Source organism: Miniopterus schreibersii (assembly GCF_964146895.1).
Source record: "Miniopterus schreibersii genome assembly, chromosome: 9".
Lineage (NCBI taxonomy): Eukaryota > Metazoa > Chordata > Mammalia > Chiroptera > Miniopteridae > Miniopterus > Miniopterus schreibersii.
This window is the reverse complement of record NC_138118.1, coordinates 70,504,484-70,568,829: the sequence shown is the minus strand read 5'-3', so window position 1 is coordinate 70,568,829 and position 64,346 is coordinate 70,504,484. Positions and strand designations below refer to the sequence as shown.

General features: G+C 37.6%; 1 long non-coding RNA gene across 1 annotated transcript; it reads right to left on the bottom strand.

Annotated features, from left to right (window-relative positions):
• Positions 1-4,798: 4,798 nt before the first annotated feature.
• On the bottom strand, positions 4,799-30,461 carry LOC308561539. The gene is made up of 4 exons (XR_013999524.1): positions 30,345-30,461; positions 17,405-17,457; positions 6,301-6,345; positions 4,799-5,105 (listed from the first exon to the last, which is right to left on the bottom strand). It is a non-coding gene; the product is annotated as an uncharacterized lncRNA (long non-coding RNA).
• Positions 30,462-64,346: the final 33,885 nt, after the last annotated feature.

The window sequence follows — 64,346 nt, the reverse complement described above, 5'->3', positions numbered from 1 at the left end:
ATTGGGTACTACTCCAGCCAGGGGATTTAACTACTCACAGGATTCTCTCACCGTCTCACACGGCTCCTATTTCCACGTCCATTCCATTCCTCCATACAGACTTCCTTCACACTGTTGAAACAGTGGCTACTGGTAGCTTAAAGGCTATTATGATACTAGTAGACAATAGAGGTCCTTCTATTGGTTTCCACTTGAAAAACTCTTTAGAAAAATTTCGATTAACCAGAGGTGATCTGGAACAATGAAATGTGACCAGAAGTGTAGGATCTATAAGAAAATTCTGGCTTTTGTCCAACCATGCTGTGGCGGGAGGAAGGGAGAAAATATTTGAGAAGAGGAATGAGCAGTGGGGCAAAGAGGCAGTCATACATGCATGCTGGTTTCCAACAAATGCTAATTGAGTTCCTACTGTGTGTCAAGCACTGAACTTGTTGTCACAGTGTGGTGGGGGAGAAAAATATTATTCAAATAATCTATAAATGAGCCCTCTCAATGGAGGACAGGAGCAGGTATCCTATTCCAAGTGAATTCCACTCTCCGGAAACTTCCTGAACCTGACCACAGCCAGCTCCATCAGCCTGGGATCAGTCAGGAAAACAAAGCCACTGTAACTATTCCAAGAATAAAAGGTTTCATTGAAGTTTTACAGCAACCCCAGTGGTGATATGGGACAGAGGGAGTTGGAGGGGGAGAAAGCTTTATTTTCTACATTTTACAAATGCAAAAACTAAAGCTAAGAGAGGTTCCACAGCTGAAGTAACAGTGGAACTGTGGTTCAAATCCAAATCTCTCACCAGAGAACCCGGTTTCTGACCTGCATGCAACATTGCCCTTCTATGCCATTCCTTTTTTGATACACACAGTTGTGAAATTTTCAGTAAATAAGACCCCTGGACAGCAGTCAGGCAGCATGGGTGAAACTCAATGTACCCGCAAGGGCCTGTCATCTCCTTCTACATGGTTGCTAAGGTGTAGCTGAGGAAATGTAATATAAATAAGTAGAAAGAGCCTGGTGGCATGGGGATTAGGTGAAGCAACTGTTCATTTCTGGAAGTCTGTGTGAAAAATAATGCCAAAATCAAAATCCAAAAGCGTTGGGTGGAGTGAGCCCAGTCTCTGGATAGTTGGCTGTACAAACTCAAAAGCTCCAAGCCTCCTGGCCAAGTGCAGTGTGATTGGCAGCTCGCAGAGATGGCTGCGATGGAAATAGCAGGCATGTGGATCAGGGCTGAGGTGAGCGAACAGAAATGCCTGGGTCCCTGGAGGAAGAGTGTGAAGACAGAGAAATGACATTTTGGCATTCAGGGAAGTTTCTGGATTCAGTATATCATGTTGAATAAAAGATAATGTGCACTTGGCAATAGAAATGAAACTTAATGACTCATTTGTTGAGATAAATCTGACTCCTCTTGAAAGAGATTTTTGTCTCAGGTTGCAGACTTGAGTAATTATGTTTGTCTAGAAGCAACTTATTTAATTATAAATCAGAGCGGGGATGAATCTGAATACTAGCAAAAGGGAAAAGGGAAGGAATAATAATTAAAAGGTTTCAGAATAGTATAATATACTTAGGCACAGGTAATAAATTGCTAACCTGTGAACGTAACAGTTTATAAACGTGTGATATATGGCCTTGCTGGTTAGTTTCTATTTTATCTAAGTTGGTGTTCTCACCAGTAAATTATCTACCAGCCGATTCCAAAATGGAAAAAAAAAAGCACACAAACACAGGCTATCACTCCCATGAAAACAGGCTTTAACCTGGAACCTCCAACGTGTGGTAGCAGAGACTGCAAACGTGTAGGAGAGTCGGATGGGAGCAGAGGCACCTGATTATCAAGTTCTAGTCCCTTCTGTTTAATCTGCAATCAGAAATGTCTATGGACCCATGTGAAAATAACTTTGAAATGAGGAAGTTAGGATGGGAAAGGCCTTGCATAGCACAAACTTGGGTTCAGATAGACATATAAGGACATGTTACAGGAAAGCAAAAGAGAGTGAAATTGAGTAAGAGAGAGAGAGAGGGAGAGAGAGGCAGAGAATAAAAGCTTATTGTATTTACTCATATTTTTGCTTATTATGCTCTTTCTTCCTGAAAGTCTAAGGTTCTTTTTTATATTGTTTCCTTTCTGAATAGAGAAATTCCTTTAGCCGCTATTTGAGGGTAGGTCTCCTGGGACAAATCCTCTTAGTTTATCTTTCTCTCAATTTCCCCTTCGTTTCTGAAAGACATATTCACTAGCTATAGGGCTGGATTGACAATTCTTTTTGTTTGTTTGTTTGTTTGCTTATCTTTATTGTTAAAAGTATTTCAGAATTTCTCCTTTCAGCCTCCATGGGTTCTGATAAGAAATCTTCTGGTCTTCTGTTTCTCTCCTATATATGAGGTGTTGTATTTCTCTAACAGCTTTCAAGACTTCTTTAATTTTCAGGACTTTAATTTTGAGGTGCTTTGGCATGGATTTCTTCGGGACTCATTCAGTGTCCTAAATCTGTAGGTTTATATCTCTTATCAAAGTTGGGGTGTTTTCAGCCATTATTTCTTTGAGTATTTTTTCATCCCTCTTTCACGCCTCCTTCTAGGACTCCAATGACACGAATATTAGATGTCTTGGTATAATCTCCTAGGTCCTTGAGATTGTTTTCATTTATGTTTCGTTTATTTGATCTCCGCTGCTCAGACAGTGATTTCAGCGGTAGCTATTCTTTCCTTTGTCCCTTCCATTCTGCCCTTGAGTCCATCCACTGGCCTTTTCATTTTGGTTCTTGTACTTTTCAGTTCTGAAATTTCCATTTGATTCTTTATATATCTGTTTCTTTGATGAGGCTTTCTAATTTTTTCATTTGTTTCAAATATGTTTTTAGTTGCTCACTGAAGTATGTTTTTGATGGCTCTTTTAAGATATTTGTCAGACAGTTCTAGCATCTAGGTCATCTTGGTGTTACTATCTTTTGCTTGCCTCTTTTCATTCAGAATGAGATCTTCCTGGTTCTTGGTATGATGGGTGATTTTCTATTGCAACCAGGACACTTTTTTCTTTTTACCATTTTCTGAGGCTCTAGGTCATATTTAAACCTTCTGTTTTATAACTTTTTCTGACACTGCTCTGTCAGTAGAAGGCAGAGCACCACATCATTATTGTTAGCTGGTGGCTAAAGTCCACATTCCCCATTCATCCTTCATTTACACAAGAAGGGAAACTCCTCATTACTGCTGGGTGGATTAGCCATTGTGAAAATCCTGAATTTCCACTAGGGCTCCTCTGATACCACCCAGTGGAAAGGGGATGGAATGCCTTATTACTTATGGGGGGAGTGGAAGTCCAGGCTTTCTACTTGGTCTCCACTGACACTGAGACTTAAAATGAGAGCACTGGCCAGCAGGGACAAAAGTCCTAGCTCTCTACTCGACTTTCTTTGACATCATCACAGTGGGGGTGTTGAGGTATCTCATTCCAAACCCATGAAGGTGAATTCTCAGCTCCCCACTTAGCTTTTAAGGGTGAGGGTTAGGGTGACACTACAGAATTATATGTGGTATTTGGCTTGAGTAGAGTTATTTTCTTTTTATTTAATTTTCAATTATAGTAGAGATACAAGATTATATTCGCTTCAAGTGTAGAGTGAGTATCATCTAAATGTTTTCTGTCTTGGGGTACTATAGAATTTTAACATTTAAAAAAACTTTAAGAATCATATGTTCCAATTCTTTCATTTTACATATAAGGCCCAGAGAAAATTAAATACATTGTCTATTATCATAATTTCTAGTTAGTATCAGACATTGAATTAAAACTTAAGCCTTGAATTTGCACTTTATGGTTCTTTCTTCTTTACTAGGCACATTGTACACCCACAATTAATTCAGGAGATAAAAGAGAACCATCCTAAGTATTTAAAAGTATTTTGCTTTTTTAGACAACTATGAGCTTGTAAATTTAATTGTCCAAGCATAAATGTTTCACTTTATCAATGTAAATATGATATTATTGCAAAAGCTTATGGAGTTACAATTTCAAAAACAATTGGTGTATTCACATGACCTAATCATTAGAATTTTCTTTTCTTTTCTTTTCTTTTACAGATTTCACCAACATTTTCCCTAACATTTGCTCCTAAAACACTTTACTGTTTGAAGTTCAACAGGAAATATGTCATTATAAGAAATCCTACCTTTTCAAAGCTGTGCCTTAAAATTAGCTCATTTTTCATAGTTTTTGCCAATTTTAGCTGATTTACAATTTTCATTTTAACATGAAAATCTTCATTTTAATATTTTAACATAATAGTTAAGTACATAATAGCATAATAATTTAATGTGCTATTAATATAATAATTTATTGAGTGTCACTGGGCCAAGTACTAAAAATTATTAAAACCTAATTGAGTCTTTTAAATGTTTATAGCTTGTGGCATGACATAGATTTGCAAATGTGCAAAATTACAATCAAGACTGTGTTGTGAGAACACTATATATCATTCTAATACAGAAGATGAAGGGTAACAAAATACTAACTTCCTTTGAACTTCTACATTCAAGCACAAGGCATGTAAAAATACTCCACAGTTAGAAAAGCTCAGGAATCTTGTTTCTAAATTTAAAATTTACCATGGAAGAGAAGAGGGGATGATTTCCTTAAATTTGCACATAAGAAAGAAATGCAGTCACACAGCGCTGAAAAAAAGTTACTTAATGTTAATCTACTTTGATAAAGATTTATATTCCTCTATGAAACCAGATGGTAAAGATTATATATTTTGATATAAAATGGGTAAATATGCCATGATGGAAAGAAAGGATTATGGAGAGAACTTTGATCTACGGAGGTGCTAGAAACAATTAAAGATATGAAAGAAGTAAGTATCACCAGTCCCAGATGGAGTTCCTGTGAATTCAACTAAGTGTTCCAAGACTGTTTGACAATTCCTCTAGCAGATGTTTTTAATCTTGGATTGAAAGCCCATGCGTTACCTGGACGCATGGAAAAGGCTACTTTGGAAGTGATGGCAGGAAAAGCATCAGACCTGGACTCTGGTTCTTCATTTTTATTGATCTTTCTGACTTCAGTGTCTATCAACCAGCAACCACTCTTTGGTGATTATCTCTGTAGGAGGCATAAGAAAGGACATGGGTCACTTGAGATCATCTGAAGGATATGAAAGAAGGAAATCAAACACGGTTATATATTTTCTAAAAGTATCCAACAATGAAGTTTTACACTAGAACAAGCAAAGTTAAAAAAAATGTAGATTAGATTATTTTAATAGGGGTAGACTTGGAGGTAGTATGTCATGCATCTAAATGGCGGAACAGAGGACATCTCATCCTGACATGTCCAAATATTCTGGAATTTAAGTTGGGAGACGAATGGAAAATTACTATCAGGAAAAAAAAATCTTGGCATGACCCTAAATGGTGAGACATCTATTATTGCAGCCTGGAATTTAGACGTAATCTAAGAGTTAAAGAAAAAAATGATTTTTAGGTTCAATGATATCTGATTATTAGACATCAAACAGCAAATAATTAGTCATTTAATTCCTTACTATTGAGTCATTTGAAAAGAAGTGTATTTCCAAAGATATGGGACATGTTCAGTAGACATTTCATTCACACTACTGAAGTTTTTTGTTAGCATCTTCCAAATCTCACTTGGAAAACATCAAATCTGTTCTTAGCTGAATGTGCAAAATCCAAAAAGAGGATTTCCACGGGCACAACCTACAGACTGACAAGGCAAACGTGAAACTTCAAAATTGTTAAAATCGCATTCCTTTGCTTTCGATAGGTAATAATAGAGTTACTAAATAAATTACAATAAAAATTAATTTGCCAAGAATCTCTTTCTCCCCCTTCTTCCTTCCCCCACCACCCTGTCTCTCTCCTGCTTTCCTATTCTCCTTCTCACTCACTTTTTTATTCCAGACACTTCCATTTAGAGGCCTAGAGAAATAAATATTTCAGAGAGGAATTCCATGCTTTCTTTGGAGGGAAAATTCCCCAAGAGTTCAATAACGCTCTATAGAAACAGTTAGTGGTGGGAGGCCTTTCCTACTAAATTTAAAACAATATTATCAGGCATGCCAATTAAAATCCTTGTGGGATTGGGTGTGGTGGTAGAAGCAGCTTCAGGTCACTGCCGAACACAGAGAAAGTGTTCAAAGCAAACCTCTAAAAGAAATTGGGTCTTTTTTCCTCCCATTTTAATAGAAAGGATGGTTCATTCTTATATCTACTCTTTTGTTGATATAACCTTAAAATTTTGGCAACATGTCTCAGAAAACTGACCACATCCCTACCTTTTATTCCATGAAAGATGGGGAAATGCTGATCTGGGTAAGTTTCTGAGGAGACAGAGAGAAGGTTCGTGAACCTTAGCATTATTATAGTTCTTAAAGCAGGATTGTTCCAAGAACAAGTTTGGATAGAGGGAGAGCACAATGATTTTCCACGTTAGAACTCTATTTTCTAAGTTTTTGTATGACTGACCACCCAGAATAATAAATTATTGTTATAGTATAAATGGGTGGCATTCAAATATTTATGGATCAGTATAATTTAATAACAGGTCTAGTAAAATAATTTGCTATATAAAGAAAAAGAGAAAATCTATTGTATTTCTATAATTTAAGCCATACTTATTTTTACATTTCTACAACCAGTATGTATATTTTTATAATTGATGTGTACCTTTGAGGTGAGACTTTTAAAAAGGTAAATCAATGATGCCTTTTCATGTAACCCTAGTTTTTAAAAAGTACATTATTTGCTATAAAACGACATTGTTTAATTTTCTATGGATTTTTATTACTCTGTCTTTAATACCTGTAACAAAAAAGACTACATGAAAATAAAATGGTAGCTATTACATGATTAAATTTAGAAGACTCTCATATAACACACACAGAAACACAATTATGTCATCTTCTTCAAACATCAAAGGGCTACTACCCAAAGCCTTAGATTATAAAAGTACACCCTGGGCCAGTGTGTTAGTCTATTTGGGGTGCTATAACAGAATGCCATAAACTGAGTGGCTTATAAACAAGAGAAATTTATTTCTCACACGTCCAGAGGTGGGAAAGTCCAAGATCAAGGCACCTGCAGATTCGGTGTCTGGCGAGGGGGGGCTTCCTGGTTCCCAGATGGCTGCCTTCTCACTTAACCTCACATGGTGAAAAGAGGCAAGAGAGCTCTCGGGGGGGGGGGGGGGGGGGGGGGGTGTCTTTTTTTATAAAGGCACTAATCCCATTCACAAGGGCTCAGCCCTCATGATCTAATCACCTCCCAAAGGCCCCACCTCCAAATGCCATCACATTAGGTATTAGGATCTAACATGAATTTTGGAGGGACACAAACATCCAGTCTATAGAAGCCAGTGAGAAGCTGAATTAGTATTTTGGATCACACCTAGGCCAAGTCTAAGGAGGAGCTTATCTTCAAATTATGTTGTGCTGTCTCATCCCAAATGTTTCCTTCAACCTTGATATCAAGGTACTTGCAGAGAATATTTAAGGTAGGATGAGATAGTTACTCATATAGCCCACTGGACAGATTTTTCCACAGAGACAAAATTGGAATCAGGAAGGAGAGGTGGGAAGGGAGAGGTAACGGGATTCATACCTTACTTTTTATGGGTGGAAGGTCATCACTAAGCATGGGAATTTTCAGAGTTCGTAATTGCCTCTCTGAGGGACTCAGATACTCGAATCAACAGGTGAGTCAGTGGTAAATAGCTGCTTGAGGATATCTTCATGTCTGGAATTTTCCCTCTGCCCTGGGTAATTCCACCACTGTCATATTGGGGTACCCACGTGTATACTTAACAGATTGATTATATCTCACTTGACCCAAGGTTTTCCAGGTAAAGTCCCTAATTTGGACTTAGTCTAACAAATATATACTTACATAATTATTGATTTACAGTCTTATATTGGATTTTGATATACATGGGAGAAAAGGGACAAATAAAGCATATTCATTTTTAAAGCGTGTGAGACTAGATACTGGACTCTTAGACTGAAGTTCTGTGGAGTAAGGGGTCGTTCAGGGCCAGGAAGAAGACATTTAAACTCCCCAGCAGCTTTGGAAAATTATTCATGAAGTTGCTCTTTACCCTAAAAATCTAGTCAATATTTATTGCTATTAAAAAGGAATTACAGTTCCTAAAAGAACCAAACTCCTTTTACTTCCTGAATCTTTTTGTTTGTTTGTTTGTTGAGATCTATTACACTATGCTTATAAGTTGGGTAAGGCTCAACAATTGGACTGAAGACTCCTTACTATGCAGGTGAATTTGGATACGGCTTTAAGACACCAGTACACGTGCCAAGGAAGTACGGAATAAACTGCCCTTAAAGACTTTTAGAGTAGAAAACAAAGCCTATTATCCAAACTATTGAAATTAGAAAAGGAGAAGCATCATGAACAAATGCATGAAAATAACTGAATTGTGCCCTCAGCCGTATTAAATTTATGTAGAAACCCCAAAGTGAAGAGGTTCACTGCCAATGCCAGCACCCTCCCCCTTTGGAATCAACTGTACATAGAAAATCCGCCAGCTGGGGGGCGGGGGGGGGGGGAGGAAAGTGGTGGGAGGGAACAATTTGGGCGGACAGAAGAAACGCTTTCGCTTGTTTGTTCCTTTTTAAAGTTCTGTATCGATTTCTTTAATGAAATCACGCACATATAAGTAGAGTCCTGCACCTGGTAAAGGCAGAGATACGTTCTGAAAACCTGAGCTGACCTCGTGCTTGTGCAGCTGTTAGCGCACTTCACAGGCGCGGGGGCAGAGCCCGCTGCTCCCGGGCCACAGGCCTGCGCTGAACACTGTGGGCAATTGTAACATAATACAAGTATTTCTGTATCTAAGTAGATCTAAACATAGAAAAGGTACAGTAAAAATATGGTGTAAAAGATAAAAAAATGATCCCCCTGTTTAGGGCGCTTACCAGGAACGGAGCCTGCAGGCCTGGAAGTTGCTCTGGGTGAGTCCTGAGTGTGCGGTGAGTGTGTGCGGCCTCGGGCGTTACGGGCACTGCTGTACTTTATAAACACTGCGCATGCAGGCTACACTAAATTTACAAAACAACAGGGGCCAAAATCAAGCACAAGAGAGAATTATGCATTCAGGACACATGGTTAATAGACGTGTGAGGCTGCTACCAGCATAACATGGCATGCTGTTTCCCTGGGGAAAAAAAAATTTCATAAGTAGAAAAGAATACACTCTAAAATAATGATCAGAAGCATAATATAAATACATAAACTGGCAACAGTGATCATAATCGAGTATTATGTACTGAACATAATTGCACGTATTATAATTCAATACAACTGGCCGTGCAGTAGGTTTGCTTATACCATGTGGGTCATGGTTTTGCTACATTATGACAGCTACGACTCACTAGGCGACAGGAACTCCTCCACTCTTATAATCGAATGGGACCGCCATCGTATTTGTGGTTTGTTGTTGACCGAAACGTCCTTGCTCGGCACATGACTGTACAATACACCCACCTACATGCACACACAAATAGAAACCTCAAATTAAAGGCTCTTTATGAGTCTATTTTCCATTGACTCATCCTAATCTCTACCCATCTTAGGTGACCTTTTCATCTCTACCTCCTCTCCCCAGACTGCAAGCCTTGATTCAGACACAGTTCAGGTCCCTGAGCTTTTCAGTGGAGAGGCAACTCCTGTCGGCCAAGTCCTGAAGCACTTGACAATGGAATACTCCTGCCTAAATGTCACTCCCCTCAGTTCGACTGCAGGTATGTAGTTAGGTCATAACCGCTCTCAAACATGTACCAAAGGTAGCTGTTTGACTTTCAAAGATACAATCTTGAAAATATAAACAATTCTTTAGAACCTGGCCCAGTCTTGAATGAGAAAAGTATACCTGGTTCTTAATACTTTTTCTAGCACCTGACAGAAGAGACACATAATCCAGCCGTTTCTAAATTATCTCTTCAGGATTTCACAGAGACAATGGAAACTTTTCAACATTGTACCTCATAAAGTTGTAACCCAGCTGATAAATCTGTTTATTTCCCTCCAAGTATGCCATGCTTTTCATAACAGGGACATTTTCTAAGTGTGCAAATGAATGGCAACACCCCCATTTGAATCTCAGTCTTCATGCTCTCTCTGCCAAAAAAATTTTGTGAATTTTCAACTTCTGTTTTTCCATCGCTGCAAGCTAACCATGAGACCTAGCTTGAAGGCAGTTTGGGCCATTTTTTTCCTAATGCACTTACTTTGATAGCTGAAAACGACCTCAGAGAATGATGAATACCTCGTGGGGGTCGATGACATAAATCTGCTCCAGTGTGCCCGATGCAAGTCAGAAGGAATGTTACAGCTATATTGCTGTGGAAACCTGGTAACACTGAGCAGACCACACTAGATATAAAATCTTCAAAAAGCATAACTACTTAACCTGGACTTGAATTTATGTTTAATGAACTTGTTACCAACAAAATGCAGTGAACTCTTTTCTCTAGAGCTTGCATAATGTGTTACAATACTACCAAGAAGAAAACCCCTCTCCAAAAGTTTCAAATATGCTAACAAAAAGGAATGAATGACTTTCTGATGCTTTTTATTTCTTGGGTCCCTTAAGCATGTTTTAAATTCTACTTGAGGGAAGGGTTGTGCCATGAGGGAGGGGGGTGGTGGGGAAGGCTGGTATCAAATATATGTCATTTAACTGTGTGTCTACACAGGATACTGAAATAAAATAATGTTTTGGTCAAAACGTTTGTGGGAGCAATCTTTAAGGTGGTTGAAAGAATGATTTTATGGGAGCCTTGTATACATAAATCAACTAATAAAAAGTCAATTCAATGCTCCAACCTGACAGACTAAATAAATTACGAATTAGGAACATTTATGGTTATGGTGACACAGGTTGCTTATCTTAGTGGTTAAGAATGTGACCTCCAGAGCTAAGTCATGGGGGTCAAAACCCTGAGTGACCATGGGCAAGTTAATCTCCCTGTGCCTCAGTTTCCTTAACTGTAAAATGAAGATAATAATAGTACCTACTTCATAGGGTTATAATGAAGACTAAATGACTTAATATTTGTAAATAAAAGGCATGGAAGAGCAGCTAGCAAATGCTCGATAATGCTTAACTGTTATTTTTAGATTTATATAAGTTGTTTTATCAACATCAAATATTATCTGTAAATATACTCCTGTAGTGGGTGTTGAATTTACATAGCTGACCTTATTCTTGACTGTTTAAAGGACAGCCTCAGTATTGTGCCTGGGTATATGCAAACTCATGGTTCAATTTTCAGCCAGTGAAGCTGCGAGAGTCCTAGCAGCATGGAGATTAGGATCTTTGAGATGAAAGAGATTGGAAGCGATTTTAGCTGTAATCCAATCTGATTTTCTAGAGTAGGAAACCAAGGTCCACAGAAATTAAGTCGCTTTACCAAGGAACCATAATTAGCAGAGCTAAGCCTTGATTTTGTGTACAAGTAGAAAACTCAGACAGGCAATTGACAATTTTTTGATAGTGTTTTTAGTCACTGTATTATAAAAAGATAACTGTACATTAGTATGGAAATCATTGTGTAATTAAGTCTTTTGATTCCTATCAGAGACTCATCATTAAGTATGACTGATGTTATTTAGTAATTGCAATGACATAAGTAACATTTGCATATTTAAAATAGGAAAAATGGTATCACAATATGATAAAATCATATGTCCAATAGATGGACATTTATTTCCAATTTTCTTTTTGTTACTAAAAACAATGATATAATAAATATCCTTAAACATGAAAAAAATAATACATAGGAAAAATGTTTGGCATTTGCACACTATAAATACGGCTAGTATAGAGTATAATATCTAGCACTAAAAGGTATGGACAGCATATAAAAATACAACTCTGTTCAAGAAGAAAAGCAAACATTTTGATTTTCCATCACACTGATGATACAGTTTTCCATGTAATGCTCATAACAATCTCACAAGTAGCTGTCACTGAATTTATTTTGTGACTAAGTAAACTGAGGATCGAGGTTATTTAGTTAGTTTTGTCTAGAGTCACACAATTAATGACTGGCCCAGATGAATTCAAAGACAGATTTCTGGCACCAAACCCCACACTATGTCTAATCTACTGGATGAGCTTATTTCACATGCCTTCTGAAAATATAAAGGCTTCTTGGAGATGATTCCTTTGCATAGTACAAATCGTTTTTAAATGGTAAGTGAAGTTCAACTGGATGATTTCCTCCATGACTGAAATTTCTTTATACAAGCAAAGGCTTCAAAGGAGCTTGCTGCTTTAAGTGTAGTTTGAGGCTCCACAGTATGGGCATTGCTCAGGAGCTTAGAAACGCAGATCCTCAGCTCCCCGCCCTGGTCTACTGAATTGGAATCTGCACTTTAACAAGCTCCCAGATGTTTTATATGCACATTGAGCTTTGAAAAGCACCAGTCTAAACGACTATTCACTTTAAAATGCTGCTCAAATACCATTAGTGGTGTTAATAATGGTGGCTGCATCATAAGGTTTATAACTGTCAAATCACTATGTCGTACTCCTGATATTAGGATAATATTGTGTGTGAACTCTAACTTTAAAAAGAAAGCATTAGAGTATTAAAGTTGTCTAATCAACTCAGTTTAGAATTTTGTAAAGTAACTGCTAAGAAAAATCATTTTGCTTACAAAAAAATAATAATGGTGGCTGTACAAACTAAATAGCATTTATTTTTTAAATCAAAGGTTAAATTATTATGTATTGCAATTTCTTTCCTCTTCAGTTTACCTCAAGCTTTGCACAGTGACTTAAAAGTGCCACTTCAGGACTTTGAAAGCAAAGGAATTATCAGCTCACTGGGAATTTTACAAGGATCTGAAACCTCTTCCAGGGAACTAGGAGGAGAGAAATAGCAGAGCATCGAACCACCCTTGCTCACCGTAATTGCTAACATTTACAAAAATCTCTAAAATTGCAAGGAAATTTTATACATGCCCAATGAGAGACAATGATATAACTGAATAATCCAGAAATTGGGGTATATGACAGACTGTAAAAGGAATGTATTTCAATTAGGAAAATTTCCTTAAAAATTGCTACTTGTACCAAGTACCTTACATGTCATGCATTTTGGTTTTCACAACAGTTCTGTGAGCTAAACTTTGTTATTCCCATATTACCATAGAAAAAATGAAGACTAGGGTGGCTGAGAAATAAATAATATCCTGAGCAGCTATTATAATGGTGAAACAGATTAGACTTGGCTGTCTGCAAGCTCATGCTCTTTTTATATTAGTGACTTTAGTGCAGAAGAGGTTTTGTTTGTAGGGCAGGAGAGTTTTATAAACGATTAATTAAAATATATTTTTTACATTCAAAAACATGTGAAGCCTGCCACATGAATCCAGTGGACAGTAGTGCTTTTAGCTATTCTTGTGCTGACTCAGTTTACAACCTGATTATGCATTTTAGTATTACATATCCTAATGACGAAACATATTGTACAAGGTAGTGTTGAATTACAAGAATATGAATATACCAGGTTCTATCATAGATACCCTTCCAAACTATTTTCTGTGATAAACTTGACTTTTTTTTTTTCTATTTGGGGTGTTATTTGTCTCTTCTGATTACTGACTTTTATTTATGCTTTCTTCCCTTTTATTTATTTATATTTTTATTTTTAAAATATGTCCTTATTGAGAGAGGAAGGGAGAGGGAGGGAGAGAGAAACATCAATGATGGGAGAGTCATTGATCAGGTGCTAGGGATCGAGCCTGCAACCCGGGCATGTGCCCTGACCAGGAATCAAACCTCGGTCTCCTGGATCCTAGGTCGATGCTCAACTGCTGAGCCACGCCCGGCCAGGCCTTCTCTTTTATTTTTTACATGAATTCATCAAGGTGTTTATCTGGTTTAAAAGAAAATGGAGCTAGAGCGACAGTTCCTCAAATCACCCAGGTCACTTCCTGTGTTTCTCTATAACACACATTGGCTATGTTGTTGGAATCAAACTTACACCGTTAATTATGGCGCGGCCACGTTCTGTTCAAACTGGGCATGGCCTACCAATCAGCGGGGAATCCTGGTGGACTTCTGGGCGGAGATTATTTTTCTCTCTTCCACAGCTGTAAAGGGCGCAGGATGGTGTTGTGTGGAATAAATGGAAAAATGCACGAGAGATGGCAAACCTGTCCTGCACCTTCCATGACAAAGTAGGACAAAGACTTACTATGTATGTTGCATTTAATCTGCGTCATAAAAATAAAATAATAGTGGTTGGAAACTACAATATATATGTCTACACTTAACTGGACTGAGAGTTCTATGAATAAATATTTTAGAAATGCTTTGGTAAGATACAATTTCGGGAACAAGAGGGAAATTATGAAAACATACATTTTTAAAAATAACATTTCTTTTCCTCTGTCATTGGCAACTTTCTCATCATATGTAAAAATGAAAAAGAATATTGCCCAAGCTTTGAGAGAGAAGTTTCTAAATAAAAGTATGGCTGTGTTCTGCTAGAGTATAGTAATTTTAAATACATTATGAGAAAATTAAGACATTATACAAATATGTGACTTAATCATCAAAATTGATTCTAAGTGTGATTTGAGAGAAAGTAAAAAAGGCTGAATGAATAATATAAATCATGGGGAGATAAGTGGAATAACCAGGATATGGAAGGAAGAGAGGAAGATTGGGGGTCATCATGAGGAGCCCTCTTTGAATGCCACTGAATGCCGCTGATATTTGAGGGATGAGAAGGATTCTGTCATGAGGAACATGGGTGAGGGGATTAGAAGAAAAGATGAGAAAGTAGGGAGAGAGAAGGCAAGGGGCCTGGTGCTGAGTCTTGAGGATCTGTGACCCTTGAAGTCTGGTTGGAGAAATAACTTGCAAAGTAGGAAAGTCATGAGAACATAGAGTGGCATGGGGAAAGTCTGGTGACCTGCTGAAAGAGAAAATTAAAGAGTGTCCAATCCTGCTGAGAGATTATTTAAGGTAAGGACAGATTGTGTCTGTTAGAATTTGAACTTGGATGGTGGGAGACATGAATGTAGAAGAATCAAGAAGAAGCTGATGGGCACACGCCAAGTGAGAAGGAGACACAAGAGGAGTAGGCAATACTTTTGTAATGTTTGGTGGGCGTGGGAGGGTGGTGGTGGAAGAAAAGCATTTCTGGAAGAAGATATAGAAACAAAATGTGGGTAATGAGTTTACTTTTTAACTTCATTCTTTTATTATTTTGGGCTCCTTTGAGATTTCATAAAAATATTAGGATGGATTTTTCTATTTATGCCAAAAATGTTATTGGGATTTTGATTCAGATTGCACTGAATCTATAGATCTCTTTGGGTAATACTGTCATCTTAACAATATTAAGTCTCAGCACCGGTTACTGAAAAAAGTGAGTTTTGGGGATATTTTTAAAGCTTACCTGAGGATATGTTTATTGATTTTAGAGAGACAGAAAGGGAGAGAGCTAGAGAAAGAGAGAAACATTGCCTTTCATACATGGCCAGGCTTGGGATTGAACCCCCAACCTCGATATGTGCCTTGACTGAGAATCGAACTCGCAACCTTTTGGTGTACAGGACAATGCTCCAGCTGACTGATCCACCTGGCCAGGGCGTGAGTTTATTTTTAATTTTACTTCAAAGTGGCCAAAGACATACAACAAAATGAGATGTGTTTCCTCTTGAAAAACTGCTACTAGATTGGGGAAAACTAATGGCAATTCTTGCCTCGGGATGTTACCAATCCCATCCTACTCCACCACTCTAGCTCAGGCAGCAAAGTTTGAAACTTTATAAATGGTGGATGATGGTTGACTCAGTTTAGCATTAATGGCAAAACACAGCAGCTTTACTAGAAAAGCTGGTGGACTCATTCAAGAGGAGGGGACAGTAGGTTAATATACAATAGTCCACCCTTCTCTCCTATATGTTAGCAATGAATGATTGGAATTTGAAATGAAAACACAATTCCATTTATATTAGCACAAAAAATGAAATACATATGTATACATCTAATACATTCTATATAGGATCTATCTGAGAAAATTTAGAACACTTGATGAAAGAAACTGTAGATCTAAATAAATGAAGAAATACTCCATAGTTATAGATAGAAAGACACATTATGAAGATGCTAATTCTTCTCTACTGGATCTACAGATTCAAGGCAGTCCCAGTGAAAATCAAAACAAGTTATTCTATGGATATCAACAAACTTATTCTGAAGTTTACATGGAAAGGCAACAGACCCAGGATAGCTAATGTAACATTGCAGAAGAACAAAGTCAGAGGACTGGCACTCCCACTTCAAGACTTACTATAAAACTACAGTAATCAAGGCAGTGTGGTGTATTTTCCTATATTTTCAAAACAGGTTTTAATCAAGCTTTACAAATTGTTATACAATTATTTTAATAAAGTGAAATAGTAAGTGACAAGTACAAAACACAAAGCTGGCTCCCTCCCTTTAGCAAAGTATTAAAGATTTGTTCTTAGCCCCAAATTAGTAACTTGGTAACTGGACAGTCTATGAAAGAGGCTCAGGCACACTGTGAACTGGCATATTAGAAAGCAAGCAGTCTCCAGTATAAATGAGGCCTGAGTTATCACTGCCCAAATCACTTCTGTGGAAGAAGTTATGAAATGAACATTGAGGGACCAGTATGTTCTCATAAACCTGAGCACCCATGAAAACACGGTATAGATTATGCTAAAAATAGTCCAGTAGTAGTGTAGCTCAGTCTCTCCCACTCCCAATTAAATATCAACAAGAAAATACACATTTACACAATTTTACCAGATGGAAGTTAGTACTAACTTGAAGAAGATTGTGTTAAGTTAAAAATGTCCTTGCAACACCAAGAGCAAACATATACACACACACACACACACCCTCAAAGCAACACAGCTAAATGTCAAAAGAGTTGAAATAGAGAACTAAAAAAATGTGTTTACCACAAAGGTAGCAGAGGATGATTAGACAAACAACAAGAAAAGTGAAACAAAGAAAGTAACATAAAATGACCTAAATCCAACCTTACCAATAATTCCATTAAATATAAATGAAACAAGTTTTTCAAACAGAAGGCAAAGTCTCAGACTGTTTTAAAAAGCAACACCTATGTGTTTTCTACATGAGATTCATTTGAAATTCAAAGTGACAAGTTGATAAAAAAGGGATGGAAAAGGAGGTGTCATGCAAATAATAACCATAGTTTAGCTGGAGTGGCTATATTATTGTTAGACAAAAGAGGTTTTAAGATTTCAGAAACATTAAGGAATAGCACTAGAAACAAAGAAGGACATTTTATACATACATGCAGACACACACACAGTTGAAAGATATAACAATTAAACATACATGTTTACCTAAAAATCTTTCCACATGGAAAGTCAAGGCCCAGGAACTTCAATGTAGAATTCTATAAAATTTTTAAGAAAGGAAAAATTTCATTGTATGCAAAGTGCCAAGGTAATTTGATAGAAATCATTTTTAAAGTAAATAATGATGGCACAAGTGGATATCATACACACAGATTAACTTGAGATGGATCATATATCTAAGATAAAAGCTAAAGTTATACAATTGCTAGAAGTATACAGGAGAAAATCTTTTTGAATTTGATTAGACAAATATTTCTTAGAGCCAAAAAGAACTCAAGGCAATAAAGAAAAAAAGTTGATAAATTGGACTGCATAAAAATTACAACCTTTTGTTCTTCAAAACATACTTTTAAGAAAATTAAAAGGCAAGCCCCATACTGAGAGAAAATATTTAAAACATATATCAGATGAAGAAATTCTACCCAGAATAAAACACATATCTGATGAAGAAATTCTACCCAGAATATATAAAGAAATCATATAACTCAATTATAAGAAACTAAAGAACTAATAGAATTTTGGGAAAAATATTTTAATAGATATTTTCCCAAAGGAAGTATGTAAGAAGCAAATAAGTACATGATAAGAGTCTAAGCATCATTAATTATATGCAAAACACAAACTAATTTCAAATGAGATACTGTTATACATCTACTAGAATGGTTTAATTTTTAAAAAACCTGACAATTTCAAGTACGTGTAAGGCTATGGAGCAATTAGAACTCTCAGGAAGTGCCAATGGGAATTTAAAATATGACAACAACTTTGGAAAACAGACTGGGAGTTTCTTACAAACATACATTTACCACATGACCGAGCAATTCCACTTCTAGGTATTTACCCAAGAAAAATGAAAACCTATCTTCACACAAAGACTGGCATGTGAATGTTCATAGGAACATTATTCATAATAATGCCACAAGCCAAATATCCTTCTATTGGTGAATGAATAAAAAAATATATGTCCAAACAATAAGATACTATTCAGCAATAAAAAAGAAACAAGTCATGGCAAATCTAAAACCATAATTTGACGTGAAAGAATCCAGATAGAGCAGGATATAACGTGTGATTCCACTTACGTAATATTTCTAGGAAAGGCAAAACTATAATAACAGAAAACAGAGGTCTGAGCAGGCAGCCTCTCATGATTAGCATGACTACACAGTATATAAATTTAATAAAAAACAAAGATGTATACATTTGAAGACTAATATAAGTGACTTATGCAAATTATATCTCAATACAGTTGATAAAAATTCATATGCATTATTATTGAAAATATCACAGAAATGATTCACTTTCTCAGTGTATCATATCAGGAAACACCTAGATCACAATTTTTTCACTGTTTCGCCTGTTACTGAAAGTTTCATCTCAAATTGTATCATTTCCATTTGTAATTGGTAAGTGTCTTCTAGGGAGAAACTTTAAGACTCTTCAAATATCCTGTTTTATTAAACTGTAATTTACCCATTATTTTAGCAACCATTGATAATTCCTGCCTACAAAAATTATTGCTATGCCAATTGTGATTTTATATAGGATGTCCCCCCCAAATGTGTACACACACTTTGAATAATTATAAAGGCAGTGTTTATTAAAATACATTTCATTTTCAAAATTGAGCTATCAGCTGTTAAAGTATATGTACATTTTTTTGAGATACCCTGTATTTCCATCATTGTTTCCACATTTATTGGTTGGAATTCTACTGTATGGAAGAGCTGTCCCTCTCATTTCTTAAGTAATTTATTTATTTATATCAGTATGAACTCATGGATATTTATTTTGTTCCATGAACTTTATTTAATTTGTTTCTTGAATTGCCCCAAGTCTGGCAATGGTAGATTCTTCCAAATTGGTTTCTGTGTCCTTTCAATATGCTCACCCCCAGTCTATTTTTAGATTACTCGTATTTTCTGGCACCAGATTTTCCAGGCTCATCTCACATTTTCCATGCCTCAATCCTGGAATTAGCCATTTTTCCAAGGACCCAATACCTGTTAACACAATAATTAGAAACCAAGATGTGAGTGCTAGCAACGTTCATTGACTGGGTGTTGTCGTTTCTAGGCTTGCCCAGTAGTCAAAGCTGGGAAATATTATGTATAATTCTGTATTAGTCAGGATTCTCCAGAGAAACAAACATATATACATGTATCTATGTATTTGTGTGTGTGTGTGTGTTTATACAGAGATGCTCAGAGAGTAGGGATAGAGAGATAGGAGGAAGGGGGGAGGGGAGAGAGGGAGGGAGGGAGGGGGAGAGAGAGGGAGGGAGAGAGAGAGAGAGGATTTATTTTAAAGAATTGGCCTTCATAGTTGAAGGGCTGGCAAGTCTGAAATCTGCAGAGCAGGCCAGCAGACTGTAGACCCAGGAAAGAGTAAATGTTGCAGCTCAAGTCTAAGGACAGTCTGTTAGCAGAATTCCTTCTTCCTCGTGGGACCTCAGTTATTTTGTCTTAAGGCCTTCAACTGATTAGATGAGGCCCACCCACAGTATGGATGGTAATCTGCATTACTCAAAGTATATTGACTTAAATGTTAATCACATCTAAAAAATACCTCCACAGCAGCCCTTAGACTGGTGTTTGACCAAACAACTGAGCACCACAGTCTAGTGAAGCTGACACATAAAATTAACAAGGCACAGTGCCTAGTGAAGTTGACACACAAAATTGACCATCACAGTATATCATACACATACCCCCACATCTCTCTCTCTCTCAAACACTTACTCAATAAAATCATAAGTTCCTTGAACCCTCCAATTTTTTTTCTTTCCACATTCACCTTGTTGAATTTTTAAGCTGATCTCTTCGTCTTTCTCTGCGATTAACAAGCTACTCTCCAATTCTGGCTCACTTTCAGTTTATATGTGTTCTGTTCCCACTGTATGCCTGGTAATGAATAAAATTGGACTCCTTGTTCCTAATAAATAACACATGCTATCAGTCCTCTAGTAAACTCTAAGGGATCTCTTATTCGTTACCTATTCCCTATCTACTTTCTATAGTAGTTGTTATAAATATTTTCATAAACCAAACCCCCAATATTATTACTTCCTTCATCAGCCTTGAAATATAGGACTTGCCACCATCTCTTGCTAAAATCAGTTAATACCTGCAAATTAATGTCAGAATTCCTCTGGACCCTGGCATTTCAGTTCTTACATGACCAGTCTCCAGTTTCTAATTCTAGCCACATATTTCACAGTAACATGGATCTGATTCTTCAAAAAAGCTGATTAGCACCTTTCCCTCAAATAACGCTCTTGTCCTACGCTTCAAAATGAGCACAGTGACTTGTACTCAAATATTTGATGGTCAATTTCTAAATAAGTGAATGCATTCTTTCATCTATTCTTCTTTCTCAAACTTTTAAAATCCAACCTACCTTTTAAGCATCCACTCAAGTGTTACATTATGTTTTTATGTCTGACTTGATCAGATTGCTCCTGTCTCAGGAAAAATTCCCCCTTTTTTTTGCCTGTCTATTCATAGTATTTAGGGGTTATTTTTGTGTCACTCGTCTGGTATGTATCTTCTGCCTTTTGGAAAACTGCTTATGCAGCACTCCAATAGGAAGTAAGCTTCTTGCTCTGTTTACACGGGAATTGGGTACTCCATTAGCGTAGTGTTTCACACAGTGCTATTGAGAGACAGCAGGTAGATGGGTGAATAAATGGGAAGAGAGATGAAAGAATGGATAAATGAAAAGTAAACGTTATCAGTAGATTTTTGGTAGTATTCCATTGATGCTCTAGCCAGTCAACTCTTTCATTCTATAAAATACCATAAAACATTTTCTAAATATAAAGTGTTCTCTTTAGGCTCAAACTGTTATATTAGATGAGAGGAAATCAGAATTTAAAACACACACATAACAAAAAATAAACTTATTTGTAAGTAACAGAAGAAAAGGCATAGATTTTATTGAAAAAGAGCAAAAAAGTAAGTGATTTAGTTAACTCACTGTTCCTTAAAAAAATATTTAAAAGGAAAAGTGTGGTGGAGAGGGGTGAACAGTAGATTTTACGATGAAGATGTTAGCTCAGCCCTCCAAATGAAAACGTAAATGCGACTGTTATGACAAAACACAGTCTAGCACAACACAATGCTACCTGAAGAAAGGAAGTTGACCTTTAAAGGAAATCTAATAAAATAAGAAGTTAAAAGCCTTCACAAGCACCAGATACTTTCTTTTAACCATGACAAGTATGTTCCCAAGAGATGATTCACCAACATGAAACAAATGACTAGTACCTAATGTTCTGGGAAAAACCCACAGTATCACACTGAGGAGAAGTGAGTAAAGGGGATTTACTGCTTATGGCCTGGTCCCCAACATTTCCCCTCCTGGAGACCACCCCAAAATAGTAGTGTATCATAATTTTAAAGAAAACTTATTTTTTTTCTTTTAAGTTGAATTTAAAATGCATACAAAACTCTTATATTTCTTTAGAATTGTGTAGGATTCTTCTATTTATGTACTCCCAAGTGAGGTAGCAGAATATCACTTTTATTTTTGTACTTTCATTTAGGTAATAAATAACTTGACAACACTGAACTAAGTCTTTCACTTTTTCTTCTGTTTAAAATTTTTAGTTTTTGCCTGATTCTGAAATTACAGCCCCTGTATATTCTTAGTTAGTGGCTGCTTCCCCATTGTTTGGGAACCCCAGAAGGCATATTCGCATTTATTTCACAGAGTAACTTGACTCTTTTAGCCAGGATGATTTCTTAGGGTCATGATTTGGTCAGATGATATTTCATTGAATTAGCCAAATTAGACATACTGTACTCAACTTAATGTCCTTCAGGTTTGAACAGGGGGGTGGTAAGAGTAATACATCTTTGATTATGATTTTAAGAGCCACCAAGTCACTTGCTTTTCCCAAAGAATCTGTTAGCAACCAAATAGAAGCTTCTGTTTTTATTACAAACACCGTTTGCATAGATGGGCAATGGAGATTAAAAAGGGACCACGGATTGTTGAATTGACTAAAGTTTAATTTTGACATTTAAATCCAAGCTATGGCTGACTCGAGGACTGAGTCAGGGAATATACAGGGTGAGCGTGGACGATCTTGCAGTGCCAAAGACTCTGCAATGTTGGGGAAGCGTGGAAACAAAACAACACTGGGTGGGGAGACAGGAGGAGGCCAGAGAGACACAGGAGCCAACTAAAAGCTCCCAAAGGCCAAAGTTGACACAGTTTGAGCAACAAAATAAATAACATTGCATTAGTTATAAAATAAATATCCATGAATGTCTAGTGATAGGAATAAGTGACTGAGTAAATAAATGATGCAAAAAATAGACAAATCTCCCATTCTGAAAAATTCCAAACAATTTATGTAGCTCCTCACACCCAAAGAGGTGGACAGTACTCCTCACTCCTTAGGTGTAGGTTGCATATTATGACTTCCTTTCAAAGAGTACAGTATAGAAAGGGGGGGGGAGTAACTTTATGATGAAGAAGTGTGACGCAGACTTCATCTAGCTGGTGAATGTCAGGTTTACCTCTGCGGTCCTCCTCCCCCAAATCCATGACCCCAGTCTAATCATAAGAGAGACATCAGACAAACCCAAATTGAGGGACATTTTACAAAATACCTTACTAGTACCCCTCAAAACTGAAAGTCCATAAAAAATAAGGAAAGTTTGAAAAACTGTGGGAGCTAAGAGGAGACTTAGCAGACATGAAAACTAAACATAATATGGTAACTTGGATGCAGTCCTGGAAGAAAAAAAGAACATTACCTAAAATCTAAGAAACTCTGAAAAAAGTATGGACTTTGGTTAATAATAATGTATTAACACTAGTTCATTAGCTGTGACAAATGTATCAGACTAATATAAGATGTTAACAATAGGGAAAACTGGGTGTATGAAAACTCTCTTTGCAACTTTTCTATAAATCTAAGAACATACTGGAATAAAAAATGTTTCTTAAAAAAACCCTAAATGTCACGTTTAATTTTGAATACATCCTGAGTAGGATGCATATATGCTGCAGCAAAGTCATCAAATATAATCCACTTTGAAAAGGATTCCACAAACTTTTCAGATGCCTTAGCTTTAACCACGTAGTAAACAAAGAATAATGGCATAACTATCTCCAGAAGATTGTTCACACTACAAAACATTTCCTCAAGAAATCTGTAGTCTGATAGTTCACAGTTCAGTAGCAGCTTCAGATTTTATGCTAATACAGGTGGCTATTAATTTTGTAATAAAATCAAATCTCCTGAAAATCTTAATCTTTTCATCGTCTTTAGACCAGCATCATGCCTCCAAAGTGAATGGTCCATTTAGTTGTGTGCCCACTCCCTTGTGTCTTTCACACACTTGAATACAAATCCAGTCACCAATTCTATTAGCATGACAGGATCAGAATCAGCATTTCAACATTTATTTGTACGATCAAAGCCTCAAATTGGAAGAACTGCAGGTTCCATATGAAACTAATATCCCCTTGAAGGAGCTGCTGGAAAGATCCGATCCAATTATAACAGAAGTCAAATTCCCAAGCTTTTCACAGTAGCTAGGTTGTCCTTCAAGGAGAGGAGCCAAATACAACCCTCTTGCCTTGGCAACACCATCACTTGGACTGTCTGTCTTTAGCTTTGAGACAGCATGGACTATTGAACTGCTTGAAGATGTTAGGGCTGCACTTGCGAAACAGTTTTAGTAGCACTTAGGAGTATTGGGACTATGAAAAAGATTCTGTATCTAAAACTGGAAAGCAATTTACTTTAACCCTGAACAATTCGTATTCCAGCTGCTTTCTGTAATGTTGAGTAAGTCATGCAAACATAAAGAAAGGCTGTATATTTAGCGTTATTCTTTGAATGCAATGGGGCAGTGAAAAATGATTACTCACCACAAACCAATTGGTCATTTGCAATGATTCTCAACGATGGGGGGAAATGAGAGAATGCCTTTTTGGGGAGCAGGCTGTGTGTCACTTGAGGAAATATATATTTGATAGATCTATTGTGATTATAAAAGAAGAATTTCAAATTCTATAAAGTTTTCTTTCATAAAATAGAGTGAAAAAGAATTGTATGTTAAAGCCATTGAGAAATACTGCTGAAAGATTCAGATATTGAGCTTAGACATAGGAACATTGCTTTTCAGTTTGGGTTCTCCTACTGCCTTTTTGGGAATCTTTAATTGCTAGAAATAGCCTCTTCCCTTTGGGTCCTCCTCTCTGACCAAGGATAATTGTGACTTTTCTGATTTAGGATGTAAATTATGTGCCTCACTTTCTCTACTTTAAAATACATGTAATATATTTATCCATGAAATATTTTCTTAGTTGAATTTCAAAGAAACAGGAAGAAGAAATTATAAAGTATTGAGCTTACATTTATAGCCATAGAATTCAAGTGTCACCTGGACCCTATGAGTCATAGCAATGGGTTGACTAGGGTATGTAGGGAGTCATTTTGCCCCTTGAAAAATATTCATCTTTTCCTGATTAGAAACCATAGAGGCAAACTAAAGGAACCTGGCACACTGAGTAATATAGGATGTGTATGGGGGGGGGGGGTGTATGTAGGGGGTGTGGGTGTGACTTTTGTACCAAGTAAGGGCACACTGGTCAGAAGAGTGAGATTTTTGACATTATAATGTCCTAGAATATAAAGTTAGGCTATCACATTCCTGCATGTTTAATTTTGACAAAGACATATTTTCCTCCCTCCACTCACTTTCCATTTTCCACCAATGATTGTAGGGAAGAAAGGGATCTCGTTCCCTGGCCTTACATTACTGCAGACTCTACAGCAGCCCTTTCCTCTGCATGCTTACCTAAAGTAAAGAATGGAAGGACCAATTACGTGGAGGTGGTCAACAGAAGCACTGAGAAAATATGGGCACGGGAAAAGGGGGTTCCCTTCTGACAAATGTGGTCTAACTGGCTCCCAGTGTAACGGAAAGAGCCTGGGACATGAATCAAAACCTGAAGGCTTGTTCCAAAATGCCACCAGCGTTCTGGAATTTATGATTTTTAAGAACGCCTTCAGCTGGAAAATTCTATTATCCTGTTATCCAATCTCTTTCTATTCTCTGACTTTTAATTTTTTTTTTTAGTAAGGATCAGAAATACAGTTACTTTAAGCAAGCATCTTTGATTTACACTAGTTTTAGGTCACTAAGTTAACTTAATATTTCTAGTATTTATAAGTGATTACAAAAAAGTTTTCCCCCCATGTATACAATATTCACTCACTCAGTTTTTAATTAATTCAAAAAGCATGAATTGCCTACTATATATAAGGCACTACAGAATACAAAGATAAAGTCTAGACTCCACCTTTTGCCCTGGCTGGGTGATTCGGGTGGAACCTTGCCCCTTACACCAAAAAGTTGTGGGTTTGATACCTGGTCAGGGCACATATCTAAGTTGCGGGTTCAGTCCCCGGTCGGGGTATGTACTGGAGGCAACTGATCGATATTTCTCATATCAGTGTTTCTCTCTCTCTCTTTCTCCCTCTCTAAACATATCCTCGGTTGAGAATTTAAAAACAAAACCCAGACTCCATCCTTAAGTAGCTCAGATTCTGGTGGCACAGTCAGAAAACAAAACAGAAAAAATCTAGCAAACAAAAACCATTGTGATAAGCAGTGGTGTGCCGGTTCAGTTAAATATCGTCTCTGGAAGGCGGTGGGCAGAGGCGATCACAGGCCTGTGGGATTTTCTCATTTTCTATGGTGTAGATGTGCCCACCATGCCAGTTTCCAGACACACTGTGGTGCCACTGAGCGTGGAGCTCTCAGCGGCTCCAGCACGCGCCTGGTGCAGAGGGGAGCCTAGGAGAGCACGGCAGGCCCGGGGCCCAAGCAGCCGGCAGACAGACGTCGGACTCCACTGGTAGGCCAGGGAAGGACTGGAGAAGAGGGAACTGTGGAGCTGTGGCTTAAAGAAAAGTAGGCGTCCGTCCATTGGGCAAAGTGGAGAAAAGTGTTCTAGGCAGAGGAAACAGCATGTGCAAAGCCAGGAGGAGTGATTTCTAGAACAGAGGTTGGGAAAAGTTTTCTTAAAAGGCCAGGGAGTATATAACAGGCTTTGAAGGCCACGAGAAAAAAAATTGAGGCTATTTTGCAGCAACTCATGTAACTATAAAATGCAGCCATCAAAGAATGTAACAAACAGCTCGTGGGTTGTAAAAAACAAAACAGGCAACTGACGCAATTTGGCCCAAGGGCTGTTGTTTGTTGACCTCTATTCTAGAAAAAGGGAGAAACTAGAGGCAAATTACGCTAAAGCCTCCCTTTTACAGAGTGGGTGTGTTTTTCTCATTCCCTTAAAATGTGAAACAGAGCCAAGAAGTCCCCCTAGCAGTTTTCCTGAAACAGCATTTTATATCTGGCTTGACCCCGCACTCCCTGATCCAGCAGAAAAGGAGTTGGGAGAATTGCATTCATTTTATGTAGCAAAATGCACATCGCTGCGCACTCGATGCTGCGGACGACCTCACCCAGTCGGGGGGAATGGGATTCAGAGACCATTCTGTGGCGCATGGATGTACTCAAGCCATCACCCTACATAAAGTGGGAAATACTGGAAAACTGAGATTCTTTAACATGACCAGTTTAGCTTGAAAACAGCCAAGTGCTTGGTACAGTGTTAGAGCAAAGACATCCACTGACTTGAATATTTTCTGGACAAAATCTTGGAAGGTAATCTTTTCCTGGTTTTAGCATTTAAAAAAGATATAAAAGCCTTCATGGCCTACATTCTCAGAGGACCTGACAGTCCCTCCTCAAAAGTAACGAGTGTCATGTCGTGCCAGAAAGTAAGGGAGTACTCAGAGAAGATGGGCACCTGTCAAAAGGGCACAGGAGCGAAGATGAAAAAGTTCCCAATGGTCAAAAATGGAAAAAATTTGAGTAAAAAATAAGTAAATGAAATATTATTAGATTATAACCACAGTATAAAATCAAAACCCACAAGTTCATAAAAGTTGAATAAATAAACAAATGAAAGAGAAAAGATAGCTCTTCCTTACAGAAAAAATAACAAATATAAATATAGAAGGAATGAAACAAATAGAAACTCACCTTTAGAACATAGTAATAATTACTGCAAGCAAAATCTACCAATGGATGCTAAAAATAGTGGGTAGAAGCTTGGGGAGAATTAGAGTGTTTGCATAGTCTCAAAGTATCTACCCCAAGATATCTATTAATTATAAAGACAAAACCTGGCAGAGACCACCTTAACCAAGTGATCAAGGTCAACATCATCAGTAGTTAGACAAGTGAACATTATGTACACCCTCAGGTGTCACAATGAGATCACATCACTTCTGTGTTATTCTTGCCAAAAGTACAATCTCAATCTAACATGAGAAAAAACATCAAACATAACCAGATTGAAGAACATTCTACCTGACCAGTGTTCTTCAAATATGTCAAGGTCAAAAGAGACAAGGAAATGTTGATGAACTGACACAGACTGAAACATACTTAGGAAACATGATGATTTAATGCAATGTGGTACCTTCCTGGATTGGACTCTGTAATAAAAAAAGAGCATTAGTGCCCTGGCTGGTGTGGCCCAATGGTTGGAGCATCTTCCCATGAGCACACTGAGGGGTCCTGGGTTCCATTCCGAGCCAAGGGCACGTACCTGGTTTTGGGTTCGATCCCCAGCCCCAGGAGGCAACCAATGGACGGGTCTCTCTCGTCTTTCTCACATTGATGTTTGATGTTTGTCTCTCTCTTTCTCTCTCCCGCTTTCCTCCCTTCCACTCTCTAAAAAGGAAGAAGACCATTAGTAAAAACATACAAACAACAAAAACGAAAACAAAATTGGTCTGTACTATAAAATCTAGTTTATTTAACACACTTTAGAGGTATTAACATTAGGGGAATCTGGGTGAAGGCTTTTTGAAAAATTTCTAAAGTCTAAAATTATTTCAAAGTAAAATGATAAAAAAGAGAGATACGCTGCATTAACATTTTTTATTTATGATCTATTTCCCTTTGCTGGGTCTTGTTTGGGTTTTTCTCATTAATTTTCTCTCTTAGGGGTCATAGCTTTAATTACAGAGGACGGGATATTAGAATTGAAATTGTTACTCATTAAATCCATTCTCCAACCTCTTTAAAGCAGATATTTAAGCAATTAATGAAAACAGTGTACTTCCAGGCCAGGCCTAATTTTATAAGATCCCAAGAATTAACCATTGGAGTACATATGATTATCGCCATTTTATATTCACTGATATTGAGTCACTAAAATATAAAATAGAAGGCTCCTGAGGACAGGAATTTTTCTCTTTGTTTACTGCTATGTCTTCAGCCTCTAACATATTACATGGCATATCTTATGATGTCAACAAATATTATGAAATAAATAAATGAATGAATGAGCCTTAAAGAGATTAAGCAACTTATTCACAGAGGTGGAAAATGGAAAGTTAAGTTTTTATCCTAGGAATATCTGATTTTGAAGACAAACTCTTACCCACTGTACTAGACAACATGGGTCTTAAGATCTTAAGAGACAGAATAGTTGCAACGCATTTTTGTGGTCACTGTTCATTTGTACCAGTCAATCCGTAAAGACATGAGAACCAGGAAATCCAAGGAGACTGTTAGTCTGACTGCTGCAAAACTTGTTTTTGACCCATTTGCTCAAGCAAATTAAAAAGTGGAAATATCTAGAAAGAAGCTAGCAATTTCTCAGCAAACCAGGACTGCACATCAGGATGACACAGAAATATATTCTGAGAAATGGCACACGGAGCGGTACCACAGGGGTATGGCTTCCTCTTTAAACAGTAGTAGGACATTGCTGATGGTTTTGGCGAAATTTGATTCACCTTCCATAGAGTAGTTTCATGGAATTTTCTCCAAGTATTTGGCTGCGTTTATTGAATTTGTCTCAAAGGTTAAACTCGAATAATATTTTCATTTCTTTACCACAGAACGTGACAATTAATTTAAATCACATCTCATATTTTAGCATTGTAGCACATTTGGGACTAGATATTTTATTTCTGTGTTCCTTTGGAAAAGATTCTACTGCAAATTGAGGGCCTGGGTAATGCAGTGGAAAGAGCTCTGCAGTGAAAATCAGAATAGAAAGCTCAATCGCTGGCTCCACTACTCGCTAGTTGTGTGACCTCCAGCAAGTGGTTCAAAACATATCGGAAACTCAGTTTCTGTACCTCTAAAATGGAAACAAGAACTTCTCGGCCTTTTTACAAAAGGTTGTTTTAAAATTAAAATGACAAAATGTATGTAGACATGTCTTATAAGTTCTACACCACTATACTCAAGTTTAAAAAAAGTGAGAATCCAGAAAATAGCATATTTGTAAAAGGAAGTAATTGCAAATCCTTTACTAAAGTATCTTTTGATTTTAATTAGTAAATATTTTCCTTGATATAGGTTTTCTAGTTTCTCCATTAAACTATTCAAACCTGTTCTTTTGCAATAAACTTTTATCATCATTAGTGCTTATGATATGTAAATTTTCCAAAATTTTATGTAATTTCATAGTCTATAAACTGTTCCTAAATGATTGTTACTTAGAAGTAGTGGGACAATGTCTTTAATTACAAATTTTTGCCTTTTTTTTGTTTTAAAGACACAGCCTTTTAAAATTATAGTATGAAAGGCTATCTCTTTAAAAAATAAAGAGCATCTAATTAAAGATTAATTTTCAGGTAATCATTAGGCTATTTTCACTATCACTCGAAGTCACTGAAGACTAAAGATGCAAGTTGATTACCAATATCCATTGATGGCCACAAAAGAAAAAGAGAGGAGAAAAAAAACATAAGCAAAATTCATATTATTCAAATCATTCATACATTCGTCTAAATTGATTAATTAATTCAAACTTTTAAAAACTATTCTGCTGGTAAATATCATGGAGATAAGTGTAAGTCAGATACCTTAGATTCAAGCGTCGTCAGGGACCAGGCAGCGTGAATGAGTGAAGCAGGGTGTCAGGGAGACCACAGTGAAGGCTGGGAATCCTCGCTGCCACTGAGGAATACACTCAAACTGAGCCTCCAACATCTGAGGTTGTTGAGAGAAAGAAGTTGAGAATTAGATTTTCAGTGAAATCTTAAATCTTAAAAAGTTATAACTGAATTGAAGCTTTATAAAACTCTATGGGCTGAAAAAATAGTCCACAATGTCACCAATTTGGGACCTCTGTTGATGTTTTCCCCCATCATTTGATCCAGTCATTACTTTTGGTTTTGAATATGTTATTTAGATAATCATTTTAGACTGTAGCCATTTAGCATCGTTAGATCAGAGAGTCATTTTAAGAGCCTCTGATATTGCCGGGCCAGGAGTGGCTCAGCCTTGCACATAGTCCTGGGATTCAGGAGATCGCAGTTTGATTCCCCCTCGGGGCACATGCCCGGGTTGCGGGCTCCATCCCCGGGTTGAGGGCGTGCAGGAAGCAACAGATGAATAACGCCCCTTAATCATTCATGTTTCTCTCTTTCTCTCTCCCTCTCCAGCTTCCTCTCTCTGAAATAAATAAAGAAATATTAAAAAAAAAGTCTCTGATATAAAAAACAATAGTGGAATCCAGCATCACCAGCATTAAAAAAGATTTAAAGTAAAACTAAACCTACAGAAATGTAGCAACAATGCATAATCCTCTAGCTTACAGACCCTGCATGCCTCTACATTTCTCTACACTCAAGGGCTCTCAGAATTTAATTACATAACAGTAAACAATAAATTAAAGGTAAGCAAATAAACCTCATCTTGGTAAACCCATATGACATTTCTCTACCCACTACCAAAGTCCTTCAATTTCCATTGACTCAAATAATTAGTCTTGACCAAAAAGAAAAAACGAACAGCTGTGTCTTCTGGCTTAGTGACACACCTTTGACCAAGTGTCTGTCCATCCAATAGAAATCTAATAGCCATTTTTCGAGCCTAGTGACACTGTCACTCCCCACTCTTCATTTCCATCCCAGTTCCTGAAAGACCTACCAAGATGTCCAGGGTTGAAGGTCTGGCACCCATTTCAAACCTCTCCTTTTAAATATCCTCCCACCCCCGCCTTCCCACCATCTCAGGGACTTCACTATTACAATTTTCCCTCACCAGCTTCTCTCCTGCTGACCCTCCTCCTCCAAAAAAAAAGCATTATCTGAGCCCTCTGAGAAATGAAAAGTGAAAAGTAGTTCCTCCTTTCAAAACGAGTTAGAAACTCCTGTCTTAATATTTGTCTGGAGCTTTGCTTTGATTTTCCAAATGATCTGGGTTTGGCACAACACTGGTTGTTAAGTAATAAACAACAGCATGACATTCCAACAGGGAGACGGAAAACCCAGACGATTTAGGATTCCACGGAGACTCAGCACTGGACCCTCGCTGTCCAGACCAAATAACCCTCCCCAGTATGGAGAAAAGCTTTACTTCTTAAATAACTGGTATAATAGGATGCAATTGCTGTCACTTGAGTTGGCATTTTATTCTTTCCCCTTTCCTTGGACATGGCATTGTAGATGACAAGTGGAGGTCTAAGGTCATACCTAGAGCCTAAGGCTCTTTGTATAAGACTTGAACTGAATCTTATACAAATAATTTTTTCAGCCTTGCGGGTAGATGACATTATTACCCTCATTTTACAAAGAAGGCAACAGAGACGCAGCATGGCTAACCTGGAAAAGATCCCACGATTTTAGATTTTGGATCTGGGAGTAAAATCCTGGTACTCAACTGCCCTGAGCCCCTGGAATATGCTGCCTCTCCACTGCTCAGGTTTATATTCCTTTCAAAATTCCTGATTCTGGGAATGTGTCCCTGCTTTCAAACAAACCATAGGCATTGGTCTGAGACTGCGCTCCTTGATTACTTTACATTCCGGGTATATTTCTCCAGTTCTGTTCCCAAGGTTGAGAATCTGAGATTTGGATTTTCAATACAGCAATGAGTTAAATTGTTAATCCTCTCACAGGTGTGTGCTTGAGAGATAAGCTCCTATTAAAAGACCCTTTGTTTTTAAATAATATCAGAAGGGAAATTCAGACTGAAATTAATAGAACTCTTCATAAAGTGAAAAAAGAAAAGGACACTGAGGGGAAAAAAGGTCCCCCTGTTAACAACATTCTCTGAGTCATTTTACTGAGTTCTCTAAGCGTACTGTCCAGCCCCAGGCTGGGGCATCTTCTGGGCATGGTGGGCCACCTTCTCCTAATTCTTAAGAGCTCTTTATCTCTGCTAAGGTGGCCCTGGTGACCCCGGAGACCAACACCTTCACTGAGGGTGGGTTTCATGTCCCCGGGTCATCAGAGTAAGTCTTCTAGGGCACCACCGACACCATCAAAGCCTGTTTTCTGGCTCTATTCTTGGTAACATCCAGTATATGAAACCTGAAAAATATTTGGGCCCACTGGGGCTTCCTGACCTGTCATACAACTAAGGATAACATTAAATCTCAGGAAAAGGCTGAATCTCTGCTCTTCCAAGTTTAGATGTCATCACCTTACATCCCTGTGATATTGCCCGGCTTTGGCTCTGTCAGTGGGAAGGAGGTCCCTGAGAAACACATGCTTGAGACATGTCAAGGTACCTTCACATTTCCTTTGTCCCTTGCAGGCCATTTTACTCATCCTTGGGGTGACTTGGAGATAAGAACATAAATTTCTTGAAAGTGAGGTTCATCTCGGGGGAAATATTTGTTCTGTTAAAAGCTAGTATCAAGGGATTTATGTACAGGGGCATAAATGAGAGTAGATGTCAATATCTACAGATGCTGATGAGATAGCAGCATTAACAGCAGGTGGTTCATGAGGACAACCAGAGTCCAAAGAGCAAAACCTTGCCTGTCCTCATCCAAAGGCCCTTCATCAGGTCCTCAGCCCTAAATAAGAGCACCATGTCTTGTCAGGTACATATCTTCCATGTTCCACTACACAGTCTTTAAGTATGCAGCTTCAACAAGCCCAACCCATAACACCGTGTCCTGAGTAGGACACAGAATTCTGGACCCACTCTGCCCACAGGTTCCCCTCTGCACATCAGCAGTAAAAAACTACTGCCTTGAGCTCCCTGTTCTAGTGGAGGGTGCAGCTTCCCCTGGCTCTTAACCTTATTTGTGTCCAACCAAATATGCTGGGGCAAATGACCCTGCAGGATTTTGCGCTTGGCCTAGTTCAAAATGGACATGGCTCCTGTGTCAAAATGAGATCAAAGGTACAGGATCAGGCCCAGGGTCTGTGGTGACCCCTCCCAAATCTGAATGTGCCCTGCTCTCTCTGTTCCTTTGCAAAGACAGTGAACTTCCCTGTTTCCAAGCACCAGCTCCAGGCCTATTCCTATTCCCCCTCAGGGATGCTATGCCCACCTAACTCTCCTCCCTACGCCGGAGGTACCCATCAAGGCAACCCAGGTACCTGGATGGGTCCTCTGGACCCTGAGCCCTTCATATACATCTCCATAGCTGTGTCCTGTGTCTCTCCCACCAGGTCCCTACCTCCAGCAGCCATGGCGAACCTCCCAGGACTCCCTGCCCGATGTAGATTCCCCATAAAATTCGTCCTAAATCCATAAAAGAGATAACAGAATGATGCAGCTGTATGTATTCATGACTCCTCGTCTCTGCTTTCTTCGGTGGCGTGCTGTTACATGCTGGGCTCACAGTAACGGAAAGTAAAGTGACTAAACCATGTAGCTGGACTTGACCTTTTTCTGCTTTGTGCCTTGGGTCATCACTGGGACCTATAAATAAAGAGGGGAAGGGAGGTGTGGTAGGCACACGATGCAGACTTCTGGTGCAAATAACTGGTTATACAATAATTTGAGGAAAAACAGTGGTTTCTGTTACTTTCGTTTAGTTGCAAATTCTAATCATACACTAAAACCTTGTCTAATAAAATCCCTTTAGAAATGTTTGGCTTTTGCATATTAATTGCTGTTATGACAATGATACTTGTAACTCATTTAAGAGATGTGAGAGCCACTTCTTCCTCTTAAGTCACATAAATACCCTGTACATGTCTTTACCTAATGGATTGATTTACAAACTCTTTATAAATCACTCCATGGTAAATTTAAAGCAAACCCTGTTGAAAGTATCACAAACTCACAGTCTATAAGATTTAACTCTATTCCTAAATCCTATTTCCCATCTCTAAATACTGTCCCATATGCAACTGAACAGTTTGATAGTCTCTTTGATATTAGCCTGTGACATTTTCAGGAATAAAGAAAAATCTTATTTTGTTTTTACTGCCTTAGGAGAGACGATCCAATTTTACTTTGTGCCTTCCTTACAATGCACAGAGAAATCTTAAAAGTTCTATCAAGAAAACATTTACTGCATATTTCCAATTCAAATGGAAATAGCTTTCACTTTTGATCTGGTAGAAAAACCTCGGCAAGTGATGAAGTACAATGCTTTCTTTGTGTTGGACTAGGCTGCACGACTGTTACAGAATATGTTTGAGTGTTTGAGCTAAGAGACCAGAAGAGGCTTTCCAGCCACATGTTTAAAAGAACAGGCAGCAAAAAATTGCTTAAGTCAATTATAACCCTCCTTTCAGAACCATCTTGTGGGACGGATACTACTATTATCCAGATACTTGTATCTCACAGTCAGCCAACTCTCCTCTTAACTGGCAGTGTTTTTGAAATCTACTTACTCTTGAGACTGACCATAAAATCAACACACTGACAAAGCAACAGTTTTAAATTCCAAACATGCACAAAACCCAGAACCGTAATTACCTCAACTCTAAGCCCAGTGGAAAAGTGAGGCATGTCGCCTCCTCTGTTTTGCTCTGTGCAGGGGACCCTGTCAGTACTTCACAGATGCCAAATAAATCCTCGGAATAACAGTCTTCAGATTTGAGGGCCAGTGTCCACCTGGGCAGAAATCAAGGCAGGGAGAATCTGTTCCCAAAGGGAATGCAGAACCTCCTCCATGCAATGTTCATTTTATGATGAGTTTTTCCCCTAAAGCCAGGGGCCACTCATAGAGAAAGATAAGAGCCACTATTCTATGAAAACAGGGTGCTTCAAAGAGTTGCTGGGTCAGGCAAGCTGCAGGCATGGGCTGAACTCTCAGTATAAACCGAGATAGAGCAGACTGAGGTCTCAACCAGTTAGGGAATTGAAAGCTTGTGGATTGAGAGCCCATGACCAAGGGGAATATTGAAGAGAAGCCGGTTCTTAATTGCCTCCAATGATCTCAGAAAGAAGACATGCTTTCACACTGAGTCAAACTGATAGATTGATTTTTGAAATAGGTCTTCACACTAGGTCATTAATTTGGAAGTTCTAAAAACAAGCTGGGAGTTGTTGAGAGTGAAAATACCCTCAAGTCCATGCAGTCGTAATCAGGCCCTTTGTACATGGGTGGCCTCCAAGAATCATAACGAGCCATGAGTTTGTAACTGAGTAATGTCAGTTAAGTGCCTATTTACACAAATGTATTTTATGACTTTTTAAAAAATTTCAACAAATATCAATTTCCTACCATGCACTAGGCACTATGCTAAAGGCACTGCGTATACTGTAGCAAATAAAACAAAGACAAGTGGCCCTTATCCTCACGGAACTTCCAGTATAGTGGGAAAGACAGACATCAAACTAGATGTTAGGGAATTAGTGTGATCATTTAATCAATGATTCCTCAAAGTTCTAAAAGGACAGTACGTTGAATATTTATCTTCAGAGCCCAATGTGCTTTCCTAGCTGTACGTGGGTCCATCAGGGCCGAAAGAAGGAGCACATTTGCACAGTGCTGGATTACCTCTGCCACAGGAATGCCCTGTCAGGCACACTGTGACTTTGGTCATGGACACATAGGCACAGTCTCCTTATCATCAAACTTTTAAAATGAAAACAGCCCCCAGTGGAAACTGCTGATAGAAAACGTCAAGGTGGAAAACACATGGGAAGTCCTCTGTGGTTCCGGCTGCCGAACTGCACACATTTGGCCTCCAGGGCAGGCTTTGATTGCAAGTAAGAAGCTTGATCTTGGTTTGAGGAACTTACCTCTGCCACAGGTATAAGTTTGAGTGCCTCTGAGTCAGAGATTACTAATTTTGATGATACCCAATTTTCCTCAAAGTATATACATAAAAGGAAAAGATGCTACTACTCTATGGCCATGCACGAATCTGAATCAGGATTTCCCCCCCAAGATATCCATTTTTAAAGGATGGTACAATGAAAAACAATTCTGTGTTCAAAAGTAGTGGCTCTTATTTTGAACATAATACTGAAACTTTAATCAGTTATATTTACAACCACAATTGCTGTAAATAGTATGCAGCTTTTTTGGTGTGTCAATATGCATGCACGTTTGTATGTTGTTGTATGTGGGTGCACAGATGTATGTATGTGTGTGTGCATTAATGGATTTAAGTTGGCATATAGTGAGAAAAACCAATTGTTTAATAGTCATGCATAATAAATTCTAGGGTACCTGCTCCTAACATTAACTGACTGGAATAAGAATGTGCTGCATAATAAACTAAGTGTTGCAATTTTACTACAATCCCTTGCACAGAGTTTTTTGATTCATTGCAGTTTTTGAATTACTGAGAGAAATGGCAGTTAATTACCTCTAACACCTATGCAGGAACAGCTGGGGGAAAGAAAGGGACTATGAAATTAGCACTTTGCGACTGAGTTAAATATATCTTTTTAGTTCAATAGAATTGACTATCATAAGTCAAACTCAGGTTATAAAGAATTAATTTCTTTTTTATGTCAACATGTCTTTGTTTGATCCATAAATTCCTTAATGCACCCTGACTTTTATTGATTTCGTTCCTGAAAAAGCCCACTGCCAAAAGCTGAATTGCAAGTAGGTCTTTCCAACAGCATTTTATGAATAAACCAGAGCATGCAATAATTCTTTATTTCTATGATTTTAAAAATGGCCTTTCTTTGTAATTTACTAAGTTGATGGAACTCTGTACTTACTCCTAACCCCCTCCCATGAGGCAATATTCAGTTTTTAAGAGGGAAAGTCATAATATTTCATAATAATGGTGTACCGATAAAACAATGGTTAGTTGAAAATATTTGCATTGGGTGTTAAACAACTTTAAAGTACTAAAACAAACAGTAGGTTTGAATTACTTAATACAGTTGCCTATATTCACAGAAAATTCTCCAATAGAACCAGCATCTTAATTGTGCAGCTATACATTCATACAGTTCTTCACTTATTCATGCAACACATCTTTAAGGAGTGTATGCAAAGTACAGACTCCATGATAGGTTCTGGGGATATAGAGCTGATAAGGTAGACATGATTGATATGCCTACACATATTTTACATTTCCTTGCAGAGAATATTTGAGTAACTGTTATCGGAATTGTCTAGTTAAGTATTTAAAATCAGAGGATAAGGCACGCACAGGGGTCCCTGAATGTGCCTATAGCCACTGAATGTCCAGAATTTGTTTCTACCATTGGCATGGGTAAAGAAAGAACAGATCCTATAAGAATTTTAAACTGAGTACATTTTATGGAACAATCACGGAAATAATGTAATTTTTGAAAACATTTCAATCAAGCTATTCTTGTGTGTGTGCATGAAAAATTTTAGTAAATTTGCTAAGTTATGCAACCATCATTTTAATTCTGTTTTAGAACATTTCCCTTGCCCCCAATAAGATCCTTGTGTCCATTGCAGCTCATTCCTGGCCCTACCCGCAGCCCCAGGCAACCACTAATCTACTTTCTGTCTCTGACTTTTCTAGACATTTCCTATAAATGCAATAGTACAATATGTGGTCTTTTTGTGTCTGGTCAAGCCATTCTTTTAAAACATAGCTATTTTAAGTCTTTGCTAAATTAGATTATTTAACAATTCACTCATGTACCTTATAACAACTCTAGGAACTCTCATTAGGCATAATTGGGAGACTCAAGACTTCAAGTTTACATGTTAAGAAACAAAACAGTGCAGTCAGATCTTTTAATCTTTTGTTTGGATAACCAATTCATGGAAGCTAGAGATAAACAGTTGTTGCTGTGTATATTTATATAGTGATTTAGTGTCTCGGCAATTTGCTTCATGGTGACCAATGAATTATATATTTTACAACCAAATTCATTGTTGACTGCCATCCCAGATTCTCCTTAGAGGATATATATGTGTGTATAATTTGAAAGGGAAAGTCTGAAAACCTTAACTTATCTTTCATGAAATTTAGTACACGGTTTTACATATTAATAATATGCTGATAGATTCTTCTCATTCCAATCCAATATAGGTTTGTTGAGCACAATATTTTGTGCTAGAGATATAGATAAAAAAAGATGGTCAGAGGAAAACAAAGGTAAATAGGTAAAAAAAGACTCAATCACATAGTTTTTTAAACTAGTCCCTTTATAGTTTGCTATTTCTATGACATTAACCTCTAAACACATTAAAGGAAGCAAAGGGAAACAAAGCCTTTTTTCGCTTACAATTTTTCTTGCAAAAAAAGCAAAGCCCCACATGAAGATTTTATTGGTAAAAATGTTGATATCAGGGATTTTTCTAATCCTCTAGCAACTACAATTCCAAGGTGAAAAATGGCTTGATTAATAAAGGCATAAGAGGTTTTAAACTGGTCTAGCAAAGCATATTAAAGGGAACCTGAAGAGCAGCAGGTGAAATTATATAACTAGATGATTATTTTTTTAACCATGTAGAGCCCTGGGCAGGGAAACTCAGCATAAATAAAGAATTAAGGGCCATTAAAATAAGAATTCCAAATTCAAAAGACTATAAGAGAAAACAAAACAGACCCCACACACTTCACACTATAAAAAGAGTGGAGTTTTTTTCAAGATAATTACTGCTTTTGAAGTAGTTAGGAGATACATTATAAGCTATGAGTTGAACAAACTTGTGATTCTAATAGTATCTGTAGCAACAAATATAACCATGAAAAAAAGGGAATTATAAACATCACAGTATCATTTGATTGTGTCCAAATACCCAGAAAAGTCACTTATGGAAAAATTCTACAACAAGAATCAACAGAGGTAGCTTTTGCAATACGTCAGACTAAACTTCTCCGTTTTCTTCCTTAAAAACTAAAAAACAAAGAAACAAACAAACCAAAACCAAATTTAGGCCTAATCCAGTTCTTGCATATGACTTCTAATTCAGATGCAAATTCCCTAGGTGCTTCCACTAAGAAAAGTTGTCCTTATCACTAGTTGCCTCTGGCCATGGGTAGTCAATCTAAAGTACGCTGACTAATGTCCTTCCCCAGTTCATATGGATCTTGATATCTTGCCTCCAAACCCTCAGATTTAAGCAGTATTTATCTAAATTGGGAAACTAAAGAACTGTTCTAGTTTATCTGTTCTTCTGGTCTGGAGGCCAGATTCACTCCCCGTAAATATAAATATTTTCATAGAAACATATGTCCTTCAGTTTGGAAGGGGGGGAGGGGCTCTCTTTGAATCAGACCCTTTCAATCGATCTCTTATATGGTAAAGAACAAAATCTTCACATTGGTCAGATCATCATCTTGCCCTTCAACATGTGATGAAAAACTGTATTCTAAGCCTCCCTACTCTCAAATAGCGAAGTTATAAGAAAAAATATTAGAGAGCCCATAAGAAGCATAAAACTGCAAATCAATCATGTACTTAATTTGTTCGTTTATGTACTCATGCATGAATGTGTGCAACAAATGTTCAACCAAATGTCGATTCCATAAAGAAAGTCACACTTAATCCATTACTCCCCGAAGAGGCTAGATTCTCCACGTTGTTTCTCCAAACTAGCTCTATAATGCAGAAGGCTTTCTCCTAAAACTGCAGGTATCTGGTAACCTTAAATGTAGAAATAACACTGCATCAAAACATATTGAGAAACAAGAAACTCATCTGGATAATCCAGCTGTTAAAGGTCCATCCCATCTTTCAAGTCAAACCCCAAAGGGTAAAGGCTAATTTGGAATGTTTGTGATACTACCCTGAAAAAAAAAATCCCAGCCTTCCACTTTCACAGCCTGCCTATTGACTGACTTACCCATCATTTTAAACATCAGGCTTTCCACAAGTTCAATCCATATACTACTAGACACTTTATAAAAACGTATTTTTACAAAATATTTTCTAGCCTCCATCCAGAAGATGTGGAAATAGACAATTGAGTGACTATAACATCCCTTGCAATTAGTATCAACTCACTCTCAGGACACATTGACCTGATTTACCTTTGATATTTTCTCTCTCCCTCACAGTGGTTCAGAAATAACCACGTACTTATGGACTATTAGGAAACTGGGCAGAAGTCATTTCCCAAATAGTTATATTCATTGAGGCTTTAATAACCTGCAAGCAATGGGTTAAACAATTATCATACTTGGTTTTTAAAATAAATATTATAAAGATAATATTACTATAACCATATTCCTGAAACATTTGGAAAGCAGAAGAGAAAAACTATCCATAAAACACGACCCCCAAAGAGGAGCTGCCATTGGTTTGAAGTATTAGTCCCCATTTTTTATAAGCATATTTATAAATATATGTAGCTATAGGGTGCACAAATTTTTCATCCTGCTTTCTTCTCCCCTAACATTTGTTCATAAGCTTTTTTCCATGTTGGTATATGATATTTATAGTCATCACTTTTTTTTAATTAAGTTTATTGGGGTGACATTGGTTAATAAGATTATATAGGTTTCAAGTGTACGATTCTACAATATATCATCTGTATTTTGCATTGTGTGCTCATGACCCAAAGTCAAGTCTTCTTCCGCCACCGTATGTTTGACCCCCTTTGCCCTCTTCAACCTCCCCCACCTCCTTCCCCTCTAGAAACCACCATACTGCTTCTCTGTGCCTCTGAGTTTGCTTTGTGTAACCATCACTTTAATTGTTGAGTGATATGCATGTAGTTGATGTGTCATAATTTAACCATTTGATTATCATTGGACACTTTCATGTTACCAATTTTGGGCAATTATAGATGATTCTTTTCTAAACATCTCTTTTATTTCCTCTCGATAGGTAATCATATAAGGGACTACTGGATGTTAGTCTTGTTTGTATAAATATATCTTGAAGTTGGATTACAAAAAATTATGCCCCTTATTAATACCACGACAGTATATGAAAGTACCAATTTTATCAGCGTTGCTTATTTTTAATTTATTTTTGTAATAAATAGATGTAAATTGTTTGTTCAAGAATATAATTATTCCTACTTCCTTGATGAATGAGACAGGATGGAGCTCTTAAACTTTTCTTTATTATTATATTTCTCTTTTGTGTATATAATAATAAATCAGGAACTCTTATTTTATTGACACAATGCAATACGATTAACTTAAAAAAATTTTTTAAACTAAGTTACTTGATGGTAGAAAGTTGTGTGATAGTTAAAACTCTTTTTGAATTAGACATTAAAATAGTCTTCTTTTGTTTTATACCAGGTTAAGATCTCTCCTTGAGGGACTCTTTAATTTGAGGTTCATAAAAGACTTTAAAAAAAGGTATTGGTTAAAATCCCAAGATAATGGCCATGTATATATTATGGTCCTTGTAGACACAATACAAGTGAACTGGACGAGGGGCAAAAAAACCCTCATTCAGCTAAGTCCACCACGATACTCATATTTCTGAAAGTTAGAATGTTTGACTAAATTTACATTCAAATGATTAACCAACATCTGCCTTTCTTTCTGTATCTCGGTTGTGTAAAAGTTCAGTTTGAAACAAAACAATGACTTATCTTAATATAAATGATAACCTAGTGATTTTGGAAAAATGCCATTATCATCACAGAATGAATTGAGTTCTCCAACAATATCTTATAGGAAGACTCATGATACAAAAGGAATTACAGAATTTCAATAGCACGCCATCATTTCTGATCAAATATTGAGGGGTGGCATGTACCCTTTTTTATATTTTAATTTGTCCATTACCCTCTTTGAAAAAGTGCAGATGCTATAATAAGCTAAGTAACCAGGTGATTCGATTTTGTCCTAAGGAACTGGAGCCAACATATAATCCTGTGCATTCGGAGGGGCCTCTTTTCCAAACCTGAAATGCTAAACACGTCTAAAAAAGTATCCAGGCTAAATGAGCAGTTGGTAAAGCAATCAGCCTTCACATTGGAACAAGCAACAAACATGTGCAACGACCCCAGCATTTCTCCTTTGATTTACAGCAGTCTTGGAAAGGAACTTAACAAGGTGGCACAGAGCTTCAAGAGCAGTTGCAGTCAATTTATTGTCTGAGTTGTTAAAGATGTTAATTAGATTAGGAATTTGCTGAGGCCCTTTTATTCCTTGCAGAAAAAAGAGTGTTTCTCGTGTTTCTCTTTGAAACTCAGTTTTGTGGCATAAAAACACAGGAAAGAAGAAATCCTACACTCAAGGAAATTGTAGGGTCCCTTTGAATTCCATAAAATTGTAAAAATTCCAATAATAACAGTTACCAAAGAGCCAAGAAAGTACCAGACCTGTTTTTAAAAATAATATACTCCAACGACTTCTGCATTGTTTGATGTATATAAGACAAGAAGTGGGCGGATCGTGGATGGTGTATCTAGGAGACCTGGCCTCAAGAAATGGAAATCATACCAGGGAGCAAATCCAAGTGTGCACTGAGACGAAACAAAGAGTTTCTGGAAAAACAACAGGCAGGGCTTTTACTCCAGAGCAATAAACATCACTCTGTATGTCATTTTAATACCCAGGACAAATGTTTTAATAGTGAGCTCGCTGTTGCACAGGCAGTGAAGAGGTTATTAGATATTTGGCTTTTGACACAATTGCTTTGCGATCATCCATTCCAGAAATATATTTTGTCTTAAATTTAATCAAACAAAAGAAAATATAAAACAGTCCAGTAAATTACTTTCTCACCTCAAAACAAAAAAACACAACCTGTGAATAGAAAAACTCTCTCAGAAATGTAACTGGGAATGTTAAAAAACAAGAGTGCTTTTCAATTAATAGAGTTTAGGTGACCAGTATAATATTTGGATAAGTATTTAATGGTAACATCAGTAAAGATTAAGTTATAAATATTGTTGTCAAGTTCCATGGTTCAGGGCAACTTTCCTAAAATTATTTTAGGTAAAGTGTAAAACAGAAATATGCATTTACTTACACGGGAAGCAAAATTATTCACAAAGCACCCAGAAGCAAATACACAAGGCAACGGCAAAGTTAAATGTTTTAAGCATGTAAAATCTAGGCAAGCTCATCCTTAGGAAAAAAAGTTGTTTTATGATCCCAGGAAACTAACTAGGCTAGATGCTTATTCAAAAATGAGAGTGCTTCAAACACAATACCTTTATTCTAATTACAAGTATAACGGATAGTTTGGGGTAAAGGGATTTAGATTTTGCAAACCAGCTTTTTGGGCTGCCCAGATAATAGTTTTTGGTGATTTTAAAGGATTAGAGTGAGCTGCTTATAACTTATACTCTGTGATCTTTGGAGTTTCCGCCCTCCACATCCACCTCCCTGGAAGCTCATGGGAAGGGGGTAGGGTAAAGCTGAGACTCTGGTAGGTGTGAAAGGCATCCTAAGAAGTAGGAAGGGGCTAAAGTTGCTTCTTTAAAGGTTTTTGTTGTTGTTGTTTTATATTTTTATTGATTTTAGAGAGGGAGGAAGGGAGAGGGAGAGAGAGAAAAACAGCGATGTGAGAGAGAAACATTGATTGGTTGCCTTCTGTATGTGCCCACAACCCAGGTATGTGCCCTGACTGGGAATCGAACTGGCAGCCTTTTGGTGCACAGGACAGTGCTCAACCAACTGAGCCACTCTGGCAGGGCTAAAGCTGTTTTACATTGTGACTATAAATACTTAGAATTTATTTAAATAGCTCCAAAATGGTACATTTAGAGGAAACTACTTTTAAATAAAGGTAAATTAGTTTTTCCCCCAGTAATTCCATCCCATGGATGGTGTTATGGACTGAATATTTGTGTCCCCCTTAAATGCATCTGGTGAAACCCTAACCTTCAGGAGGGCTGTATTTGGAGATGAAGCCTCTAAGTTAGAGGTTACAGTTAAATAAAAGTCATAAGGGTGGGGCCCTGATCCAATAGCATTACTGTCTTTATAAGAAGAAATAGCAGATCTCTCTCTCTTGTATATATATTTACTTCCATTATATATATTTGTACATTTAGCAATTTTATGGTAAAATATTTATAATCTATCTTATTTCAGTAGAAATAATGTAATCCACAATAAGATTCTTATGTATAGTTACTATAACTATAGTGGACATTTTTCAGACACAAACTAAAAGGCTCAAATTAAATAATAATCATAGCTTCAAATACATGCAATGTTATTTGGAAACAACTGCATTTTAGGAAGTAATTTCATTTTTATTTATTTAAGCTTAAATTAGAAAATTAGAAGCTAAAGGCATTTAGGATGCAGGTACAAAATTAATTCAGAGTCTACATTTAAAAAATATATAATAAGTTAGGTAAATTTATAGACATTTCTGATCTCAGTATGAATGGTAAGTTTGTAAGAAAACTTGTCAGAAAGTGGATGAACTGGCCAGGAGTTCGGATCATGGTCGTTATTCTTTTTAGATTTTTCTATTATTATTATTGATTTCAGAGAGAGAGGAAGGGAGAGGGAGGGAGAGAGAGAGGGAAACATCAGTCAGCTGCCTCCTGCATGCCCCCTACTGGGGAGTGAGCCAGCAACCTGGTCATGCTTCCTGACCAGGAATCAAACCAGCGACCTTTCGGTGCAGGAGGCAACACTCAACCAACTGAGCCACAGTGGCCAGGGCCTTTTTAGATTTTTTTGATGGAAGAGCAAAATGTTTCTCCTTGTATACTTGGGAATGTCTAATTATCATAAAAAGGAAAAAACTCTGAGTCATAAATTTATGTGTATTGCTTTTTCACAATTATGTAGCATTGTACATTGTTTGGGTTGTAATGGTTTGAGTACGTCTCATTTTCCCTAACTGGATTTTGTGTTCCCTGAAGGCAGAAACCACAAAGTTATGGTTCTTAGTTTTAGCCACAATTCTGTTTTTCTTAGCTCTTCTTTTTCTTGTCTTGGTTAATTTCCTTTCCATTCTTCTCTAGAACTATGGCGTTACTTCTCTAATTTCAGATCCTCTACTCATGCTTGCCTACCTCCACTCTCAGCAGATATCTTAGAAGATGAGCTAACAAAAAGCAAATCATAAAAATTCAAGTTACAAAATATACATGATTTTCAATAACAAAGCAAATATGTTGGAAACAACATTCCACTGTATGAGGAAAGAGAACTCTCCAAATCACAAAAAAAGACCTGATTTTGGAGCCCTAGAGAGGGAAAACTGTTCAAGCAAATACAAGTTCAATGGTGCTGTACACACACGCATACACACATACACACACAACCTGTAAAAATGTTAAATTTCAAGATTAAGGAATTGTACTAGCATCTAGAAGGAAGAAAAGAGGTTACTTTCAAAAAGGCAAAATCAAACCAGTCTCATATTTCTGCTTTGTGACAATAAAAATTCCATAAGGCAATGAAAAAATATCTTTAAAGATTTGACAGTGGAGAGGATTATGACCCAATGATTTTATTGTATTATAAAGACATCCTCAGATTTACAAGGTTTTGGAAAATGCACTAGTATAGCACTTTTTCCTTCCAGAGTTTTCTATGCAGTCAAATGACTCCATCAAGGGCAGAAACCAAGAATTGGGGAGTTGCAGTAGAAACAGACTGACAGTGAAGATTAAAACAAGCTAAAGATCAGAAATAAAGTGAAAGGGAGAAAATAAACACTTTCTGAACACTAACTGGTGCCAGAAACTCCATTTTTTAAAAATGCCACGTAGAATGTATCTGGTTGCTTAAGCTCATACTATTAATATAAGCTTGAGCTAGTGTTTATATCCAGACCTGTCAGCTTCCAGAAGGCAAAAGGAAATGAACTTATTTGTGAAAGAGAGTTTGATCTGATGTCTAAATAACTGCCATCATGCCATCAAAATAGAATGCAAAGAGAAAATAGAAGTATTTGTAGTAGATTATTTAGTAGGCATATATATATGATTTGTGATTCTAGATTAAATAAATGAATAAAAGCAAGAGGAAGAGAGAAAAGTAAGCCAAAAAAAATTTATAAAGTTTTCTTACAAAATAATGTTAAAAGTATTACTTCACTTTTAATTTAATTATATAATTGGGGTTATATACATTTGCATATAATACTTGTGTTATCATTAATAGAATTAAAATGAAATAAATTTCTGACAAGTCAATGCAGAAGCAATAAAATAAGCATTCCATATAGCAGTATACATAGCAAAATATAGCAAAAGAAAAGTAAGAGATAAAACAAAGGGCAACCTGAATGGCTTGTTTGGGACTAACTTCATCGTAGACTTGTCATCTTTATTTTAGTTGACATCTCCCCTCTCTTTGGTTGCTCCTTCCCAGGCTTCTTTGTCAATTTTTCTTTTTAAACCCAACTATTAAATGTGGGAGAACATCAAGACCTGGTCCAATGCCCTTTTACTTCCTTTTCATTGTCTTCTTTTAAAACAACATTCCTTTCCACTTATTACTTTTGTCAATGACCCCTGCTGTTCTATTTCCTGATGTGCAAATCTGTCCACTCAACATCTTTGAAGTAAAAGTTTCCCAGACCCCTCAAACTTAATAATATTATACAAACTGAACAACTACTACTGCCACCTTCCCAAATCAGGATTTCCTTCCAATGCTTCATCACCATTCACTCAGTTGCTTAAGTGACAACTTGGAAATAATCTTGGACTTCCACCTCTTCTCCAACCCACTCCCTCCATCCCCTCGATTCCAATTAATTTTGTCCGTTACCCTTCCTCTAAATCAAAGTGTATCTATTCTATTCCAAGTGGCCAAAACTATCCTAGTTCAGGTCATGATCATCAGTCATCCAAGTTCATCTAAAACCTTCCTAGTTGGTCTCCCTACACACACCCTTATTTCTCCCCAAAACTTTCTCCATTAAAATTGCACTTAAAAAAATACAAATATAAGCATGTCATCCTTCTGTTTAAACTTCTTTCTACATACTTGCAATAGAATCATCCTATGTCTTGGCATAATTATTAACAGCGCCTCCTCTCATTCTCAAAAATACCTCAGTTTAGGCATAAATTACATGGTCCCTGTCATAAGGGCTTTCCTGACCCGACCAGCTTCTTGGCCTTCCTCTCGAGACTCACCTTATCCCAGTCCCCATCTTGCCATCTACACTCGTGTCTTTTGTGCATGTGCACATTGTCTCCCCATCCATACTTTCGTCCCACTTTTTGCTTCCAGCCAGTTACCTTTGAACAATGAAAAACAAAAATAAAACATTGGGTCTCACTTTTTCCTGGATGCTTCATGCTTTAGGAAAAAAGCCACTTGCTTTAATGTTCCCATCCTGGTTAGACTGAGTCAGGAGCTCCTGCTATGCCTTTCACAATCCTTATTACCTCCCCATCAGAGCACTTGTAATACTTTATTGTGATTGCTTTTTAGCCTATATTCCTGAGTGGACTATAAAAGACATCAGGGCTGACTCATCTCGTTCGTCATTTTATCCCCAGTTCTCAGTCACCAACAGTTAATAAATATTCCTAAAAGTCATAAAGATGTAAGTACATCATTGAAAGTCATAAAGGAATTTAAAAATACCAGTCATAACAACTTAGATCATCTTTCAAAAAATTCTTTCTAGTATATAAATGATTGTTTTTTCTCACTAGTCTAGAGTTATTTCAAGTCCAAAGTTAAGTCTATATCCTTTGAAGAAGAATATTTCTTTAAGGAAAAGAGCAACGTATTACATGCTTTGAACAGGCGAAAAAAAATTTGCTTCTCTCCTATTGGTTACTTTCCTATTGCTAAATATCTTCTAAGAATAATCTGCTTTTGTAATAGATCTCTAAATATTGAAAGGCTTGAAAAGAAGCCTTCCTATTTTCCTTCTCAGAAGACACAGCTGCCTAGTGTTAGCTTGCTCCAAATTCTTCGCCTTGTCCCTTTTCCCTCAAGCAGCTCTAGGTGTCTCTCAGTGACTTCCTCTCACCCCCCTCTCTTTTCACACTCACCAATCCCAAATTCCGTTCCTGCGAACAATCACAGGCTGAGTCCTCTGCGGAGATGAGGGCGTTTGTCCATCGGCCAGGCTTCCGAGGCACCCAAGGACTCAACAAGCATGTGGATTGGGAGTAGCTATAAAACCCCTCTCTCCTCCGTGTCTCAATGCATCTCCCCTTTCATTCATGTTTCAGCGTGATATTTCACCCTCCTGGTTCTTCATCTGTGGCTGGGGTGTTAAGTGTTGATGAGATAATTCTTGGATCAAATCCAACGAGTGCTTTAAAAATTTAATGTATGTGGGTACCGAATAATGATCTCACACTGTGTATGACCCAGAGTACTCGAGTGTGTCATGTTACTGAATTACCCTTAGGTAACCATTACTGTGTCTGGGTGGTCATTGCTAAAGAAGGTGAAGGGTGTCTCTGAGTGTGTGTGGTGGAGGGAGAGGAGGGGCAAAAGGGAGGTGGTCTGCTGCCTTGCTCCCAACACATTTATAATTTTAATTGGCCTATCACTTACATAACTTTATATATCTGCGTGCAAACCTTTTTATTTTATGTGTGTATATTTCACTGCTGCTCAACTGCTAGAATTTCTATTAAAAGTCTAATGTAGGTTTACTACCTGTGTGGCTTTTAAAACGAAATGGATTGTAAACTTCCCAATATTTTTCAAGCTTATCCAAATTCCTGCAATGTTCATTTGAAATAATAATTCATTATTACTTCAACTTGAGCGCATGTATAAGATGAACTCTTTAGGGGAAAACAACGGTACTAAAGAGTTAATATGATTGAAAGGCTTCTATGACAATAATTGAAGATTTCTCCACTCACTAAACGGTTCTATGGGTCCAAGAAATTAGGGGAGGTCTGAAGAAAGAATGAAAAATGAAATGTTTTTAAAGCTTAAAAGTGTAGGCAGAATTCTCAAAATGTAGAGCCTCAAATTTTATTGACACAATGCTCAAGTTTTATTAACTTCAGTCCAGTCCCTTGTCTTTGCATTTGAGTACACTTCTGACCAGAAAAGTGAACTTGCATGTCTACCCAAGGAAATATGTATGTTTACTACAGAAGTAGGACTCAAACCCAGGTCTCTTGACTCTTGCTTAATACATATTAATCATTCATTAGTTTAACAATCTTGTATTGAACGTCTACTCTGACAAAGAGGGGCTTAATAGTGGAGAAAAGGACATAGTACCTGTCTGAAAGAGCTCAGCTTCTTATGAGGGAGAGAGACAACTAAACAGTGATGTTCCACTGGGGAATATGTAATAATAAGCTTATACAGAGAATTACAGGAGGAGAGAGGAGATACAATAAAACCAATCTGGGTGTCCAGGGAGGGTTTCATACTGGAAGAGACATACGTTTGAGCAAAGACTTAAGAGTGTAAACAGCATGCGGCCTGCCATGGCACACAAGCAATTTGGCATTTCCGTTGCCTTCAGTGTGTGAGAGAGTATTAATAAGATAATGGAGAAAGGAAAAGATAGTGGGGGATCTTGCAGGATATGACAAATGGCTAGGGCTTTATTTTGTACTGATTGGGAGCCATTGGTGGATATTTTTGAGCAGAAGAGGAAGACAGTGAGAGCAGTTGGGTCCATTCTTTTCAATCCATTTTGGTTGGACAAGATTTTTGTTTATTCATTTTGTTTGTTCTTTGTTTTTTTAATTCTCACTTGAAAAAAAGATTTTTATTGATTTTAGAGAGAGAGGAAGGGAGAGAAAGGGAAACATTGATGTGAGAGAGAGACATTCATCATTTGCCTCCCATACACATCTGACCACGGATTGAACCTACACCCCAGGTATGTGCCCTGACTGCGAATCGAACCTGCAACCTTTAGATGTACGGATGATGCTCTAACCAACTGAGCCACCCAGCCAGGGCTGGTTTTTAATTTCCAGTTGGCTGCAGACCAATATGTGGTCATAGTAAACACCATTAGTGCTCAGCTAGTGTCACGTGTCACTTACCATGAGAATTCCAAAACCTTAAATGGTCCACAACCTATTCAATGAGACAAATCCAATCACTATATGGCGGGCATTCCCCCAAATATCAAAATGCTATAATAGCTTTGTGAGGGGTGATAGAACACATAAAGCTCATTTTCGAAGATTCCCTTGACCCCTGGGCTTTTTGCTTGAAGAGCTGACATTTGCCTATATGTTTATCCTTTATCGATTCATCACTAAAAACCTCTACCCCACTGCACCCTCCTCAAATGACGCTCTTTCTTTAGATAAGTTTATGTATTAAATAATGCAACAGCAAAGACTTAGAGATAAAAATTTACTCTATTTTCTAGCTTGCTTTTGCATACCATACTCTGATCAATTATGTGTTGGCCTTAAATGTTAACTCTCAAAAGCAATTCCGCAGCACAGGTAACAGCTGCATCTGCCGCCTCCCGCAACCAGATCAAAATTACAACTAAAACACAGAACCACCAGCACTCGGAGCCTCCTGAAATCCGGCTGCACAGAAACCCCACAACCAGGGAACTGAAGAAGCACCGAGAGTGGGAGGAGGGGCGGAGACACGGGCGGGTCGGGGCTGAATCTCGGAGACGCAGCCCTGGGCGGAGACCGTGAGCTGCTGTTTAAACCCAGGAGGGAATCTCGGAGGTGGGGGTTTCCCAGAGGAGTGAGGGGGCCCAGCCCCACAGCAGGCCCCCAGCCCAGGGCTCCAGGGCCGAGAAGAGACATCCCCACAACTCCGCGCTGTGAAACCAGCGGGGACTGTCCCTGAGGGTCTCGGAGGCTGCGGGAGCCCCAGCAGCTCCTCCTAAAGGGCCCGGCACGGACTCACTCGGACGCTCCCTCTGAGCCCAGCGCCGGGCAGCAGCCGGAAAGGACCCGGGACACTCGGGGGTAACTAACCTGCCTGAGATCCGGGCGAGAGGCGGAGGGCGGCTTCCTCCCGGGCAGAAGGGCTGGCAGAGGCCATGGCTCCTTTGGCGAGTACCCCCCCCCTGCACACAGCCGGCAGGCAGGCGCCATGTTTGAATCCCGAGCACCTGACTCACACCTTTGGCCCCACCCCGTGATTCCTGGAGGCCCCGCCCCTCCCCACCTGCAGCTCATCCAGGCCATTTCCAGGGGCTTTTCTGTGCAAGGGGCCTCTCAAGCCTGATGCTTAGGACTTTCCTAAAATCTCTCAAACAAGCAGCAGCGGGCCCCATGCGGCTTGATAAAGGGCTCCAGGCCTGGCACTAGCGGCAGCTGCATTGGCTCATAGCTTGGCCTCTCCTGGGCACCTCCAAGCCCAGCACAAGTAGCAGCCAACTACAATTTGCTGTGTAGCTCCTGCTGGGTGGCCCTGGGCAAGGCACTGGCACAGGCTGACTTTACACCTCCCCAGAGGCCCCAGAGATAATGCACCTGGTGGTCAGACTCGACCATGCTGGATTACAACCCTACCACATCCACAAGTGACACACTCAAGGGGCGCACTTGGTGAACACCAAAGCCCCATTGAAGTAAATCCTGCTCCATAGGGGTGTCTCCAGCACAGCAGCTCTCTGGCTGTAGTTGCAGCTCATCCTCATAGCCAATTGGCCTGGGGGTCAGTTTCTCCCAGAAACACCAACAGCAACCAAGGCTCAACTACAACAGGTCAGAGCACACAGCCCACACAGGGGAGCACCTAGAAGGCCCAGCTCAGGAGACTGGGGAGGCTGAGCCACTGGGCCCTACAGGACACCTACTATACAAAGCCACTCTACAAATTTCAGGAGACATGGCTCTGCCTAATACATAGAAACAAACACCTGGGAGCAGTCAAAATGTGGAGGCAAAGAAACATGTCACAAAGGAAAAAACAGAAGAAATCTCTAGAAGAGGAACTAAATGAAATAGATCCAAGCAAGCTAACAGATACAGAGTTCAGAATTTTGGTTATAAGGATGCTCAAGGGATATTAGTAAGACTATTACAAAAACAAGTGAGACCATCGATGACCTAATAAAGTACCAATTTGAAATGAAGGCTACATGAACTGAAATGAAGAATAATTTACAAGGAATCAACAGTAGAGTAGAGGATGCTGAGAATCAAATCAGCAATTTGGAACATGAGGAAACAAAAAACACCCAACCAGAAGAGCAAAAAGAAAAAAGAATCCAGAAATATGAAGATAGTATAAGGAGCCTCTGGGACAACTTCAAGAGGCCCAACATTCGTATTTTTGGGGTGCCAGAAGGGGAAGAAAGAGACCAAGAAATTTAAAAAAACCTATTTGAAAAAATAATTACAGAAAACTTCCCCTACCTGGGGAAAGAAATAGACTTACAATCCAGGAAGCACAGAGGGTCCCAAACAAGAGGAACCCAAAAAGGCCCACAGCAAGACACATCATAATTAAAATGCCCAAGATTAAAAACAAAGAGAGAATCTTAAAAGCAGCAAGAGAAAAGCAGTTAGTTACCTACAAGGGAGCACCCTTAGGACTGTCAGCTGACTTCTCAACAGAAACCTTGCAGGCCAGAAGGGAGTGGCAAGAAATTTTCAAAGTGATGAAAAGCAAGAACCTACAACCAAGATTGCTCTACCCAGAAAAGTGATCATTTAGAACTGAAGGTCAGATAAAGAACTTCTCAGAACAAGAAAAGCTAAAGGAGTTCATCACTACCAAACCAGTACTACATGAAATGTTGAAGGGCCTTCTTTAAGAAGAAGCTAATGAACAAAAGAATCTGACAAACTAAATGGATCCAGAGACATTGACACATGCAACAATCATATTTTAGAGGGAAGAGGGAAGGGGAGTGGAGGGTGGGAGGAGATTAACCAAAGAAGTTATATGCATATATGCATAACCCATGGACATGGACAATGATGGGGTGAAGGCCTGGGGAGGGGGTGGAAGTGAGGCAGAGGGAGTCAATTGGGGGGGGTGGGAAATGGGACACCTGTAGTGCTTTCAACAATAAAGATAAATTTTTAAAAATTCCAATTACTCCTAATACTAAGATTTGGAAGAATACCTCACTAGCAAAAAATATATATGTATATATGTATAATCTCCATATTTTAGTCAGTTCTTCATTACCCATACAAAATTGTTTTGCAGAGACGAATATGTCAAACCCCAAGCACTTGAAGAGGTATCTCATAGCCACATAGAGTCAAAAACTTTGGAATAATGAAGGAATCTTCTTACAAGTAAGTACATAACATGTAAGTTATCTTTCTTTTGCGAAAATAAAATAAAACCAAGAATTTCCACTTTACTAGTCTTATCATTGCTACTCATTTGAAAAAGAGTTCAGAGAGAAAAGGCTTTTGCAAGCATGCACTTGGGAATCCCATAGTCCTTGTGAGGGCACTTTGAGAGCAATACCCACAGTGAAAGCAATGAAATTACAAAGATTTTATTTGACATACTGTATATCTTACCTTGACCAATTATATAAAACATAATTGAATGCTCTGCAATTGATAAAAGATGAAAATCATGATTCCATTCAAGAGTGAAGTGCAGGACACAATCATTGAATTGTGCAAAATGAGAATGTTAAAAAGAAAAAGAGGATCTAAGGAAGCAGGGTAGAAAATTTCATCTTGGCCAAAGCAAACTAAGGGATTCAACAAGGGAGAAAGATGATTGAATTTATTGTGTTCTTCATAAAATGATGTTTACATTTACTGTAATAAACTTTATGAGGTTCATTCCACAGTATAGACTTACAACTATAAAAACTATAACATCACTCAAAATATTCACAACTCCTACCCATAAAGAAACTGAGACAGGAACATTTGGCTAGTTCATTTCCTTTTAAGAATTTGAAATATCAGTTGTGAGTAAAATGATGAGATAGAGTTTGTATAGCTCACTGTGGGGCCATTTTCCCCCTAACATCTAGCCCTTAAGCTGGGCTGTGTAGACACAGGCAGAATAGTTATACAGAAAATATCACCAAAATGTTAATGCTATAGAGCTAAACATCATACTTCATTTCTAGACAAAGCTTTAGGAGTTTTCAAGCTTTGTTGATATAGAAAAATAAGTCACTGTATTTATTTTTTATAAAAATGCCCAGAAGTTACTGTAATAGAGTTTTAAAAATTGAAAATGCACAATGAAAGGTTAAGCAGGAACTATGCTGCTGTCTTTGAAGACAAAGGAAGGGGCCATGAGTCAAGGGATGCAGGCTCCCTCTAGAATCTGAAAAAGACAAGAGGATGGGATCTCTCCTAATGCATCCTGAAAAAGTGAAGCCTTCTAATGAAAGATTGTAGATTTCTGACATCTAGAACTGTAAGATAATACATTTATGACTTTTAAGCCACTAATTTTGTGATGATTTGTTATAGCGGTAATAGAAAAGTAACACAAGTTGTAATTTTATTTGCAAATATTTTAATAGTTTGACATTTGTACTTTACTAACTTGTATGTTTTATGATGTATTTTTTTAAAAAATTTTTGTATAATCAATTATATCACTGTTATTCTTTTTACTAATGAATTTTTAGAAATAGTTTGGAAAGTTTTACCCACACCCAGAATATAGGGAACTTCACCTAGGATTTTAGTTTTTCTAGTACTTGTATGGTTCTAGTTCTTAAATTTAAATTTCTGATCTATGTGACACTGACCTTGATATATGGTCTGAAAAAACAAATCCAATTTTGTCTTTCTTTTCCCTGGCGATTTATGTTGCTACCTATAGAATATTCTAAATTTCATATGTAAAACTATAAAACACAGATGAAAGTCTGAAGACACAAACCAATGGAAAGAGATCTAGTGGTTCATGTATTAGGAGAATTAATATTGTTAAAATGTATATATTACCCAAAGTGATCTACAGATTCAATGCAATCCCTATCAAAATCCCAATGGCATTTTTCATAGACAGAAAAACAAATCCTAAAATTTGTATAGAATCACAAAAGACCTTGAATAGCCAAAGCAATCTTGAGAAAGTAGAGCAAAGATGGAATGACCACACGTCCTGATTTCAAACTATATTACAAAGTTATAGTAGTCAAAACAGTATGGCACTGTCATTATAAAAAAAAAGACTCACAGATCAACCCACAAAATAGAGACCCAGAATTAAACCCTTGCATATACAGTAAACTAATCTTTGACAAGAATACACAATGGGAAAAAGACAGTCTCTTGAATAAATGGTGTTGGGAAAACTGGATATCCACATGCAAAAAAATTAAATTGCACCTTTATCTTAAGCCATACCCTCAAATGGACTTCAATACGGATTAAAGACTCCTAGAAGGAAACATAGGGAAAAAACTCAGCTTCGGTCTTGGCAATTATTTCTTTGAATACAACACCAAAAGGTCCTTTATTTTAACTTTTAATTTCCTCTTTTGGAATCGATGATATTTTTTTCTTTCTATAACTAGGTAGATCAATTTTTTTAAATCTTCTGTTATTACTTTCTAGATGTATTGTGTTGTGGTCATAAAAAGCTATTTGTGTTATTTCTATTTTATTGAATTTGCACTTTTTCACCACCTTTTTCTCCCTCCTCTCTTCCTTTGCCCTTCCCTTCTTCTATTCTTTTTGTTTCTAATATCCTTCTCTACAAAGCAGAACAGAAAACTCGTCATGAGTTCAGGTTACAAAATAGGATTCCTAATCAGAAAAAGACAACACTTCTGTATTGTGACAGAGCCTAACTACAGATGGCTGTATAGGCCACCAGGTACGCCTGCTTCCACCCTGGAAATTGAAGTCCCTGCTGTTGCGCTGCTCTTGGATCTGGTTAATTAAAAAGATGTTTATTTAATTCCCTACATATGCACCTGCAGTGTCATGAAGGCACCACACTCAGAGCTTGGGAAATGGGATTGGTACGTGGCTCACTCTCAGGGTTCAGTTAAAGGCATTTCAAATCACCAGGCCTTTCCACACCCAGCTGCCTCTTTCAGCCTGAGGAAGAGCTCAGCGGCTGCAGTGGAACGACTTTCACCGAGGCCTCCCCAGTGCTGTTTTGGAGAGAGGAGGGAAGTGACCATTAAATCAACAGAAACCAAAGCAGTGATTTGTTACCATTTCCAAATGCTGCTGGATTTGCCATCAGTGTGGCAGTGCGGCTTCTTGTCAAACACAAGCCTCTTTAAGGACAATCTCTTGTGTCTGAACAGAAAGTACTTTGTCTCTTCAGGCAGGAAGTCCTATGTAAGGTTTACCCAGAGCTGTATTTTCCAACATGTGGCCAGGACAATAAACATGGGCCTTTTGATCTGGGTGGTAATAGGGGCAGAGCTCGAGTTCTGAAACGAGGAAAATGGGAAACAAATCTGCCAGAGGTGACTGTGTGCCCTCGGGGTACTCTTGCGTGCCTAGAGTTCACCGAGCAAACCCAGAGAGATCTCAAATAAACATGTCTAAAGGAGTCATAAAAATCCTAACCAGTGTGATAACTTAAATCCCGACGTCAAAACACAGCAATGCATGGCCTCCGTCACATGAAACTTCTTTGGCCCTGGGTTTATAAATTAAACCTCTTTCAAACTCCTATTTTCACAAGCATAAATTTACAAATGCCCTTCCTCCCCATCACCATCTTCATATTATAAATAACAGCAAAATGAGCTCTGTGGTCCTGCAGGTGGAATGATTCTCTACCTGAAGTGGGGGCAAGTGTGTACAAAAAGAGAATCTCTCCTAATTTTCATTAGGACACAATTGCATGTCACTGTCATAATATACGTGTCCTTTTAACTTGCTGCTTTAAAACTTCATCCTAGAAATCAATGCATGTCATTCTTTTTCATGCTATCTTCATTTACAAATCAAAATGCCAAAGAGAAGCTCAGTTCATTTCGGCCCCGTTGAAGTAGAGCCGCTGTGATTAGGAAATGTGAGTGGGTTGAAGTGGGGCTCCCTGCGGAGTTAACTTGGCAGAGTTTGAGTTCCTGGCTCAACCTGATATTAAAAGTGAGTCATCAGTTTACCCACACAGCAGGGCCTCCACTTTGTACTTCTCAATCTGAGCCCCTCAGCAGGGGGTCCAAAGACTCAAGGTTCCTTTCTATAATTAATAAGCAAGGGAAAGAAATTCCTCTCATTTATTTTGAGAATTATTTTATTATTCAGAAATTCCTTAATGTTATTGTCTGATAAATAATAAGAGCACAGATAAAATCTATCTCATGGAAAGGTAGTTAGCATTCAGTGTGATTCATTTTCACTAGAGGCCAAAGGCATCTCTGTTCACATAAAAATGATCTTTTCCCCTTTACATCTGTTAAGAGACATTTGAACAACACAGTTTCGGGCGCCTGTGCCCCTGTCAGCTGATATTTTTAGAAGAAAAATCCAGTAATTGCTGCGCATTCATATAAAGATATATATTCGAACCATTCTGATTTTTATTCTGATTTTTAAATACTTCCAGCTTTAATAAAGGACACAGACAAAATGATTTAAGATTTCACTCACTTTAAAAATTAATAGATCAATGCAATTTACCTTTCCTCTCATATTATATACTAAATCTAAGAAATATAAGCACCGTTTTTAATCCAAACTTAGTAAACACCCAGTATGTTTTTCAATGCAGCTTCCAAGTCTCTTGGTGACATCAGTACATTCTACTCCTTACTGGAGAGTTTCTGTTCAAAATGAATTAAGTTCATTATTTAAAAGAACACTAATAACAGTGACAGTTTTGTTATAGGTTGGTGTAAGTTGCTGGTAGCATAAACAAAACTGTGCACCTTAAGTTTTTGATCATAAATTGTGTGTGCACGCAAACTCCCATGTCCACACACACACATAAGACATACTTTCTTAGATTAGCGGAGAAAGCCCTTCCTAAATGAGCCCTCATCTGCATGTCCAGCCTTGGCTCTCGCTATTTGCAGCATGAACTCCAGCTGCAGGAAGCTGGTCCTGAGCAAGCTTTCTCTTGCTCTGCTTCTTGGCAGATACTGTATGACCTTCCAGGATCCTCTTGTCGCACTCTTTTAACTGTGACACTGAAAGTATCTACACAAAACCCGTCCAAATGGTATGTGGTCTGTCCTTTCACATGTGTCTTGTACACATGTTCATTATAAAAGTAATTACAGCTATTTTAGTTAGTTAGTTGTTAAACATTTGTCTCCAGCACAATACAGGGAGCTCCTAGAGGGAGACATGGCTTTGCATTTATCTCTGTCTCTCTCCATTCTATGTCCTGCTCTTTACCCATATGAAGCACTGCATATCTTGTAAGAGATGTCCTGTTTAGGTCATGATCTTACTGGTATATAGTGACAGTAACCTTATATGTCATTCACTCAATTTCCTTTGGGGCATCTCATAACACTTGGTTTGTAGTCAGCCTATTCCTAGACATCTCATCTATCTAATTTAACCTCTTATATGATTCCCTACCAGCTTTTCAAATTCTCACCCTCAAAAAAATTCCTACTAGCACTTTTATTGTGATTGAATTAATGATGTAGATTAGTTGCAAGAGGAGACTTGACATCTTAACTTGGTAAAAGTTGTCAATCAGTAAGTCTTGTTTACATTCATTCTAGTCTTCTTAGAATTTCCTCATATAGATTCTACACATTTCTTGTTAAAATTATTCCCAGTTATTTTATATTTTTATTATTTTCAATTGTATCTTGTTAGCTTTGTATTTTCAATCAGTTTTTGGCCATTGATATTTGAATATTTAGTATGTCTTTTTTTTTTTTTTTTTTTAGTGAGTGTGCTGATTTTATTACTTCTACTAAGTCATTTTATCATCCTCACACTCCATGGAAAGAAATAAAACAATATGAAAAATATGGCTTCAATATTAATAATAAAAAGGGTCTGCTTCGTTCTGCAGGCCTGAGCATATTGTACAACAGGGTGCACTTAACGGCTCAAATGGATCAAGGTGCCAACTGATTCTGACCCACCAGATAGAATCTCATCCATATTTGGTGACTGGACTAATGGGAGTTGTGAGAGACTGAACCCTGTTTGTGGTTCCCTAGAAGACCCCCACCACTCCTCCCAGGCCCACCTTAATATTTAGTATTTTAACTAGACCTGTACGTATCTCTCTTATTGGTTCTGACAGATTTTCAGTTTATTTGCATAAATCGTGGAGGTGCACCATCATGTATAATGAATTTGCTCACTCACTCTTTTTCAATATTTATGCTTCTCGTTTCACACATCTTATTGCATTACTTACACATTCTAGAATCCTGTTAAAAGTAGGGGTGATATCAAATGGCCTAAACTTTTAATACTTTAAAAAATAATATCCATATTTTATATTTTTCTAGAAATTATTCACTTGATTGTAATTACCAAATTTATTATATGTGTTCACACCGTCACTTTCAGATACTGTTAAAAATCTCTTTGAGACTAGATTCTGTCTTATTTCTCTGCTTTCTCTGTTTGACTTCATTATCATAGTTTTTCTAGACAATTGGCCAGTCCAATGCTTTCAACTAACAGGCAATTAACTTCCCTCTTTATCTGCATTAACCCTTCTTTCCACTGCTGTCCCCATTCTATGGTACAGAATTAAATATTTAGGTTTTCTTTTTCTTTTCTTATTTTGAGAGAAAAGGATTTATATTTGATATGGTGTGTTCTAAATGCTGTAATTTCCTAAATGTCACTCGGCTGATTTATGATTTGTTCTAAAAATTATGGAGGACTTTCTTGTTTTTGTTTTCACATTTTCAAATGAATGAGAGGGGTCTACTTGTTTTCGTAGTTTCATTTTTAGTTCATTTAATGTTCTCGATCAGATAAAAAGGTCTGTAAAATCTCTGTATATTTTGATGGATTGTCTATGACCCAAAATATAATTAGACATTTAAAAATGCTCTATGACTAATAACAAGGTAAACACTGTTTATAATATATAAAATATACAGATTTATGATATACAAATGGAAATGTACATATATAATGTTATTCATTATATTATATTACATTAAACAGAGTGCATATATATCTCTATACAAATACATACATAAACATATCTTTATAAATATATATTTATGTATATAATTTATTAGTAGCAATTCCTATATGGCTTACAATTAAAAACAAGAGCTCTGGATTTAAACTGTTTGACTTCTGATCTGCAAAATCTCATTTTTACTAGTAGCATTTCCTTTAGTAAGCTACATAGTCTTATTAAGCCTCATTATCACTAGGATTATTTGAGTAATGAGTCGATTACATTCTATAAAGGATTTAACCTAGTGCCTGACATATAAAAAGTCACTAAATATTAGCTGCAATTATTACTATTACTGCACAGTTGACTTATTCAAGTTGAAGAGATGTGAGTTTGAATTCTCCTGAGTTGACATGTTATGCAATTAAAATGCATTTAAAAATATGTTAAACTTAAAGGGCTAAAGGATTTAAATTTTGATATGTTGGGGCTTTTAAAATTATATTACTCCATTTTTAGGATATTTTCACTTGAACAATTTAATCTACTGATTAAAAATACATTAGGTATAGAAAATGCCTAGAAATTACTAAACATTAATAGATAGCTTGGTATATGGAGATTTTACATCAATTGCAAATAGGAAGTTAAATCAACAACTAACATCTAGAATTTTATATGACTTAAGCTCTTTTGAAAAAAGGAATTAGAAAACAGACTTATGAATATTTTTATTTTTAGTTTTCAAATAGATTGTCCATTCACCAGCATCACAGAGTAATTTTATTTTTAAAAATTCTCTAGTTTAATTAAGTCACACCAGAACCTATGGGTAAAAGCCAAATTTCTGATTGAATTTCTAAACCCCTGTGACAGTTTCTTTCAGGAAACAACACAGTGTTCTGTCGAGTTCCTGGCACCCCTTCAGTAAAGGTCATAGAAGTTAAGTGTTCCAGCAGTGAGCCCAACTTTTAGTAGCCTTCAAAGGACTTCACTAGGGTTTATACTGTACGTTACAACAGAGAATATCAAAGGCATCCCTTGAAAATGTTTGTGAAGTGAATTCTGACCACCTTTCCATGTCAACATAGGCATATGAAAACTCCTAAACTTTTACCTACTTTACCCTGTCCAGGGTAAATAAAGATAAATGCGTAAGTGTGAACAAATTGTAGCTCTTTCTTTTCCTTCTGCCAACTACACATTATCTCCCAACCTTACTCCAAGAAAGAACAAGAATCTTATTTAATTCGTTCAAATTTTTGCATATGTTTTTCAAAATTTATTTTTTAACTTTAAATTTACTGACCTATATCAGACATACAGATGAATGCACTAACCACAAATGTATGGCTTGACACAACTTTATAAACAGTACGCGCCCATGTAACCAGCATCTAGGTTAGTAAAAACTTTCAGGACCCAAAAGTTCTTTTGTGCCCCCTTCCTGTAACAGCCCACCCCGCCAGGAGTATCCGCTTTCTACAGTTCTACCAGAACAGAAGAGTTCTGCTGTATGAATACTGCTTTTTATTTCATGTAATTGTGAACATATACTATGTAGTCTTTTGAGCCTCCCATCTTTTGCTCTTCTTGTTTGTGAGATTCAACATATTTTCCATGTACATATAGATCATCCGTTTTCATTGCTGTATAGTATTCCGCTGTGTGATATAATACAACTGCTTAGCCACTTTCCAAAAGCAAGCATTTGTGTGCAGTAGCCACCCCTATCCGTGGTTTTACGTTCTGCAGTTTCAATGATCTGTGGTTAACTGTGGTCTGAAAATGTTCAATGGAAAATTCCCGAAATAAACAATTCATAAGTTCTGAATTGCTTGCCCTTCTGAGTCCTGTGACGGAACCTTGGGAGATCCTGCTCTGTCCCACCCTGGGCATGACTAATCCCCTTGTCCAGGGCATCCACAGTGCACCTGCCAACCTCTTCACCCCCCACATTGGTGGCTTAGTAGCCATCTCGACGACCACATCAGCCATCAGGGAGCGAGCGAGCACATTCGCACAACTTTTATTACAGTATACTGCTCTAAATGTTCTATTTTATTATTAGTTATTATTGTTAATCTATTAATGTGGCTAATTTATAAATTAAACTGCATCATAGGTATGTATGTGTAGAAAGAAATCAAAGTATACATAGGTTTCAGCCCCATCCCAGCGTCCGCCAGCCACCGGGGGTGCTAAGCTTATCCAGGGTGGGGAAGGGGGCGCTGCTGTACATGGGGGTCCTATGGAGACGCCGTATTCTGGTCCAGTCGTTTATCTGTGTATCTTTTTCCATTGTATGGACAGACTACAATTAGTTTTAGCATTTATGAAATTGAGGACATTTGGTTTGTTTCTAATTTGTGGCTATTATGAATAAAGCTGCTGTAAACATTCACATAGAAGATTGTAGGTGGACGTGGGCTTTTACTTATCGTTGGTAGATATTTAGGTGTGAAATTTCTGGATCTTGTGGTCAGTATATATTCATCTTCAGATGAAATTGTCAAAGATTCCTCAAAAGTGGCTGTACGGTTTGCATTCCCACGAGTACAAGCATTCTGCCCCACATCCTTGCCAGAATCTTGTATTGTCACTTTAGAATGATTATTAAAGCCATTTTAGATTTGTAATGATATCTCATCATGGCTTTAATTTTCATTCCTTGTTGATTAATGATTTTGAGTATTTTTCAGGTGCTTATCTGTTAGGTCTCATCTTAGCCGATAATGCCTCTCCCTTATTGTGAACTCTCTTTTCTAGAAATAAACATTTTCCAGAGCTTTCTGAGATGTGCCACTGACTGATCTGATTATTGACCAAGACAGAGAGGACAGACAACTGCTGACAAGGGAAGTTGAGATATTAAACTAGTCAGCTCTAAGCTAGGGAATTATTCTCAGCGATCGAGTAAGAAGCCTTCATGGTCTAAACTAAATGCCCACTAGAGGTTGTTGCAATTAATTTTAAACTCTTCACTGGAATCACTGAATTCAGTCCCATTAAAATGTGTTGGGGAATGGGCTGGTCATATGCTCCATGTTCTAGGTTTCTGTTTCCATTCCAGTGTTCCCACTTCATAGCAGTCACTGTTACACAGGGACCGTCTGTCCCTATGCCCAATACCGTATATAGATTTCTCATGTTCATTCAGATATCTTAGCTGCTTGCTGCCTGTTCTAATTAGGAAAGGAAGCCTGTACAAGCACCACCCTCCTGGCATTGTCTATCTACTGTGCCCTGACACCCTACCTCCCTACCCACTAGCAACCCCACACACCCACATTTATTAAATTATATTACCCCTGGGTTGCCTACTCCATGCATCAAAGGATAAGTCTTGGTATTATCCTAATTTAGATAAAATGGTATGGTGTCTGTGTTAGAGCTCAGAAATTTCACACCTGGCCAAATTTCCCATATTGGCAGACCCTGTAGCTAACTATAATGAGAATGAGAATGATACTACTACTAATAAATGAGGTTTGGATTGACTCTACAAACTTTCCTGAGCATAGCTATGAAGATATGCAATTTTTCTTAATGTAATGATAGCTTTTAGTCATGTGATGGTGACATTTGTTTAAGCTTAGTTTTTGGAACTGTCTCGACACATAGGTAGAAAATAATATTTAAGTCATGTAAATAAAGACATCCTTGTACAGTCACAAATGCTGGTTAATCAAATTAAAAAAAATAAATTCAATTTTAAAGAGGGATAAAGTAATTTTCAAGCAATCTAAGTCTAGTTTTTGTTGCTGCAGGTAACCATTCTTATATATTTAATTGTTTTCAAGTCCCAAAGGTACACCTGATATTCAGCTTGCTTTGGTATGCATGGTCAAAGTCTATTTGACTGATTAAAAACAAATCGAAAGTCAAAATCCCAATCTATTGCTCAAAAAGTTACTATGTGAGATGGATACATGGAACAGAATGATAGATGCCAGAGGG